The following is a 61,761-nucleotide window of genomic DNA, read 5'->3' as shown; positions in this document are numbered from 1 at the left end:
CAGGAACCCAGACCAAGCAATGCCCCTCAGCCTGGAGATGAGAATCAGGCTGGAGTAAAGATCCTCACACATACGTAACTCCCTTTGCTGTCAGATACATCTTCTACAACCTTGTACTCACCTGTTTGAAAGATCAATGGGGCAGGCATGGTTTCACCTACTTGGTGTTTATCTCCACCTCTACAGTAAACTTATGTATTAAAAATGAATCTGGACTTAAAAGTGTAGTCAGGTGCCACTAACTCTTGAAGTACACTATGAGGAAAGAGACCTCAACCTAGGGCTAAGAAACTGGCTGTTTGTTCTGAATAAATAGCAGTTGCAATGCAGGCAGAAAGGCTTCTTTGGTTGATGCACAGTTGCTTCCATTAGTTTAGTTAACAAAACACTGAAACACCTTAAGTATGCCACTGTGATCCTCCACAGAAGCATTAAAAGCACTAATTCGGCTTAAGAGGAATGAAATGACTGATCCCAGCAGCTCACACATGCCCCTCGGTGTTCCACTACCTTCCCCCTGTGAGGCTGAGGCACTGAAGAACAGAGGAGCTGCAGAAACCCTGGGGGAGTCATGCTCTGCTCCCCCTCTGACAGAGAGGGGCTGAAGTTGCATCCTGCACATCCAGTGTAAACCATAAACAAGACTCTACGTTGCAGAGATGGAAGTAAGCTTTGTCCTGTAGATTGCTCCTCTACCACCGTGCCCTATTGGTAGAAGCTGCCATTTCTTCAGATAAGGCATCATTTACATGGCTTCCTATGGTCCAGCTCAAACTGAAGGGAAAAGCAAGAAGGTGATATGTTCCAGCGGCTGTCACTGCTTGTCTCTGTTGGCAAATGCTCTCATGAGCACTGCTGTGCAGGCACTAACACTGGAGGGTTCCTTACTTCATGGCTGTTTTCTAGGCTGCAATAGAGTCAGAGCTGCTATTTCCTTTTAGCAAAGGGGAGAGTTTCCAAACTTCTGAGTGGATGTTCTTCCTCCACTGTACTTCATCCTAGCGCACAGTCTCTCTTCAAAGTGATTTCCACATAAGTGAACAAAGACCAAGCTCTAGGTTTCTTTTAGGTGGCAAGTGCAATGACCTTGTATTATCATCTAGCCACTGAGGTTAATTGCATAGGGGGCCTTGTTTGTTTCTTTTTGCTTAAGCTTCCTCTAGTGCTACAGTACTAATAAATTACCCTGGAGAGAAATAAATAAATAGGTTGGCATCTCCCAGACACCACACTGGAAACCAGAGGGGCTCAGAAACGCTGCCCCTGTGGTCTGGGGAAGGTACTTGGCACAAATAGTCCCTATCATACAACTGTCTGTACAGGAGCAACACACTGTGCGGGAGAGCCGGCTCTCTCCGAGGATGAGGTGGAACGGTTGGTGATCTCTCTCTGCAGCTCCTCCACTTTCTTCTGCAGCTCGGCCCTCTTGGCAAGAAGCTCCTTGTAGCGATTGTGGACAGGTTCCTGCAACAAAATGTGCAGCTGAGCGAGGATGATCAGAGACTGAAGCACCTCTGCTATGGAGAGAGGGTGAGAGAGCTGGGCTTGTTCAGCCTGGAGAAGAGAAGGCTCTGGGGGGACCTTAGAGCAGCTCCCAGTGCCTGAAGGGGCCAACAAGAAATCTGGAGAGGGGCTTTTTATAAGGGCATGTAGGGACAGGACAAGGGAAATGGCTTTAAACTGAAAGAAGGGAGACTGAGATTAGATATGAACAAGTTCTTCCCTGTGAGGGTGCTGAGGCACTGGCACAGGTTGCCCAGAGGAGCTGTGGCTGCTCCATCCCTGGCAGTGTTCAAGGCCAGGTTGGATGGGGCTTGGAGCAACCTGCTCTAGTGGAAGGTGTCCCTGCCCATGGTAGAGGGGTTGGAACTGGGTGAGCTTTGAGGTCTCTTCCAACCCAAACCATGCTGTGATTTCTATAATTTCCCCATATTCATTTCCAACTGCTGCGTATCTTCAGCTCCTGCAGATTTCACGAGGCAGCAGCCTCCAGCTGAGCACCCGCACCAGGCAGCAGTCAGTGCTGCTGTTTCATTTGCTGGCTATTCATTTCGGCTTTTGGGTTTAGGTTTAAGCAGCACCACTGTAAGTTCCTACATTAATTCTTGTGCTTCGAAGGTGCTGAACTCCAAACCGACAGCATTAGTACCAGTAGACAGGGAAATGAAAGACCGATCCTGGGAGGAGACACATGTACCTGGGGTTTCATCCTGGGGTTCCAGCGGATGTAGTAGCCGACCCACAGCTCGAGGTGGCGCATGCTGGCCACGGGATACAGGACGTGGTTGGAGTAGCTCACGTACAAGGGGTTAGTAAAGTCTTCCAGTTGGCTGTTGATGTAAGACCAAAGCGATACAGTCTTTTTTGGAAGGCTCTGTAAGGGAAGGGGGTGGAGGAGGCTTTATTTCCCCTACAAACCCCAGCGTTTATCTACAGAGTTAAACAGCATGTATATACATCTGCCCGTCATTAATACAGAGCCCCTTGCCTTTTTGTAGCTTCAATAATAACCCTACTCTTTTGATGTGGTCACTGTACGCAAAGCACACAGAGGCAGGCAGAGGCACACACGCACCCTGGCACGGGAACATGCAGCGGGAATTGCCATCGGCACAGCAACGGGACGCTGGTGTTGAGCTCTCACTGCTTTAGTTAAACTTCACTCTTTAAAGTGCTCCTGAGGGACTTGCTCGAGTATTTAATTGCAAAGAAATAAAGAAAACATTTGACTTAGGCCCTGATCTAGTGGAATAATTAGGCCTGTGAATAGTCCCGGTGAAACCAGGGTGGAAGTGCTTTCTAGATTAAGTACTTCAGTAGGCTGAGGCCTTAAAAAAACCCAAACCTACACAGCACAGGGGGGTTCTTCTCTGGAAATGACAATTATTGCAGCACTGTGAACTCTAGAGGAAACAGGGACCCTGATTTCACTACAGTACAATGCTATTACAGTACAACAGGGTATTTTTTAAGCTGTTTTTCCTTTTTAATCGATGGGCTATCAGATACAACCACATCAGGTCCAGGCAGCGCTGTCCTCAGTGTACCTTAGCCTCCAACCTTTTGGTGACAAAATGCTTCATCTTCAGGTCACTACTTTTCCTCTCGATTCCAGACTGGGTCTGAATGTTCCCATCTATACGGTCCTCCCTTGGCAAACAAACCTGGATCACACTGCAGGGCAGAGCTGGCTTGTGGCAGGACCTAGAGGCACGTCCTTCCCAATACTGGCAGCTCTGTCCTCTCCCTCTTGGAAAAACGCAAGCACAGCAAGAACCAGTTACTTGCTGTAACCTGTGTGTGCAGAATGATAACGCACACTTGGTAGTTGAAAGCAACCTAAAGGCACTACTTCAAGGAAAAGGGAGGACAGAAAAGTACCAGTCTGCACAGAGGAGGTTACAATAAACTGAACTTCAACGAAAAACTGCATTTCCAACTGCCTAGCAGACACCAGGAGCTATTCAGCCACCAGTGAGTAGCTGAAAGCCATGCTGAAAGCAGCAGGACTGTCCAGAGGGAAGTGGTACTGCTCCAAAATGTGAAGTCTCCAACAGCATTTTGTGCAAACAGGAAAATACCCCGTGTCCTAGCTGTTAAGAAGAGAGCTTGGCATTACCCAGACCTGCAGCTACTGCTGTCTCTGAGCACTGAAACAACTTCTCTAGCAACATCTGGCCTGCTAAAGCAATCACAGTACCAGGCTTTCACCTTGGCGAGAAGCTGTCTTACCTCCTTCACTCTTTGCTGCTCACTGCTGCACAGGAAGGTCCCAAACAGGCAGCTGTACAGGTGGTCCAGGATGGTTATCAGGAAGTACTCGTTGAACTCAAATGCTGTGGGAAACTACAGACAGAACCAGAAAGTTAGGTTGGAATTTTAGAGAGGGAATTGCAAATCGATTTCCTCCCACTTCGTGGTAAGGAGTTGTCCTCTCTTTTTGATTTCTAAACCAGGATTTGTCCCTGTTCCCTGCCTGGCTGGAGAGTCAGGATCATATTTGCTCCTCCCAGAAGCAAGAGTTTCTCTCTTGGAAATCTGCTCTACACGTGCAGAGAGGAATTTTGAGCAGAAGCCAGAGGTCTGAAGGGTTTGACCGTTGTGTTTACACACACTCAGTGCTGCTTCAAGTCGAAGCCTGCTCTGCTATGCCTGCCCCTCATGACAGCCCATACAGTGACACTGTGAGCAAAAGGCTGAAGCACATGTGAAATAATGCATAAAAAGAACTGGATATTGCCCAGAGCCAAATGGAAATCACCTGTGTGTGTAACACAGCCCTTCCCAAGAGGGGACAGCAGGGATGCATCCTGCAACAGGGGTCAATGGGAGGAGCAGGTGTATGGGTGGGAGCTGCGTTTGCTGATGGTGTTCCATGCAGAACTGAAGCTCCACAAAGTGTCCATAAGAACACGTGCAGTGAAACACAAAGACATGCTGGGGCAATGGCGAGGAGAGCAGGAGGCCTCACAAACCACCCTGCTCTGCCCAGGCTGCCCCAGCCAACATCCTGACCTCAGAGATGCAGGTCAGGATGCCTGCTTGCAGGAGCAACCCAAGGAGAGCACAATGAGTCTTAAAATCACGGAATGGTTTGGATTGGAAGGGACCTTTAAAGCTCATTCAGTTCCATCCCCCTGCTGTGGGCAGGGACACCTTCCACTAGAGCAGGTTGCTCCAAGCCCGTGTCCAGCCTGGCTGGGGGGGATGCCAGGAACACTGCCAGGGATGGGGCAGCCACAGCTTCCCTGGGCAACCTTCTTTTCACAAGCTCACATTTATTATAGCAGCATGCAGGTAAGCAGCACCCACTAAGTAACAAATCTGACGCAAGCTGACATCGTGGCCTGCCTGCGACCTTGTGCATTCAGGCTCTTCCCTAAACAGATGCCGTGCAGGTCAGCTTGCTGACTGCTCCTGTGGCCAGACACCAGCTCTGTGGACATGTGTGCTACCCAGAACCTACCTGTCTTGTCATCTGCCAGACACAGTCGATGAACTGGAGGAAGACAGGAGAGCGATCTGCATCTGCGTGATTCTTGTCTCCATGGCCAACTCGCTGAAACAGAGCAGGATAGAGAACTGAGTCGCACAGGGAAACTGCTGTGGTCTCCTCTCAGTCACCCACACCTTTGCCAACAGCTTTAACAAGGTTCAAATGAATCTTGGTTTTGCTTTGTCCCTATCAGTGTGTAAAGGAGTGAAGGACAGCTACTCCCTTCGTCTTTGAAGTGAAATTTCTTTATGGGGATATTTTCATGCTAAATGGAAACAGGAGTTGTTTGACTAGCGGCTCCAGATGCTGTGCTGGCACCGGTTCCAGTCAATAGCTACAGTTCAGAAGGGGAAAAAAATGGGAATGCTTCTTGCTTCAGCTGCAGCTGTCGCCCTGGCTACTGCGGTAGTACAGTGTGCTAGATGTGAGCAGTACCTACAGGCACGGCATGCGGCGGGAACCGTCACACAACACCTCGCAGCTTCCAAGTGCTGTACAAACACTGACCCAGCCCATCTCCCGCCACCTCAGCAGAGGCAGTGATGAAAGTATCCCCAGAAGGAGGCCTCCAGCCCTCACCATGCTGTGTGGCCAACACAGGATTCCTCACAACTAGCACAGTACATGAGGGGCAGTGTATTATCCAGAAGCCCTAAGTACCGTACAAAGAACACATAAGTAACAGAAATCCCTACTTCTGTAATATGGTTGTCCCCTCCCCAAAGGAAATCACTGTCATTATCTTCCTCATATAAACAGGGAAGTTAAAATACTCATCATTGAAACACCAGATAACAGCTTTGCTGCAGCAAAACTTAGTGCCTCAGTTTCCCCACCTTCCTCAGAGCATCTGACTATGCAACCCACCATCACATGTGCTGTAAACAGACCTTGCTCTATCCATTGCCAATATTAACAGCCACAAGAGAACAGCTACCAGCAAAACACAACAGGAACAAAGACTGAAAGGATTCTACTAAAAGGAGTCTCTCAGTTCCCATCAACACAAACCATAACAAACTGCTGCATCATACACACCCACAAAGCTGCTCTCTGCCAGCTCTAGAGACACAGCCATGAGCTACTCTTGGTCCAGTCTCAAGCTGCTGATCTTTCACCTAAACAATTAAAAGCCTCCCCAAAAATAAAAGGTACCTGAAGAGAATATAAGGTCAAGGCCACAACCAAATTCCCCACTCTGTTTAATACCAAGGCATTTGTTAGGTGACAGCGCCCAAGCAGTCTGAGAAAATGGACTGAACTGGAAAAAGAGGTAAAAAATACCCCAGTGGTCTCTGCCAACTCCCAGGAGAAACACCTCTCCTGAACCCAAAGCACCCTGTTAGTTTAAGGTTAAGCATGGGAACACATGTCAGTGAGGCACCCGAGAGATTTAATACCACCTGTCCCTGTATCTAACCAATACTGTGTCCAGGGAGGTTGAGAGATCACTGGAATTATAGGCAGAAAACAAAAGCAGCAGCATTCACCTTTTTTCTGTGAGTTCAGCTGGGGGGCTTCCCACAGGAAAGGCCTAACTCCTCTGAAAGCCTTCAAGGTGGACAATAACCTTCTGCCCAGTGCCTTCCCAGGGCTAGAGACTCACCAGCTGAAATCTGTGGCCGAAGCTCAGCCACTCCTTCTCCACCAGCACTTCAAAGCCCCTGATAGTCCGGTAGTAGCCATCTAACATGAGCAGAGACAGAGAGGTGAGCTGGGCGGTCCGGTCCCAGCCATCACTGCAGTGCACAACCACAGATGTCTTCCCTGACTCCACCTTGTCAGCGATGCGAAGGGCTCCAGCGAGAATGAGCTAGGGCAAGGGGAAAAATGAAGTTACAAAACCTCTTTGGAACAGAGACTGTAGATGAAAAATGGCCAGTGACAACACAGGGCAAACCAAGGGCTCTGCCTGCCTCAAGGAGAATGGTAAATCAGTTCCAACTACTTTATAACTAGGACAGCAAATTGGTGAACACATCTGCTGTTCCAGCCAGATGACAACACATCTAAGCTGTGGTGCAGCCACTGCTCTAGAAGAGCTTTTGCATTAAGCGCAGTCCTTGAAGAGGTCAGGATTTAAACGTAGGAGCAGTCTGTGTCTGACATGAACACAAAAGGCCATTGCTTCGAAACTGCTCCAGAAGCAGATCTGCCCCTTGTTTGCATTAGCAGGTTGACAATGTAAAATGGACACTGATAGGAGAGAAAGAGCTTAATTTGAAAACCAACATCCAGAGAAGCTGAAGCATTTTGCCCCACTCATCCTGACTCTGCTTGGACTCCTGAAAGGCTGATGGGTCACAAACTCCCGGCACTTACTGGTCTGGACCATCAATAACACCAGGATGTCAAGGATTCCCCAGTCAAGAGCTTGGAAACTCTGGGACTCCTGTGCCTGAATCAGAGCTTTCACTGTTACATACTACCAGGAACACACTTGACTTCCAAAACACCATCTCTCAGTATTTCAGCCCCCACACCTGTCCCTCTTCCCATCTCTTCCAAGATTCCCCATTCCATGCAATTGTGGGTTTAGTTGTTTATAAATTGAAAACAAGTTTTAAGTCTTCGAATTGCTCATGAATTGAAAAATCCAGCCCTGGAGCTGGCTCTGGATAACCTTTCCCAATGAACAGACTGGTACTTGCAGATACTGAGCCACATCAGGGGATGCAGAGATGCGTACCTTGATATGCTCTAGCCAGTGAGTTGACTCTAAATTAGACAGCCAGTGAGTCTCCTCAATATTGGGATACACAATTTCCTTCAGTTTCCTCAGTGACTCTCTCATAACATGGATATTGTGAATGTCCAGGAACACTAACTCTGCATTCTGATAGGCATCCTCACTCTCATAGCCCCCTCCTTTAGCCTGCAGAACAAAATCCACATACAAATCATTAAGCAAATCCGTATGTTATACTTTATCCACATCATTTGCCCTGAGCAAACATCAGCTCACAAAATACCACAGTGATTGTGCTATCTAAAGCAGGCAGAAAACACTGGATTTATCTTACAAATGAGAACAAACGTGTACAGGCACACACTTTGTGTCTCTCTCCCACAATAGTTAATGAATGCTGTAATTTTTACCAAAGAATATCACATTACAAGCTTTCTTCTTCTCTGTAATTATCATTTATGCCCATTCAAGCTGCTAGCTCACTAGAGTCGCTGTTCTGTCATTTACAGATTTACCATGCTGCTCCAGAGGAGTATGTCCCCCACACTAATTGCCTTTCCTAAGCAGAGGGAAAGACAGTTTAAAAATAAGGAAAAACATCAGCTTTAGTGCAACAAAGCAGTTCTGCCATTAAAACAGGGCTTAGAGTGATGGCATGAGATATGCATTTTAAAAAGGGTAGAAAGCATCCTGGAGACTAGCGACCTGTCTGCCTCACCTCTGTGCTTGGGAAGATCATGGAACTGATCCTCCTAAGAGCTATTCTAATGCACATGGAGGACAGGGAGGTGATTTGAGACAGCCAGCATGGCTTCACCATGGGCACATCCTGCCTGACCAACTTAGAGGACTTCTATGATGAAGTGACTGCATCAGTGGACAGCAGAAGAGCTATGGATGTTGGACTTCTGTCAGGCCTTTAACATGGTCCCCAATAACATTCTTCTCTCTGAATTGGAAAGATACAGATTTGATGGATGGATGGTTAGGTGGATGAGGAATTGGTTGGATGGTCACACCCAGAGGGTCGCGGCCACAAGCTCAGCGTCCAGATGGAAATCGGCGGCAAGTGGCGTCCCTCAGGAGACGCCACGACCAGTACTGTTTAATATCTTCATCAATGACAGACAGTGGGATCAAACATGTTTGGAGATGAACCAAGCTGAGAGGTGCAGCTGATAGGCTTGATGGAAGGGATGCCATCCAGAGGGACATGGACAAGCTTGAGAAGTGGGCCCACAAGGCTCAAAAAGGCTAAGTGCAAGATCCTGCCCCTTGGCTGGGGCAGTACCCCAGTACCAATACAGGCTGGGTGATGAAGGGATTGAGAGCAGCCCTGCCAAGAAGGACTTGGGGCTATTGGTGGATGAAAAGCTGGACGTGACCCAGCAGCGTGTGCTTGCAGCCCAGAAACTGTATCCAGGGCTGCATCAAAAGGAGTGTGACTAGCAGGTCAAGGGAGGTGATTCTCCCCCTCTGCTGCACTCTCATGAGACCCCACATGGAATACTGTGTCCGGCTCAGGCATCCTCTGCACAGGAAAGACATGGACCTGTTGGAGCAGGTCCAGAGCACCTCTGGAAACAGGCTGAGAGAGTTAGGGTTATTGAGCCTGGAGAAGAGAAGGCTCCAGGGAGACCTTATTGTAGCCTTCCAGTACTTAAAGGGAGCTTATAAGAAAGATGGGGGCACACATTTTAGCAGGGCCTGTAGGGACAGGATAACAGGTAATGGTTTTAAACTAAAAGAGAGAAGAAATATTTTACAGTGAGGGTGGTGAAACCCTGGACCAGGTTTCCCAGAGACGTGGTAGAAGATTCACTCCAGGAGACATTCCAGGCCAGGTTGGATGTGGTTCTGGGCAATCTGATCTAGTTGAAGATGTCCCTGTTCATTGCAGGAGGGGTAGACTAGAAGCCTTCGAAGATCCATTCCAACCCAAATTGTTCTATGATTCTATAACAACAGGAAGAACTCAGCAATACCCCTAGACTTTAAAGATCCCCAGATTGAAATATAACTTCAAAATCTTATATTTTGAAACTAAAGATCATGACACCTGATTCTCAGAAGTGCTGAGTAGCCCCTGCTCCCATCAGGGTTAACAGGGACAGACTGCTGGTGCTGTTAAGAGGAAGCAGTCTTTCAACCACATGAAGTGAAAAATAGTGATAGGCAAGATCCAGGGTTCTACAGTTTGACCTCAGAACTACTTTGACTTTCCCCTTCCAATCTAATCTCATTTCCTGTTGTAGATTAATCCCAAGTGGGCCTTTAGTGGCCACACAGATATATTACAGATACCAGTGCAGGTATTAAAGTCAGATCACTGCATAAGATTCTCTTTACAGTGGAAAACCCTTTGTGATCCTCAGCAATCATTTGAAATGGTGGTGGAAAATGTGCTCTAAATTATTACATTCCCTGCTTTAGACAGGAAAAAGCACCTGACCTTATTGGCTACAGCATTCACACTGGGCCTTGCATCAAATATGAAGATTTTATGGGACTGAGCATTAGAATCCATGATGGCTTGAAGGTACTTTTCATCCTCCTTGCTTCGCTTGCCACTCACTCCCACCATTGGCTGGCTACAGCGAGTGATCGTTGCTTGACTTTCTGGGTGAATCCATGACAATACCTTTGAAAACAAATGAGAAAGAAATGAAGGAAAAACAGGATTCATTAAACCAGTGAAGTGTTTTACCTGTAATTGCTTGCTCTCAGATCATGCCATGTATTAGCTGCTTCCAGAAGGCAGAATTCTATTAAAGAACACTTCTGTCCTTACTCATTCATTGTAGTGGCATTCACAAAGTTTGAACAAACAAGAGGTGAAGGAATAAGTTTAAGCCTCACTTTTAAATATGATGCAGACTGCTGTCTTGCTTGAGTCACAAGCACACTTTCTCACTCTGCAGTCATTGGGTTATGCCTTACTTTATGTTACACCACGTAAAGTTAGGCACTTTGGGAACAGATTTAATTTTCTATAGACTTGAGAAGTAAACCAGTGTATTTTCCATTACCACTGAAATGATCACAATAACAATGTGTTTTGTCTTAATTTCATTTAATAAGCATTTTCATCAAAAGCATCACTAAGTATTCCTCTATCCTGAAAGTCAAGAGTCTGCCAGACAATTGTAAACAGCTAAATAGGGCTGCTTTGTGTTTCCCAGGAACTGAACTGAGATTCAGTCTGGGTTGTGCTAAGTTATCTTATCTTCTCATTTTGGTTTAGTCTACATCTCTTTCACAACAGTAGTTCCAGCAGATTATGTTGCTAACTCCTCAAACACGTTGCTGTCACTTTTATTATCCATTGACCATTTACTTGTTCCCTGGAATCCACTCAGCCTGATCTTGGTATTATTTATGGCCCAAAGGCATGTAATGAAGCCACATAAAAATGGTTTCTTTTGTCATACTCACTGGTATGCGTCCTCTTGATCTGAAGGATGCTACTCTCTTTAATTCTTCATCAGGAATGTTTACAGGCACAGCTAGAATGGCAGGGTATGTATCACACAGCTCATAGCGCTCATTAATCTTGGTCAACCTCCAGCTTTCATTGGGAATTCCCTAAAGAGGAAACAACAGCAGGTTAGCCAATGAGCTGCTCTAAGACCTCACTCAGAACTGTCAAATCCCCAGACCTGAAATTCAAGGCAACTTTTGTTAATGAAGGACATTTAGGGCTGGAGCCTGGGTTTGCATTATTTTGGTGACTTGCATTTCATGCCTCTTCTCAGAGAGGTACATATTTTACTCAGGAAAACCAGAAGACTGCAGATAGGCTCACCTATGGCAAAGAACTGTGAAGGCTACAGATGTGGCAACACACATCGTCCTTATCGTCCTTCTGAGAGCATCCTTAACATACCTCCTGGTCTCATCATGGTGCTTACAGGAGATCCAGGAGCGAGACAGAATGGGTGACCAACACCCCTCACTTAGTTCAAACGTGGTAAATGGAAACTGGGGATGCAAAGTGGAGTTACAAGACAGGATGGGGGCAAAGACAGAATGGAGAGCAGGCAGTAAAACACACCCCAACTAAATCAATCTGTTTTGGCCTTGTTCAGTGTTTCTGGCAGTTGTGCAATCCCCTAAAAACACCATCAATCTAGCAATGGTGTGTCCCTGGCTGTGTGATTGTACATGATCTGGACAGTGATGTGTGACTATGTTTCTCTCAGACCAAGCTCCTGTTGTACTAGTTTGGCTGGGAGAGCAGGGAATCTACACACGATTGAGCTCAGCGTGCCCTGATGAGGAAGCAGCTCAACAGCTTCCCAGCTGGTAAGCTTCAGGTAACACCTGCAGCACAATGGGGATGATCCTGACAACCTGCAGACTTAGTCTGGCTGACGCTGGGAGTTAACAGATCAAATCGGTGTGGCTGCTACTGCATGCCTGCAAGGGGAGATTCAAACAGACACTTGCTGCAGCAGGAGTGAGCACCAATACAAAGCATCTCTGTGGCAAAGACAGATCTACTACAGTGAACCAGGCGAGACTGCTAAGCAGAGAGTCTGTTTTAGAGGAACATCAGCTCTTAAAACAATACATGCTTCTGTTCTGATTAACAGTACTTCATTTTCAGGAGGGTGGTGGGGCACTGACTGCCACTGTCATGGCTCCAACAGGAAATAAATGACAAACGGAGCACAAGTCAAAAGAGCTGTGGTAATTATGGTTGAACCCACACAGGCTGCAGCTGAGTCCCTGTCAGAGCAGAGAGTCACGCTGTCAAAACAGGCCATGGTTAGGAATGGGAGGAGAGGACAGACCTTCTGTTTGATACCAGGCACACACCCTTGCTTGTGAACCACCCCTGGTTCTGGGGCCCTCCCTGGGAAGGAAATGTTACTACAAGGAAATCAACAGAGCTGCCAGAATCATGAGTACTCCAAAACCCTATTTATGCCTGAAGCCAAAGAACTGGCAGAAACAGGCATCAAATATTGTGTATACATAGTCTAAGCTTACTGACAAATAAAACATGCCCAGAGGTGCCCAGCCAGCATGGAATCTCCTGGCCCACCAGCTTTGCCGTCCACCAGGGAATAGCAAGACCCTTGGTCTTAGCTGTCCATCAACTGTGATCAAACTCATTACTATCCGGAACTGAACTAATGGCAAATGACTAAATTGTTCTCAGTCCTGTCCTAGTAAGCACACGGCTATATTGCAATAGATCCATCAGCAGCACTTGGAGATTTCACCTCCCCCAAATCTGAATTCAAACTGCTGTCAGCACATTCGTGGCAAGGAAAATGGGAGCTGACAAGCAGTTACATGGAAGTAAAGCTCCTTTTCATTCTACCTTGCACCTCTACCACTGTTTACAGAGATCAAGCAGTCACTGGCACTGCAAAGCATCCTCCTCGCTGTGCTGGGCAGAATGGCTTCAGCATACAGTGCTTGGTCCAGAACCAGCAATAAGTCTTTCAGCTGCCACTCTGACAACTTGCATGAAATCTTTCCTCTGCAATAAGAAAATCCATGACAAGCCCTCTGTCCTGGTTTAAACCAAGACACCCTGAAAGAAAGAAAATATGCTGTGTCAGCTTCACATTTCCTTTGAATGTCTGCTTTCCCCAGGCACAGAAGCCTTGAATCACAGCACCACCCAAAGAGGGATTGGATTCAGATCATGACTCTCTCTAAGGACTCGAAGCAAACAGAAATAAGCCAAGTGGGCTGGAAGAGAAGCTGGATTTGCATCTTCCCAGAATATTTGCCATGATGCAGTGTAGGTTCTGCATTTATTCATGTTCCTTCAGATTTGTGCTTTCTCCAACTGAAATCAATAGAAAAAGCTAAACATGATATAAAGCACACCGGTATTTCCTCATACAAGATGCATTTCACTGCTTCCTGGTAAGTCGTAAGCACCCAAAAGTCTATCAGCAACCCAACCCAAACTGTTGTTGATGTAAGTCATGTTGTCATGTTGGATGTTGTCCGGGAAGCTAGGGACCAGGTTAGAAAAGCTAAGGCCCAGTTAGAATTCTATTCCAAGTCAAGAAGGCTCTGCAGGCTCACAACTGGCTCTGGGAGCTGCCTGCCAGCACCTGCAGCAGGAATCCAGGATTGCCTCACTAGCTGCAGGTCCTGATAGTCCTGAAGCTTCTAGGGAATGTGGCTGCTGGATGTCCACATCAGTGACCGGAGCCTGGTGCACAAGGTCTGCTTCTTCAGGTGAACTAGTGCTTCTATTAGACTCTGATGTCAAGAGAATTTATGTGTTTGGTTGCTGACAGAGGGCAAAGGGAGGAAGGCAATGTGAACATGTCTATAAATCAAATATGCCCGTGACCATTCTCACTTGAGACTACATCTCACATCCACACTATTAAACTCATTTATTCTCCAAACAGGGCAGTTTGTCCAAACTGCCTACTGGTGATCCTTGGTCTCTGAACTGTGCCCCTGTTTGGGAACAAGTGAGCTGGGCTCACAGTGCTCCCTCTTCTCTGCTTCACCAGGACCTCTTCAGGTCCCAGCTCTGCAATGGCCCAGCTGCACAACCACAAGCTGAGTCTGCCAAGGACACTGCAAAGCCACAAGAAAGAGCTGTGTGCAAATCCATAGGAAGACAAGAAACGTATAACTGCAGATAGAGGAAAAGGATTGCTGAGATGGGGATCGCTGAGCTCGAGGTTACAAGAGGGAAAACAACATCATGAAATGTTTGTGTTAGCCAGTAAATAACTGCTTCATACTCTCAATCTGCACATGTTTTGCTGGAAGAGTATCTTTGTGCATGGCTAAAGATGCTCACACACACTCACTCAAGCGAGGGATGGTAATAGCCTGGATGAAGCTATGCCTGGAACTTGCGATGAAGGTGCCCCAGTGCTTGGGAACACTCCTTACAACTATCATCTCACCAGAGATATGCAGCCTTTGTGTCACCTCCACATGCAACCAGACTTGGTTTCCCTCTGGAAGGTCATTCATGCCTTACTTTAGTGTCTTGTTCTCACTTACCACTTGAGCTATACGTGCTGTAGAAGATAGAGTTTCTTCATTTGCAGGGAAAAACTGCTGAAGACACACCAGCATGGCACTGAAACCATCACCTTGCAAAGTACATGTTTAAGCTTAAGCACATGAGGATCTTTCACTGACAGGAAAAAAGCCAATATCCTTGCTGGAATTACACACAGTCAAATCTCTGGGATCCAGTAGATCAACTCTAAGCTTAGCCACACCCTGAGCTGCAGCATGCAAGGCAGGCAAGGTCTTGAGTCACACCAGCAGTGCCTCTCAAAGCTGGTTTGAGCCATGAGATGCCAAGAGGCCAAGCACATTAGCTCAGGCACGTCCCTGCAACGACACAGGATACAGCTGCCAGAGCCAAGCTGGTCCCTCTGCCATGTACTCGGCCCAGGCTGTGTTCACTTAGCACAAGAGAGCTGTGATCTGTTTTGCAGTAGAGACATAATGAGCATAAGCAGCACCTCAGTTAAACCACAGGACATTTAACAGATAGTTGTCATTTTACTCCCCTAGGTTACAGCAAACAATCCTCTGTAGGATGCTGTTCTCATGCTTTACACCTTTCCATGCTTGTATACTAATGCTGGGCACTTCTTTTAACCTCAAAACAGGTCAGCTCCTTTTCTGAGTTATTAATTTCTATATGTTTCCTCTGAAAGCAGCAACCACAGCCCTATACTGTGGCTCCCTCGTACATATAACCAGAGCACAAGATTAGACGGGCACAACTTCTGTAAGGGAACATCACACATTTCCCGCTTCACAACCCCTTGTAATATTTTCCAAATGCTCCCCACCTTGTTAAGGAAAATGAAAGCTTTAAGTTACTCCAAAGGCATCTCAAGGCCTTTTGGTTTCAACTGAGTCTTATTCACTTTGCAGTTCTGTTTTATACTCTGCCAGCCCACGTGTAATAAAAATCAGGGAGCAATTTCAGTTTTAAATTTCATTTGCCACATGCGATTCCAGTTACCGAATAAATCCCAAACCTCTCTGAGTTCCTTTTGTTCTCCACAGGTTGTTTATTACTCCCCATGGTTTTATACAATCACAGAGTTTTAATAAGTTACATATTTCCACCTTCCCAAGAATGCCAACAGAGAAGTCAGGGGTTTACTGAGTATCCTTCCTAATTGCCACAATCTCTGCCATCTCAACACACTTACATTAATCTGAAAATAGAAATTATAACAAATAAATCATGCCATGCACAAACTTGCCATGTCTATGACTGCAGACATAGAGCCTATAATGGATCCTGCCCTGAAAGTCCTTTCTGGATGCTTGGTACCATTCTTGGCTTCTACTTTTGCTCCGCTCCCCTCTGTTTCTGCTCCCACAGGGAAAAAACCAACCCAGTCTAAGATACACCAAGCTAATGCCTGGCCATGCTGCTGGGCTGTTTATGCCCTAGGCCAGCTCTTCTCTAATGGCTTTTAAACCAATTCCAAAAGGTCCTGCAGATAGTGCATATGTCTTGCTTCTCTGTTTCTGGTCACAATTCTTACAGTCGGAGACAGGTAATCCCCTTTATCTGATCTGATGATGCCAGTGGTGCTTCACTCTTAACGAATCTCTGCTGCCATTTCAGGACATAATCCTGATTTACTTTAGTATTTGTTATTGCTTTAACAGAACCTGGCTGGATTAAGAAAAAAGGCTCAGACATTCACAGAGATAAGTTGAACATCCATAGTTATAAATGCTGAAATTAAATAAACAGCCTGAAATACCTTAAAGTTTTGGAGAGGACATAAAGCTTCATGCTGCAGGACCTAAATCAATCTAACAAAAGGGATGAAATTCTCCTCCTGGCCAGATCACAACATAAACATCTACTGCAGTATGGTCTGCCTCTTCCTCAGCAGCTGGTGTTGGTCACTTTTGGAGATAAGCTACTGGAACAGATGGATTGTGTGATCTGGAATGGTAATGGCTGTGGCCCATCATGGGTATAATTCAGATAGGCCATGGCTGAAAAAAATCTTGGTTTGGATTCATTTTTGCAGTTACCAATGCAAGCAAATGAGGGGGGGCTTCAAGAGATGGACATTAGTCTGGTTTCTTGACATAAAGGCGGTCAGGCAGTTTTTCCTGTCCACCCAGAAACGATACAGAAGCAGGCCATAACAAAAGGACACACTGCAGCAGTGTCTCAACTGAAACATGCTTCAAACACAACAGTGCTACCTTGAGTATCATTTTTCTTTACAGAAAGGCCATGAAGAGCTGCAAATCACATGCATGTACATTTATATATCTTTTCACCACATAACCAAACTCCTGCCAAATTTAAGGCGCAGCAAATCCCAGTATAAAAACTAATGTGGACAGAAAAGCTTGTATTCTAAATCAGACATACCAAGATTAAGAAATTGGACTAATTTACCTCCAAATTCTCAAGAGTCACCTTTCCTTCTTTCCAGGCATTGTCATAACCTCTTTTGTACATGGTCTGTTTTAACTGAAGCTTGGCTGAGTGAATGCTGGGCTAAACAATGAAGATTATTTTGATAGCACGGGTATTCTTTAGTCTTTACTCCAAAGTTATCAGCCCTATACAGAAGTATCTTGCCCACACAGCTTGGGCTGCAGATCCTTCTTTATAAACACATCTTTCCTTAAAAAAACTACCAAGAAAGAGGTGAATTATTAACAGAGCAGCAATTGCTGCATTATCTGGTCTTATTAGTCAAAGTCGACCTTAGATACGACGTGTGTCACTGATTACAAATGATCAGAGTTTGTCTCTACTAGGATTTTAGGTTGTGGTATCTCGCCACAAAACACACACTTTGCGATGAATACGTCTCATTTTCAATTAGAAGCCTAGAACCAGGGATTTATCTTAGGCAGCTATTTCAGGAGGGAACAAATCACCCCCAACAGTGAAGCACTCTCTCCCCATCTGTTAATGACAGGCCTAGATAACCAATTTAGAAGGCATGCCCAGCTTTTAGAAGACTAGAGCTATTAAATAAATCCTTTTCTTTGGTTTTGGATGCCAGGAAACAGATGAACAACTAGGCTAGGACAAAGGTCTGGTTTTGTTCTGTTTGTGGGAAAGGCCTAAATAAATCGTTAAATTACAAGGCTTAAAATTTCTTCCTTTTACAAAGGAAAATTGATTTTATCCTGGTAGGTCTGGATGAGATAAAAGTTTATTGTGTCCAGGGCAAATTGTGCTGTTTCTACCACTCGAGAATTTTACAACAAGAGTGATTTCATTATAAACAACAAAATTCTCCCACCTTTTCCACCAGGGAGGCAGGATTCCTAATTGACAGCCTGCCACTTCATTAATACCTTTCACCAGTCTACTCTGGACACACTGCAACTGTCTGTTCTAAGCTATGGTAAATGGCAACACTCTCTAGGTTGCTCCCTATGCTGATTCCTCAAGAAAATGGAGACATTCTGTATTTATTTAATTTTTTTTTTCCTTCCAATTTCCTGTTTGAAACAGGAAAAACTGGAGAGAAATGAAACTCATACAAGCAAGAGCTGAGGTGTGAAATTCTATCAATGGGATGCCTGTACCTACAAAACACATCTCTGGTTCCTCACTGCTGGCAGTGGCTCATGACTAAGCCAGAGCAATAGTTTTTTCTACCAAGCCTAAAGTCAGCTCTCTGCAGCCTGAGTAATCTCCATTAGCGGATGCAACCATCTCTAAAGCTGTTCTGCTGCCATCAATCACTGCAGTGTGGGGAACAATGTCCTAACCCAGCCTGCATGACATTTGTCAGCAGGACCATTCGCTGCTCCATGCGACCTGTAATTATATTACTGAACAGACCCTCATTTCTGAAGAGCAGAGAAGATGAGGAAGGACATGGCACAATACCCACCTGTCGTCTGTACTCCCAAGTGGGGTCATACACCTTCCATCCATTTTCTGGGAAAACCTCCTTGTATTCAAATGCAAAAAGTGGCTGAAAGAAAGAAAATTTACCGTTAAGAGCCCACTCGGAGCCGATTTTCAGGCTGGCTGGTATCTCAAATAGTAACTCACGACTTCTAGGGCTTTTTTACTTCCTGTAGCAAGCGATTAGTAAAATAATATACTTTCCTCTATACATCTGATCTTGCTTTTCTATTACCTAGAACTTCATGGACAAAAGGACTTTATTATTAGAGAAAGAAAAGACTACTTGGGCAAGAATACTTTTACATATTAAGAACCAGATCCTTTCAACCAGTACTTAAAGCAACAATTGCAATGTTATAATGTGACAGAGCAGACTAACTGCATTCCAGATTTGAGGCAGTGAAAACACCATTAGCTGTAAACCTTTGATGGATATCACTGAGCTTTAAGTATTTTCCCTGTGTTACGAGGGTGAATCAGAAAGTCATTCGCCGTGCATGAAGGAATCCAGTCCCACAGTAGTAATTTTTCCTGTTTTATATACGATCTAAACTCCTACAGAATCAATTCTAAACCAGATTTTAAACCCAGCATTTCTCCTCCTTCAAAAAAAATGCACCCACACAAACACTGTACCAAGTAGATGGCACTGAACATCTGTGTCTTTTGGTAAAAACTGAGAAGAAAATACTTACCAGATTATTTGAAACTGGGAAAGCGTATTTCATGAGGTTCTCAAATATGGACCGCCTTGTTCTCCCTTCAGGCTTATGAGCAAATCGCAAGTTTCGAATATCCTAGGGAAAAAAGAGGGAAATCAAATTGCAGGTTTCTGAACCACTTCAAGGAAAATCCAAAAGCCAGCATTCAAAATAGGGTCACATCACAATGCTCCTTCTGGTACTGATTTAATATGGTATTTGAACACTGCTGTACTGCAGTTCTGGGCTTGGTTCAGTGGTTGTCTGCAGACTCTAACAAAGCCTGCCACAACTGCAGAGGAGCAGAGGGAGTACACAGGCACCTGATCACGGTATCTTGCCTTCACAAAGAATCATAGAATAGTTAGGGTTGGAAAGATCATCTAGTTCCAACCCCCCTGCCATGGGCAGGGACACCTCACACTAAACCATGCCACCCAAGACTCTGTCCGACCTGGCCTTGAACACCGCCAAGGATGGAGCATTCACAACCTCCCTGGGCAACCCATTCCAGTGCCTCACCACCCTAACAGTAAAGAATCTCTTCCTTATATCCAGTCTAAACTTCCCCTGTTTAAGTTTGAACCCGTTACCCCTTGTCCTGTCACTACAGTCCCTGACGAATAGTCCCTCCCCAGCATCCTTGTAGGCCCCCTTCAGATACTGGAAGGCTGCTATGAGGTCTCCACGCAGCCTTCTCTTCTCCAGGCTGAACAGCCCCAACTTTCTCAGCCTGTCTTCATACATGACATTCTCTATCCGCTGAAAGCCTGCGGGAGAGCCCAGGGACAAGCTATCTTTGATTGGCAGGACTCTGTGAGACAGACCTAGCTCTTACTGGGCTCTCATGCTGAGCTGTGCCAGTAGGCAGCTGGAAGGGACTGTCTTACAAAGTACCTCCACAGCTACTGCATGTAGAGAGCCAGTTTGGTGAAAAACAACCAATGCCATCTTCCTTTAAAGCTTCCATTTCTGAGCACTCAAGAGAATGTTCTGAAACTGAGAACTCCTCCACTTTGCACAGCAGTAGTTTCCATCAAGAGTGGTAACCCAGGACCTCCTTTCCATAATCATCTACAAAATCAAATTCGGAAGCTAAATAAAGCATCTCTAAGATGCCAAGATTTTCCAGCCAAGCCTACACCTCAAATACTTGTAGTAAACAGTTTAAAAGCCACCAGCAGGAAAGCAGCTATCAAGTTCAAGCATATGGTGATGGTACAGCAAGTCACAGAGTAAGATAAACAGCTAAAGACTTAGCTTCCTCACAAAACTGAGATTAGGTAATTGGGCTCAGAGACAGAACATTTCAGGATGCATAAGCTGCATCTGTACCACTCTGTTATTGCACAGAACTGCTTTGCATATCCTAGGCCAAGCAGGCTGGCATATCTTGTCTACAATGAGTTGAGCTGAAGAACCCTGAAAACTACTTTTAAAATCAGATGGGTTTTGAAGTGTGTGAAACTATACTGACTGAAACGCTTTGCAGAACTTCCTACAGAGAAAACCTCTTAAAATATATGTTCCCCTTCCCCTCTTGTAAGACACAGAGAGAAGTTTACCTTGCATACAATCTCCAGCCCGTAGGAATTCTCACCACGACTGGAAGCACCTCCAATTTTCTCCACTCTGTTGATTACACCTAAAGATGCATCTAGGACAAAAGGAGGGTCCTGTAGACAGTTGAAATTTGTGAGTTTAAAAAGGGGAGGGGGTAAAATCCCCAGCTCCTGCTCCCTTATGCCTATATTCCTAAACTTATAGCTATGATTCCCACAGAATTACTCTCAAAGAACACCTAGGTCTAAATATTGAATAGCCAGCAAAAGCAGATGGCTTCAAAAGCTTACCCGTTCCATGCTTTTAAAATACAGTCTATAATTGGTAACAGTAAGGGTTCCTCTGATTGCTCCAGTGAAGGGGCAGATGTAAGTAACATCCTTTGCTTTAAGAAAAGGGAAAAAAAGAAGTTAATTTCATGGTTAATTTATGAGAATAAAATTATGACAGCAACAATATTTGGAGGCTCTGCTTTTCAAAGCATTAAATGAAAACAAGCTTAACCTGGGCTTCTAGCCTAGAGCTAACATTCAAGTTTCAGTTCTGTGAAGAAGGTAAGAGTTTGGGTATAAACTGAACTCCAGGCAAGTATCATCACCTAGAATCCTACCTCTACCCCTGGAAAAATCCAGTATTTGGCTGCAAACTGTTCCCTCTTCCTGAGCAATGCTTTGCCAGTACCTGAGAATATCATGCACAAGAAGATGAGATGATTCCTTGCCTGGATGCAGGCATTTGAAGTTGACAACCATCTGCATAAAAGCTAAGGATCATCCACAAGCTGGTTTGTGCCACCAAAGACAGGAGAAGGCAGTTCTCCTACACTGGCTTTCAGGATGTTTGGGTCCTTCTGCAGACCCCTGCACACAGTCAGTCCTGGGATGAAGGCCTTTGTGCTAAAAAACAGCAGAGCTACAGCAGCCACGAATCTGTGTAACACCCAACTGCTGGTGATTTTAAGTCTGAAGTCAGCGATCAAGTTACTCTGCAACGATCCAATTATTTCTGAGCCTGAGTGACGGTGACTCAAAGCAGTCCCCTTCTTAAAAGGCCTCAAACGTTTCTCACTTGTTCCAGCAAAAGGCAAGAGGTGCTGCTGGTTTTCCACAGCAAACACCTCCCCTAACTGCCCTTCTGGTTTATATCAATTAAAAACACCAACATTTAAGTTGTTCTCCTCCCCTTCCTTGCTGCCCATCATGTTTTCTGTCACTGAAGCTGTTGCCTGGCTGTGCTGTGGCAATGGTTTATGCTATGACCAACAAGTAATGACACCCCTCAGCCACACAAAGATCCTTTCAGAAGACCCATTGTCCGGAGATGCCAGATCCATGAAAGAACTCCCTGGACCATCTTAATCTCAAACCTCCAAACCCTATAGGATCCAATTTGCAAGAGCTGTGTACATTCAGGAAGACAACTTGCCTGCCATCCAGGTGGCAGCCACCACTCACAGGAAGCACACAGGGGTGTCAGGATGGGGACCTGTATTTCTTCTACCTTTCTCCCATGAGATTTAGCTGGAAGGGAGGCAGGAAGAGAGACTGCCTTGCTCCAGGGCACTGGCAACTCATATAACTAAATCATCCTAATATCAGCTCTGCTTTTGCATAGTCTTCTCTGAGCCTCGAGATTTGGATATGGAGAAACATCTTTAAAACATCAGGAGAGACTAATTCAGAGCAAAATACATAGCACAGATTTTTTTATTAAAAATAAATGACTATATATGTGCTAGCAATTCATCAATTATTTCAATTCACATGCATTTGTTCGAAGGACAGTGAAACACAAAATGCTTCTAGCCAGTTCTAATTAAACCAAGCGTTTCATTATTGGCCGATTATTAATCACTTCTTTTCAAAGACTGGTTTGCAGAGGTTTAAAAGCAGACTCATGAAGCATAACAAGGGTGAGGGCAGCCTGCCTGGATTTTCCCCTGGAGTTCCCATTATTCAAAATGGAAGTTCAAAATGTTTTTAAAAGCCCCACAACAAAATCTACTGATAAAAGCGTGCATTTATATCCAAAAGAGAACAGAATTTCTGAGTAAAGGTGCTACAAAAATGTTTTCCAGGTAAGAAATTTGCATTTTATTAGCTTGGTTTCTTAAGGAAACAATTTTACTTAATTACACTGCACAAGTACACATGGCTTATCTGACCTTAACATGGCCACACTGTATGATTTCAGCAGTCTCTGATAAACAGGGATCTCCAAGGCATTGAAACGCTTCACTGTTTGTGAGAATGGATGCAAGGTATAGCAGAGAGGTTGTATTAGTGCTACCACCAAGGGAAAGCCTAATAAGCTCAGTCTTTGGTAGATATAAGAGAATCCATGTGGGAGAAAGATACTAGAAACTGGGATTTACTAATTCCCCTGCTTATGAAATTCCTGTCTTTTACAGGGCCAATCTTGTTCTAGGTTACTGGGCTGGCTGAAACAGTACTTCTTCCTTTCTCTGTAAAATACAAAGACAATTACATTTGCCTTTCTTGACACTTATAACAGGAAATAATTATTTCTGATGAATAATAAATCTTTACTTTTTGCTGCCTTAGACTTTTTGCTGCCTTAGACTTTTTGCTGGACCAGGCAGCTGCTGTCTGGGAAACTCCAAAAGCCACTCAGTCTCAGACTTGCATGGCTCATCACATCATTTGTCAACAGATAAAGCACTGGTAACTCTGATCTCTTACACTATTCCCCAGGAACCAAAATCTAGTCTTGCTGTCAGAGCTAGTTGTGCCTGTGGACAGAGTTAGGTGTCAGTCTGCAGTGCATGGCTGAAGTACAAGTTCAGCATCCTTAGGAAAGGAGTGGAGAAAACGACTGAGCATTGAGTTGACAGGCTTTTGCCTTTCTTCCTGTTGTTGTTGGGTGCATTTTTTTGGTGAGGTATTTTAATTTTTTTTATTTTTAGGACTGATATTGCACTATTCCATATCATTTTAAGAGGAAGGTAACATGGTAAACTAGTGAATGCAAAATCTTCCACAGAAAATTAATCTAGAGGCCTTACTCAAACTTTCAGATTGGAATGCATCAGCGAACATGGTGCATGTCAGAATGGCTGGATGAAAAATAGTAACAACAAAAACCCATCCCTGTATCATAGGAAGTTCCCTGCCACAGCACTGTATCCTCTCTTTTAGTCTGTGACAGAGATTGGGCACACAATTGTGTTGTGTCAACATAAGAAGTTACCCTGTGGCAAAACAACTTGAAATAGTCAATCCATGTCTTCTCAGGAGGCAGCAAATGCAAAGCCATACAACCCACCTCATCCCTCATGCTAACACACATTGAACTGCCTTGTAATTGCTACATGGTAAGGGAAGACAGTTACCTTGGCTCATGTGATGTGCATTAACTTGATGAATAAAACAACCTGATTGTGGTTCTCAAAACATTAGTAATTTGCTGACATTGATGTCAATGACTGCCAATATATTTTGTTCTATGGATATTCTATTTGGTTAGCAAACAACAAGAAATTTCCTCTTCACATACCCATGTCTTTAATGGTTTCCCCTGGTAGCAAAGGTGGTTCTTCCATTTCAGCCAATTTATTTGTCTCCCTCAGGACCTAGGCAAAACATAGAGGTAGAAAAAGAAATTAATTATATTTTTATAAAGCAAGAAGTCTGCACTTACCTGCAACGGGTCAACAATACCAAGGACAACAAATATTCAAAGATCTTGGGGTATTACCTGGTGTCTCAGCCTCCAAAAGGCCAACACAAAGCATGTTTTGTGAGAGACCTCGACGCAGTCCTCAAGCACAGCACTGGGCCATGCAGAAGTGTTTAAAGCAAGGATGTCTGTGTCGGAGATGCCGCTCAAAGCAGGCTCAGTGCTTTGGTGGCACACTTCCCACATGGCTGCCTTCCATGCTCTTTTTCCTCACCAGCCCATCACTACAAGTCAAACTCTCAGTTACACATGGAACCAAAGGGATCAGTTCCTTTCCCCAGTGATCAACTATTACCATTGTGCTACCAACTCTTACTTAATTCCTAGCTTACACTGAGGAAAGATCACATCACTGTCTTCAATGAGGGTCCAACTACTGCAAAAATCCTGATTTGGCTCAGTAGCAGTGACTTGTTACAAAGGTGGTTTTTTGACAGGCATGAATAGGAGGTACAATTTTGAGTGCCCAACTGACTCCTCCTCTTTCTCTTGAAGTTATACCACAGAACATTACGTTTCACAGATATGACTGCATTTACACAAGGGTTATCACAAGCAGATGGACATTTTAGGAAAGCACAGTTATAACTATGAAAGCATAGCCTGAGGTCTAAACCTATGGTAAGAACTAGGGGAGAAGAGCATATGTAAATGATCACAATCAAGGCTAAGTCTGTGAGGCCAAATGCAGACAGATTTAATCATATTGCCCATGCCTCGAAGTCGCCAAATGACCACAACCACAGCAGCACACCCGTTGTACAACCTAGTAACACAGGGAACAGGTTAGTTAGTCTAGACTCTGCCTCATGATGTAGCAACCACAAGACTTTGGGTTGAAAGCTGGCCTGCATCCCACCTGGTGGAGACAGGCAGAGAGAGCTCATATCTGCTCAGAACTGGATGTGCAACTCACCCAAGATGCTTTCTTTATAGTAATGTGAAGAAAGAGAAATAATTGTTTTAATTTTCTATCAGGAAATCCCTGCAAAGAAAATTCAAAGACATGGCCTAAAGTGGCACTCCAAAACCTGCCACGTCTGTGGTCAACCTTCATGTAGATTCAAGCCAGAGGGAGAGCACTGGGGAAGAAAAATTCTCTAAACTATGCAAAAGAATGAAAACAAACCCCAGAGAAACCCCACACCACAATAGAGCATGTTCCAGCATTTTCACACAACAGACTGACACATAGATGAAAAGATTAACAAGATCAAAGTCTTCTTGAGAACAAGATGTACATTTTAGAAAATGCATTCAAAAGACTCTTAAAAAAGATAATGAAAGCAAGTACAGCCCTGGCTTCCCAACAGGAACCTCATCACTGCACCCGCTTAGGCCAGCTCTTACCAGGGAGGCTTGGGGTCCGCAGCATGGGTAAAGGGGGGGTCACCACTGACAGAGCTCACACTAGCAGCAACTTGCAGGAAAGCTTCTCTTCCCCCCCATCAGCAATACCAGTAAAAACAAGGTTTTGCTGGTGTAACGAGCAGAAGTCTATGCTGAGGTCTTCTCAGCACAGCTGTGTTGGCCGAAGATCACACACCCCATCAAAGCCCTGACTGACAGCCTCCCCAGCAAAAGCCTGGGTTGCAGACCTGCTCTCAACTTCTGTGTGTCAACTCTGCGCTTGAGTAACAGCCTTGAAATTAACAGGATAACATCTGGATTATGCCAAATGAGACGGAGTCTCACTGGCTAATTACTCTGTAAGTGGTGGTCATCTTTGTGGTCTTTTATCTTGGAAGGACATTAGTAACAACACACTCCACACTCAGGACAGGATCAGGATGTCTTTGAGAAGGTCCATACGCCCAGCGGGCAGCAGCTGCTGCTGGGATCACTGCGGTCAGCAGCTGGACCCGCTGCTCTCCTGCAGATGTCAGCAGGAGCTTGGCCAGCGGTAAACATTTGGGGGGCTGGGTTATTTCTTAAGCCAAAACAAATATGAGGTAAGATACATAGAAAGCATTCAGTATGACAAACTAGGTGGTCAGTGCTCAGATGGGCTTTAAACACTGTATTGCATGTGGGGGAGAGAAGGAGGGAAGAGGCAAGCAGTATAAAAGACAAAGAGCTCCATGTCAACACCACTCTGTAAAGACAAGGTTGAAAGCTTTCTCAGTTTAAAAACTGGCTCTTCCAAGTCTAACAAAATCCATCTGCTCACTCGCACTCTCTGAAACGTGGAGTCCCCAGGGTCAGAGGAAAGGGTTAGCAACCCAAACCTGCACTCACTTCAACACAGGGCATCCTGCAAGCACAGCACTTCAAGGCAGACAGCTTCTGTCCCCTTGCCTCAAACCCCACCTCCTTTCTTTTCCCTTCTCTTTCCCTTTCCTTTTCCGTTTTCTTTTCCTTTCTCTCTTTTCTCTTTCCTTTCCTTTCTCTTTTCTTTCCTTTTCCTTCTCTTTCTCTTTCCCTTCCCTTTCTGGTGCAGATTTGAGGACTAAACTCATTTTCATCACCTCTCAGCTGACCTCAGCCCCACAACCTACCTCAGGTAACACAGTACTGACTGCCTCCATGATGATTTCAAAGTCGGTGCAAGTACTTCAGCCCTGGATAAGTCATCCTTCCCAACAGGACGAGACAGACATGGTCACAAAGCCCAGGATAAACACTTCCCTGGAGTGCCGGTCTGCAGCATCTGCCCAGCTCTAGACCTTGAACGAGCCTCCTAGTTGCAATGTGAACTCTCGAAACCCACCTTGGCAGAATCCGAGACATGAACAGTAGGCACTTTCCTGAAATGCATCTCCTTCAACGGCTCCTTCAAATTGATCTGGGGAAACACAATCTGCGTGCAGCTGACAGTGCAGGCAGCAGGCACAGGAGAAGACATCTGGGGCAGTGCTAAAGGGCAGTGGGTGGCAGGAGGGAGGAAAAGTGGGTGGGCAAGGAAAGATGAGTTTTGGAAATAGATCAAAGGGAAAGAATGGGATGGGACAATATACGTGGAGCTCCGGGAGGATGCTAACACCATAGATGAACCCTCTGCTCCTTATATGACCAAGGAGATGACATGAAAAACCCTTCTGTCTTACTGCCATCCTCCCCTCCCTCCCCAAATCAATCAATGGTTTATTAAACTGTGAGAAAAATCTATTTTGGTACATTAGCCTATTTTCAAGACTCTAAAAATAACACTCCTGGGCCCAGATTTAGCACTCTGCAAATCCTGCAAAATGAAATTAAGAGCTCCAGTGACGCAAGGAAGCAAGTAGGGGAGCCAGAGACACGACTGCAGCAGCCCTGCTGCGGGAGTGACGGCTGGCTACTGATGCATTAACGCTATTGAGGCAGGTGCCATATACCTCTGCAACTGAATGCTCCACCTCTGTGTGCCTCAGGCATCTCAATTGTTTCCTGGGAACAAAACTAAAGAGTGCTTAGAGGTCTGCCCAAGAGCTGGGCAGAATCAGCATTACTTCGGAATAGGACCACGTTGACATAGAGCCATGCAGTGTCTGTATCTGTCACAACCATCACTAAGATGGTTTCTGTAAGAAACAAATACAACCACCAAAAATCAGTAGACTACAGTGCTTTGTTTCTAAGCTAAAGATCTTTGTTTTATTTCCCCCACAGAAATGTTATGCTTGGTAACTGAATCTCTGGGGGAACAGAGAGTTTATTTACACACCAGAATAACCTTTATTTCTGTCTTCTTTTACCAAATGACATCACCTACCCATTCCACCCATCAGCAGCTCTCCCTCTACATAAAACAGCTCTCTGGGATGCTGAGCATGGAAGTACCTTAGCACCTAACACAAGTCCTGCCTCAGCTCAGAGAGGGTGTGAGGACTTCATGCCAAACACCTACCTTTGTTCTCCCTTCAAGCAGCGACTTGGCAGAACAAACCCACACTTGCCACATTTAACAATCGCTTCTCTTACTCCAGGATCCCACCTGTGTTAGTTCAGCCCACTTACCCATGCTGAAGGTGCAGAGCTCTCTTATGCCCTCCTACCTATAGCACCCAAGGCAGGGAAACCCTGATGCTGTATTGTTGACACAACATGCAGATCTCAGCAACACCACAATCTCCTTTGCTTGCATGTATGGGGTCAGAGGAAGAGGTTTCGATCCTGCTGAAAAGGTAAGCCTTTCAGGGTACTGCATTTCCAAGCCTCTCCAGTTCCAAGGCATGTTCACACTGCCTCCTAACAGCAGCCAGCATACTGCTCAAAAACCCTTCTCCCGATCGATGTCCCTGCACGACTCATACACATAGCTCATCTCAAGCAGTGACAGCCAACTCAGGGTGGTACAAAGTAATACTGCACCCTAACTCTAAGCACAGGATCTCAGAAGTCTGTACAACACTGAACACTGCTCCAGAAGGACCTGGGAGGGTGCATGGAACTCTGAATTCAGGGTTTGCTTTTGCCTGGGTACAAACCAACTGATCTATTTTCCTCCTGTGCTGCCTGTGAGGTGTTTGCCTACCAGCACAGCCAGGATGACAACACACATCAATGCTGGCTGAGGCTGAGCCAGGACTGCCTCCTCCTCCCCAATCTGCCAGGGCTGTAATAGCTCCCCTATCTAGTTCAGTCAGGACACCTCAGTTTGCTTAATGGCTTTTTTAATGGATGATTTTCCATAAACTGGATCATTTTGCCAGGACTGGCTCAGGTTATGACTACATGAGTGAAGATGTAAACCCAGGGCAAGGGGAGAAGATCAGTCGGGACTGACTAGGGACAGCAACTTTGCCCTTGGACAACGATGTCTGCAGCACGAACCTCCAGATAACACAGATGCATGAAGAGAACATACGAGGTCCCTCCCAGCAATTTTCTCTTCATTCTTGTCTACTTTCTCCTGAAATATTTGAGTCCAGAAACACACAAAGGTCAGGCTTTTTGGCTTTGTGTTACCGAATTGCTGTGTTACAGTTTTCCCAAGTCTGCACAGATTCTTCTGGCCTGAATCACAATCAGAATGATCAAAAAGAATCATTGGGTTAGAAAAAAAATAAAACATAGCCCTTTTGTGATGTTTTCCCCCTCTCCCTGGTAACATCCTACACACGCCAAATCATTCTGCACATTTTGAACAGATTTGTTATGCATAAAGCCACAGCACTGGTGTGACATGTCCAATCCAACACCATGACCGCTTACTCCAGCAAAAACCAAAACCACGTCTGCCCCATCTATTGAAAAAACAAGCTCTCCAGGCTTGGAGCTGCTTTTGTTCCACTACACACAGTCCTGTTCTGTGTTTCCTACAGCAGGAAGCCAGACTCTTAACTGGTCCCTTGATGTAAACACATATAACCTATCTGTACAGACAAACACAAAACCCTTTTGCATCCGCAGGCCCTGAACTCACAGGTTTGGCACGTCTACCTTGTGAGCATGCACTGGTCAGCAGCAACAGGCAGGATACAGGCTGTGGGGACAAGAATGTGTGTGTTGTACGTGTGCAAGAATGTACACATAGAACTAGTAGATTTTAAAAATATGTAGCTTTTCAAATTACGGGTGAAATATGGGTTTGAACTCAGCAGCCAAGTGAAAGTCTTTATCTCCTACAGGAAAACATTTGTCTGATACTTCTCATTTTAATGAACTACCTGGGAAGATTCTGCTTGTAGTTAACATAGCTAAACTCTTCCTTTTTTTTTTCCCCTTTGTTAATGTCTTTCTCCCAGGGACTGTCACGTCATTAAATGCCCTCCTGAATCAGCATTCGTGCCACTCTGCAGGCAGGGTAGTCAGTAAACTGCAGGAATATCCATTTCATCTAAAACTGGAGATCTACATCTGATCTAGTCACCCCTGGTGCTCTGTACAGTCAGTGGAAAGCAGGAGATTAGGAGATTCACCCTTAGGATAAGTGCCTTTCTTCCCACCCAAAGCTGAGAATCAGTGTAAGTAACTCCAGTGCAGATCTGGTAGGGTGAATCCCACCTCTGATGCTCCACTGTGGCCAGTGTAGCAATGCCCAGTCTCCTGGACATCCCACTACAACTGAGTGGTCACAACCTGCATGTTCCAAACCTTCTCTGTGCTGAGAGGCAGCAGGAGATGAGCTAGACCACATCTAGAAGTTGCGTGAGCTTCATTAAAACAGGCATGACTCCAAAGCTTGTAGGACAGGTCTCATCAGCTGAGTTACCAGAGACAGCTCTTGGGTCAGAGCTGGCTCCTCTCTGCTGTCTCAGAGAACCGTATGAGGGAAGTCAGCCTTTCTGCAAAGGCTTAGCTATAGGATTATTTTTACATACTTATGTTCTATTTATTTCCTTTGTAAATTAAGAGCAAAAAAACCCATATACATTTATTTAACCAATGGTTTTCTCCTTTCAAATGCCTTTTTGTGGTCTCAGACCCATGTTCACCTATTTCTTCCCCTGAACTGCCCTCCCATTCCATCCCTTTCCTCTTTCTTGGCTGTTGCTGTAATAGTCAATCAACAAAGGACAGTGCCACTATGGCAGGACTTATCATTACCCTAATGATGATGTAAAAACCTCTGAAACAAAACAGATACCGAAGCTCTTTCCATTCACCTCACGAAAAAACAAACAAACCCATGAGGTTTTCTCTCCAGCCAAAGTTGACAGAAGCTGCAGAACGGACATGAATATGTGCAGAATCAAAGACCCATATGCTTTGTTAAGGTAATTTTTCATAGGTTTCTTCTCTAAATGAAACATTTAGGGCACATTTTTTCTAGCAATTTGATGCAAAGATGGCTCTGTCTTCTCTATACTCAATTAGAAGGACCACAAAACAGTAGCCACACGTACTTGACAAAGCCTCCTGTAGCCTGCAAACACCGTGCTACTTCAGAGAGATTTTCAGCTGCCATTTACTGCTGTTTCAAGCTTACTTGGAGAAGATTTATGTGCTATGTATTCTACTGGAAATGCAATAAAACCTAAATTGAGTAAGTAAATGGACTTTGGTCATTATTTTTGAATCAGTAAGAACACCACAGCAGAATGACTATAGGAAAGAACAGCAGTATCTCTGCATGACAGAGGCACAGGGACTCTTCTGAGGATTATGACCAGATGGGTTGTTAACTATGTTAGAGACATTCAGACCAGCAAGATATTAATTGCAGGGAAATGCTTTGTGTCTTATTCTTTGAGGATATTAGAAATTCAAAGGGGAAAAGGCAAAACACTGTGGACACATGGATCATTTCAGAATAGTGCACAGAGAATCAAATATACTGTCCAAAGACCACATCAAGCCCATGCAGCTCCTGAGAGAGCCTTTAGCAAACAAGGCTAACTTCCCTTGGTTGAAAAACAGCGCAAGAGGCATTTAAGTTATCAATAAAATGCTCTGATGATAGACCACTTATTATACTACTCTGAAGACGATAATCACATACAATGTACACTGGAATTGCCTTTTATCTATCCTGCCCTGATACAACTAAAACCAAAAATCACAAGTATGATCTGTACCTATCACATATATTTTGAGTAAGTACAAAAAGGCTGGAGAAATCACTTGCTTACTTACCACTGTCTTGAAAAATCTTCAGGAAGAAGCTGAAGATTAGTATATTTAAAAGAAATAATAGTCACCAGGGTAATATAAAGGGACTCCTGTGCAGGAGGAAGTAGCCACCATGCAGTGCCTCCCTGGGGTTTTCTGGTTTGCTTTTTCTGCTCTGTACTTCTTCCCTCAGACCCGAGTGTCCAGTGATGAAGAAAAGCCTCTCTGGGCTGTTGAATCTCTTGGGCCCTTGCAAAAGCGCATGGCAAGGCTTAGAAGCTCAAAGGAACACACTGTTGAGGGCCACTCGTTCAACCACGGCTGGCTTGTCTCTTCAAGTTTGCATGGCTTGGTGCCTCAAGACAATCCTCTCATTAGGCTCTGACAGAAACTCATCATTGACTCAACACAGCAATGCTTCCTGGCACAGAAGGTTGAAGATATTATCTATTCAGACAAGTCCAACATTTTTTAATACAGAATCCTCTTCAGTGCCAAGGGTTCCACATACGTCTGGAATGACAGCGGCTCTCTTCTCCACTGGCAGCATAAAACCTTTGGACAGCACATTAGCCTGACTCTATCCTTACTTTAGTTTTTACTGAATTTTGCTTAGCAAATAACTTACACAGAAAAATAGAATAATATTTTCAAGGAAAGCATTAAACTGGTTCAGTAAAGATCATATCCTCAGTCTTAAGTAACAGGAAAACACTCTGACCAAAAAGTGCATTATAAATTCTACCAACTAAAATAAGTCACAGAATCTGTTACCAAGATTTTCATTTTGGAGTTAAAAGTGATATACATATAAGGATTCAAGATACAAGTAAATAGCTATTTACAATGGGTAAACAATCATACATAGGGGAATGAAGATGTTCCATTACGTGCAAAAACATCTACAGAAAAACAAATCTTGGCAGGTACTGTGTGCAGTCACAAATCTGTATGCTCCTTTTAAATACCATGCTTGTTCATTCCTGCCTGATCTGTGCTTCAATCTACAAAACTACACCTACAGCCAGGGAAAGAAAGGGGAGAAAAAAATCCACCTCTTACCCAGTTTTAGTCAGCAAAAGGAGAATTCTTGCACTTTGTAACTAGGAGAAATACGGCAGTCGATTAGGAAGAGCTGAAAATATTTTTGAGGAACATATGAAGGCCATTTGCTTATTCTCCTTAGTTTTCCATTCCTAATAGATGGCGATCATAAATGCTTCCAGAGATTTCTTTCACTGTGCATTACTTCAAATTCAAACATTCAGGTACCTCCATATATGAAAAATCAGCAATGCTTGCTGTCTTTTTTCCCTTCTAACGAGATGAGCACTTAGGGAGTATTACTGCCATGTAAAGGAGACAGAAAACTGACTGCATCTGGCTTCTCCCCCATCTAATTTGCATGAAATCAATATTTTGCAACCCAGAGGTTGGCTACTCTGTGTTTTTGTTTCCTTGCAAGGGGGAGGTGCAGAAAAGGATTTACTGGGGAGAGGTGCAGGGAGGGGACCAAGATTTTCCATCTCCTAGGACAGTTTAAAAAGAAAAAGATTGTAATTCTCATGAAATATAAAGCATTTTGAGTCATGGAAACCGGAGTCCTAGAAAAACATGGCAACGGCAGGGGTAAATTCCCATCACTCATAGGGCTGCCCTGGAATGACCATGCCTGTGGACAAGAGCACTATTCATTCTCCAGAACCAGTCCTTTGTGCCTTTGTTCAACCAACAGCTTCATGCTCCAAAGGAAGCCCGTTTCCCACAGGCACACACACGCAACTTGTACGACCAAAATCAGAGTTTTGAGATAGTTGAAATACTTTTTCCTCACAGTATTTTCCTGCTCTCATCAGCCGCTCTTTAAGTCCCTTGACTTGATACCTTTGATAATGTAAAGCATCATCTGTTCTTCTATTTGGCTCCTCTTTCATCCCTGTGTGCAAAGAGACCTGTAGAAATATTACATGCAGATCAGGTAAGGACTACATCTGCCTACATTGCTTCTACTCCTGTACCCCAAAAATCATGAGGTGCACCTCCATGTGAGAGTATAACTGAGCCCAAAGTGATGATGCAGAGAAACACACATGGTCAAGTCTTCACACAGTGACAGTAAAGAGGTGAACTGTTTATTTAAGTTCATTGCAGTATCAGCAGTTCACATCTAACCAAGCCTTTTGTGACCACAGGTCAATTATCTTCACCATCTGGTGGTTTGCGCAATATGGGCTGTAATTCAATAGCAGTCACACTCCAGTGCACCAGAAGGAAAGCTCACACCACAGAAGACATCTTTGCATTTGCTATGAACAAGTTTTCTTACAGGCAGTCCCACGCGAAGAGTCAAGGGCCAATCCAAACCAGGAATACTTACCCCATATATCATTAAGTGAGAGATGGAGCCGACTGGCAGGGCAGTCTTCAACTACCCCGAAGGTGCTTAGGTAGAGGTTTTTCCATGATTTAGTGCTTCCAAGTTAGCATCATTCACCAACTGCAAAGTCCCTTAAAAGCAAAACTAAAAACCATTGCTTAAATGAGTGCTTAAATTTTAGAAAGTTATGCCGTTCTCTGAACCCAGCTCTTGTTGAACATGTGTTACACATAACCAAAGCCTGACACACTTCCTGCGTTGGCAGGGAGATAGCAATGGAAAAGCTCAGTGAGGCTAGTTTTAGTGATTTACTGCAAAGGGCGAGGGGAGGAGGGATCACATCTTTCTTCAATATGTTTTTCTACTAACAATATACATGTTCTACATAAAACTAGTCTAAGCCACTTTGCACTAAAGCTACAATAAAGTAACACAAAGGTGGCAAAGTCAGTGACTGGCATTTAGGTTAATCCTGCCCAACATCACCTGAGGGACAGGATCTACCTCAATTTTAGAGGTCTACATCTGGAGAAATTACCCTGAACTCTTTTCACAGTCAGAGGAGAAACACGGTAGGTTTTCAATGAGACAAAATTGCACCTGTACTGGTACACAGCTACAGCTGGGATCCACTGAGAAATAAGTTGCTGCCCCTCAAAGGATGTTCACAACACCCTGCAGCAAGGACTTCCCTAGCTCAGCTGTATGACGTTCTCACCTAGCGTGGGCATTTCCGTGAAGCTGAGATAGATCATAAACAACCTATTTCTTTCCATCTACTACAAAGGATCTGTGGCTGGCTAGCTTGAATGCAGACTTGCTCAAATAGATTTCATCCAGGAAACCTACAGAGACAGCTACGGCATCCACTAACAGTCTTGAAAGGAGGAGACTCCTTCAATACCTTTTGTCATGCATCAGTTATGTCTCTGACAAAATAAACCACATAGGCTTGTCTGCAGTTTCCAACCATGCACACAATGGATAACCAATTAAGGTTACGCAAGCAACTGTTTCTTCCCCTTTCTAACCTTCGAGTCCTGGGCATGCTACAATAATATTCTTGGATCTCATATAAACCCATTGCAAATCCACTGATTCCTCACGTATTAAAAAGAGAAAATTATTATGGAGGGAGCAAACCACCATGGAGGATGGGACACATGCTTGTACAATATTTTGCTGGACATCAGGGGAATATGAAGAATTGTGGATCTTACTGTTGCCCTCAAAGGGGAGAATGGTTTCGTGGTCATGAGCAGCAATGCCAACAACAAAGATCTGAACCACTTTTCTGAAGGCTGCACAACTAAGCAGGTGACATATGGGTTCGCTGTACTGGTTTCCTCCATCCACGGGATGGACTAGAAGCAAGAAGCAACATAAGAAAGCCAGGATATGAATTTCCATCCTCTGGTTGAGGCTTTCGCTGTATACAGTCCAAAACCAGACCCAATGGAACTTAACAAGCTTTCAGGCAAATGCAGTGTTTTTAAGGGAAGTGGCAGCAGGCTCTGCTGGCCACATCCACCACTTCCAACTGCAGATGGGAAGGATCCAAACCTTTCATAACAGCTACGCCAAAGCTTTGAACACAGCAAACTTCAGGCATTATCCTATAAATCAACAGGTGACTCAAAATGAAAAGTCCCAACTGATAAAAGCTAGAGCATTAGCAAGTAGCCTTAAGAGAAGTACTATAAAATGCACAGACATATCTGCCCATAGGCATAGGAGAAAATACCATCTATAGGACTTAGGAGTAAGAACCTCATTGTACTTTAAAAACCACCAAGTTCCCAGATCTGTAAGATATTTATGCACCTCAACCCCTTTGGCAATGTTGCCTCTAAGGTAGTTTCAAAATCTCATCCCAAATTACAAAGTATCTATGAATTTCCAGCCCATTTTCACTTCCAATTATTTCTATTCAATTCTGTTCTTGCCTGATCTATAACTTATGCTAAAACATATGGCAGTGTATTTGCTAAAAATTGCCTCAAAAAGTGCATTCCCTAAATCAATTCTAAACAGTTTCAGATTTGAGATCAGGAAGGGGGGTGAAGGGAGAACCTAATAGTGCTTTGCTGTTTTTCTGTTGGGGTTTGAGGCTTTCTTCTTCTTTTTTTCCCCCCACGAAGCTGACTGAAGCAGCCAAAAGTTATTTAGAGTTATTTTATGAAGTGAAAACTCTATACATTTTGTAGTGGAAAGGCAATTGAACCTTAGTTCCAGATACTGAAACGCTCAATATACATTTAAAAAAAAAAGTTCATAAAGTTTATTATTAAACACTTTGGAGAAAGATTTAGGAAAAATACTGCACATGCATTCAGTAGGAATCCCCAGCGGTTGTCTCATTTACCTCATTATGCTCATGTGCGCACACACACAGAGAGTTAATTGCACTCCAAAAGAAAACTGCAGGCACAGACTGCAAGAAATGATGTGGGTCCTTCCCCTGGTTACCTCCTCCCGATGGACGCCTACTATTCTTCTAAAAATTCCCCACAGAAAAGAGAGTGCTAATTGTAGCTATCACAGAGTGGTTTTCCATCGTCACCGACATTTAATGCCTAAATTTGAGGCAACGCACACATAGAAACAGAGACCAAGCAGAGGTAGGAGTGGTGATGGATCCATGTAGCAATGCATTCTAGCAGGGAAAAATTAAATACACATCAAGAGCATAATCCCATAATTGGCAGATCCACATCAAAATCTTGAAAAGCTTATTTTCAGCCTCTTAAAGCTAACTGATGCAACACCTTCCCATGAGAACACCATGTAGCCCAGGCTCTTGTACCCCATACCACCGAGTTACCACAAAATGCATTAGTTCCCACTTCATGGCTTATACTTTTCCAGGAATGATGTGGGACTTCCTTTTATCCTCAGAAGTAATAATGTGCTAAGCTCAAATCTCAGCACTTGTGAAGACTTGGGAGTTAATGCCTTCTTGTGCCAGTCAAAGCTGCACAAGATGCTCAAGCAAATAAGGACAAGGCTAAAACAGAGACCATGCTCATGCCACTGTATCCATTAATGGTATGACCTCATCTGCAGTATCAAAGGCAGGGCTACATCTCAGAAAGATCAGAGAAAATAGGAAGAATAATCAGGATCCTGAAAAATCCTTTACAGAACTGACTTTATTAAAAACCAACTTGCAGAACCGTCACAGAGAGATGACGTCTGCTCTCCTTGGCTCCACATCTGAAAGAAACCAGTTAGTTGATCACCACTTGCAATAGATCTTCCATTTAGGAGCTAGCACTAGGCTCCAAGAGCCAGCCCAGGAACAAACAGTAATGCACTAGCACTGAGAGCAACTGGTTTGAGGACAGGTTGTGGGACTGCAGTTGCACTGGCAATAGCAACACTAGAGGCTGTTCACAGGCAGAGGACAGATCTTCATCCCACCTCCCAGGCCTGTTCGCCAGAATCAAACACTCTTAGGAATAGAAAGAGAAATAATTAACGCACCAATTCCTCTAGGACAGATAGTCAACCTAGTAGTTGACTATTAGTAGTGATAGTGTAAACTGCCCCTTCCTTGCTACATCCTACAAGCAGGACTACGGGAATGCTTTTTCTCTAGGTCTGCTTACCATTGCCAAGCAATCACTCAAGTGTAAAGGCAAGAACCAGCTTTATGCCTACACACAACTGCATCACAGCCACTTGCAGCACCTCTGCAAGAGCACACTTTAGGTGAAGCCTGGCAGGATTAAGATGAATTCAGGCCCCACAAAAAGCTGAGGCAGGTTAACAGCAAGCAGCATTTTGCCAGCAGAGGCACATGTTCACACTTGGCCTGCAGTGCCTTTACACTAAATAAGTAATTCTCTGCTTCACCATCTTTCCTTAAACACTAAAGGGGAGCAGCATTTGTTCCAATCATGGCAGAACTTTAGTTTGCTTAGAAATAGATAAATAATAGATAAATAAGAGGGCAGGCTGTGAAGAAATCACTTTGCAAATTACAGGAACTGCGGCACAGCAAGGAAGTATGGGCTTCTAATGGCCTCCAGTAAACAATGCATATGCATCTCCTGCCTGAATAATCTATCACACAGCTAAGAGAACATTCCTGTATAGACATTGCTTTTGATTGCTTGTGAGTACAGAGGCCCTGTTGGACAGGGAACCAGACAAGTCCAGGAGAGCTGAAATCCCTTCCTAGACAGCTTACAATTCATATAGATAAGGTGACAAAAGCAGGGAAAGACTCACAAGACACAATGAGGGTTATAAGGAAAACAGGTTGAGCCAATTTAAACACCAGGGAGGAAAGACAACCTTGATTCTAGAAAATAAATGTTGTTTCATTCTCTACTTCTAAAGGTAATCCCCACATGTCATAAAAAACTGGGAAAAGGCCGTTGAGTTTTTACAAAAGCATGTAGTGACAGGACAAGGGGGAATGGCTTTAAACTGAAAGAGGGGTGATTGAGATTAGGCATTAGGAAGAAATTCTTCCCTGTGAGGGTGCTGAGGCGCTGGCACAGGGTGCCCAGAGAAGCTGTGGCTGCCCCATCCCTGGCAGTGTTCAAGGCCAGGTTGGATGGGGCTTGGAGCAACCTGCTCTAGTGGAAGGTGTCCCTGCCCATGGCAGGGGTTGAGACTGGATGAGCTTTAAGGTTCCTTCCAACCCAAACCGTTCCATGATTTTATGATTTTATGAATTGTGCATAAAAAATGGAAAAAGAAACCCACTTAGGCAAACTTCCGTTAAAAAACTGAAATTAAATAGGAAAATAAAATGCTTGTGTAATTAAAAAAAATATTATTATACAGTTACAGCTGTAGCAGTATTTGCAGTCTCATGTATATTCATATCAATGAATCACTTAACCTTAATCTAAAAATCATGTTTTCTGTATGCTGGAGTAACTGAACACCCCAACTTCACAGGGGAAGAACTTCAGACATCCTACAAACTTCTTTACACAGCCATGTTCTGAAGATTACTTCTTGTATCCATAGAAAAAGGTGTAAACTACCATTAGATAACACATAAACTACTGACTAATTTACAAATCTTAGCTTAATATTTTGCTAATGAGCTCCTGTAGAAAGAAACATTTCTATTCTTGCCACTTACGAACAGGTGAGCTTCCTGGTATTAATTATGAACTACAGACACAACACTCACAGGACAAAATAATTATCATGGTTGTCAAAGGGATTAGCTTTGCATTTAGAGGTTTTCAGAGGATTGCATGTAATTTTACTGCCTTTAGATTTCACAAAGATGCTTAACCACAGCTGACAAATGCTGAAAGTTGTTACTAGAATGTACCAACACCAACAGGTTTATACTCAGGGATGTTTTTTACAAGCAAAGGTGTAGCAGCAATCCCCTTGGTCTCACAAGAGGAACATACAGGTAGCTTCAAAAATCCTGTGACACTGAAACAGAACTTTGAATTTATAATTAACTAATCAAATAACAGACTTAAAAGAGCCTTGTTTGGACCTTTTTATGTCAGAGCACTTTATTATGACAGAAGATTATTTTTATCCTCTTGGAGATAGCAATCTTCCTCTGAAAGAAGCTACTTCCAAGGACTCAGTGTTTACAAACAAGTGGGAGTTCTCAAGAGAGAACATCTCTTCTATACACACAACAGAAAAGGATATATAACTGGCAGGTGGAGGGTTTCGCTTACTTAAAGCACTTAAAAGAAAACAGAGTTCCTTTGAAAACTCATCTCCAAGTGTGGGTTGCAGAGTCAGCTTTTTGAAGATTAAACAACTTTATAAAAATGCAAATAATATGGGAAAATTAAACTTCAATTTCACCTGTTTCACTTTGGGTCCTTTCATGCTTCAGCTACATAAAATTTGGCATTAACCTGAAAGCTGACATCGTTTCACCATATCCAAAATGCGAGAAGCAAGAAATGTCCTCTCAAGCAGGCCCCAAGAGATAATGTATTTTGATTTTTTGAGACAAGACATACATACCCTTAAATCTGGAGAGAAGTTGTCTGCTGATGTGGAGATCGAGTCAGAAGATAGTGCAGAAACAGATTTGGTGTGAGTAGAATGGTCCGATTGAGAAGTGGAAGCACTATAAAGAGAAACACCACAGTGTATCACAGAATGCTCAAAAGCCATCAAGAACTGCCACTCACAGTCACATCAGCCATTTTTCTCTATATTCACCCTTTCCAGTCTCAGCCATTCAGCCCTCAGCAGTGATTTAAGAGAACCTGTTTTATTCACCACGGCTATGGATTACCAAAGCATACACAATTCACTAACAAATCTCAGCGCAGACTGAGCCATCATTATCACGATCACAAGCTTGATCAAATCCTAAATCACAGAAACTAAGAGCCTCCATTTCAGCCTTTCAGATGGGAGATATTAGTGCGCTGCTGGGGGATGCAAACAGACAGACTCCTGAACGCACGCCAGCACAACTCCAACCGCAGCTTCACAGCGGTGGAAGAAATTCAGGATAAAAACTCTTTCCATCACACACAACTTTCCTCTTTCAGGTACAAGTGCAGCCCTTAGGAGAATTAAAAAGGCTCTCCAAGCACACCTCTCTGGTGATTGCTTTAGCAATCTGCTAAATAGCAAAGCAAAACAGTGATTTTCTTTTTCTATACAGTTTTCCTAGTGTAGCTGTAAGCAATTAAAATAAGCTTATTTTACAGCATTTTTATGCAGTGACCTCTCCTAGAACCATAATTGCTTAAAATTAGCATTCGGTAATAACGCTCTTAAAACCCCAGATGTCTGTAAGGAATGATCCTCCATGGTACAATGTTACTGCCTGAAGCCACAGCACAGCAGCAAACACTACCTGCATCAAGTTATTCCCACACTTAGGCCCCAGAAAGATTTTCACTTGAGTGTAAAGATACTCTTAAGGATCAGCTATCAGGTTTGCAAGACTCGCCTTGGACAAAGTTGAATACCAGCAGGAGTATTACCATTACTATTTGTTTTAATTAGACATGTGACAACCTAGAAACAGCTTCTTAAAGGCCTGATCTCCAAAGGAGATCTGTTAATTGTCTGAAAGTTGTTTTGCTGCTCGTAAACAGCCACTAAAAGGCCAAAATGTTCCATTTTTATTTCTATTCTTTGGAGTTTGGCAAAGTATTGCACAGGCAGCGCTAAAAACATGAAGGACTACAGCAAAATTGGACTCTTGCTGGGAATAGTCTTTTCTCTCCAAGGATTAAGGAGTATTGGCAACTCTTTCATCTTATGAAGTAGAAACTTAGAAACAGAACCTCTGGGAACAGTACACCATCATTTTAAATAAATAATACTGATGTGCCAATCGAACAGCACAATTCCACTGAACGGATTTGTTGTACAAGGTTCAACAGCTAATCACTCAGCTTTCCAGCTTGCTCAGCTCTTATGATGCTGCCAGGTAAACACACAGAACTTTGGATGGACTGTGGCACTGGCGCACACAACGCTGCTCAACTGCAGCAGCCCCAGGGTCTTCATCCCAGGCAGAAAATAATCTTATACTAAAATAAGAAGTGAATCTGCAAAGCCTCCCATCCTTATGGATCAAAGAGCCTCACACATACACTGAATTTGTGTACAGTTTCACTTTATAACAAAATTGCTATAAAGTTCACACTGCTGCTGAACAGGCTGCTCATGTTCTCCTCTCTTCCTCCTCCTCGCAACCCGGGCTGCGCACCGCTGCCATCTCCGCTGTGCTGGATGAGCATCACAGGATGCAGGGCTCAATTTGCTGATCTGCTAGGGCAGTAAACTATTAATAAACATGAAGAGAGGCTTCTGTTGGCTAACAGGGCTGATTGGATTCATTACATGCCCATATAAATCATCAGATGCAGCACAGGGAGAGGGAGGGAATCTGTATCTGGAGATGACGAGGAAGGCTGAGAGCACTTCAGCGCACAGCAGTCTGCAGGCATGCTAAATGGGGCTTAGCACTAAACCACATTTTTACATTACTTAAATGAGCTCAGACCCCTGGATGTGTTCCCTTGAAACTCCTTTCAGCCTCGTTTCTGTATGGCCAGCCTTCATCTTCCAAGCCTCCACCCTCACGTTTGCAAGTGTTTAATGAATTTAATTTTTAAAAGCATGTAAAAAAAGAAGAATCACACTTAATTAAATCATTCCATCAAGTAGCACCAGTTTACAGCACAGCAACCCAGAAGGAGATGGTACTTAAAGCTTTCAACAAAGAGCAAGCAGACAGTGTAGCTGCCTTTGTCATTAGGTGACAACTCTGACTCCTGTCCCCAGGTCCCCACCAAGCTTCTCCAGCACCAGCTCCAGCCGGGGGAGCTAAAGGCTCAGACTAAGCCTCCAGAAGCCACGATGCCTTCCAGCTCCCTCCCTTTACAGAGCCCAGAGTTTTGTGTATTGAAATGTATTTTACAGTTCAGTAACTCCACAGAGTTTACAAGCCATTTACCACAGGTGTAAATAACTACACAAGGGGCACACCAGCAGCTAACCTGGTCCCTGTGCACCATGCCGGACAGCTTACTCACCCAACGACCATCCCTACATCACTGAGCACAGCAACCTATTAGCAGAAGCATTTGCATCAAGTATTTCACATCCTGTAGTCACAGAAAAGGGAGCTGGAAAGGTGGGAAAGGTTTAATGGAGCATGCTAGTCTCTCTAGCCCCCAGGTTAGGACACACTACACCCAAACAACTCCCAAGACCTGCCTGTTGAACCTGCTCTTAACAGCTTCCAGGGAGGGAGAATGCTAACAAAAGGATCAAAAATCTCACCAGTTTTTCTGCTTACACAACTCCTCTGCCCCTGTACATTGCCAGTGCCCACCTAACACACAAGCAGTGATTATCTAATCACTGCAGACCAAAGATTTTTTATGAAATTGGTAATTAATTTCACTTTGGCAGGCAAAGGGGAAAACTGCTTTATGCAAGGGAAATAAAAAAAAGAGGAGAACCATAATCCACAGCATGTCCGAGCTGTGACAGTGTTTTGTGTTTGTTGATCACACTTGGCTTCAAGTGGGTTTTAATGAAGGAAAGCATTTGCATTTGAGAGGTGGATTTTCAAAAGCTCCCCGCACCAGCTCCGGCAGAAAGCACTGGTGAGGCTCCCTCCAGCAACAGCAGCGCGAGCTTCTGGGAAGTGCCGCCTGCACATACAGGGAACAATACCGCTTGGATTATGCAGCTCTGTATAGTGTGCATAGGCTGCACATGTTTGGCTCGCTGCCTCTGTTCTCCTCATCCATCATTTATAGGGAGCTGGGAGGGAATGAAGGAGCAGACAACCGAAAGGGCGCTGGCTTGCGGCTCCCTTATCGTTGTCAGGCAGTTGCACAGCTCCAGCTCTGCTGCTTAGCAAACTAATTAACCTGACATCCCTGCTTGCACATGAGAAGTCCATTAGCTTCAGTGGTTTAGTCAATCTCTCTCCTCTGCTACCAATGCAAAAGGAAAGATCCTCAAACCATGCAGCTTCATGTGCAGCTTCGTGAGCATTCTGGGCCTGACACACAACTCCGAGTGAAGAGACCAGAACTGCCTTCACGCTTCACCACCAGCCCTCCTGCATCATTGTCATCAAACCATTTATTCCTGCTTCTGTCGCAGCTTCTGCACATTATCTCAGTTTTTCCCAATGTAAAGTTAAAGCTGTCTTATACGATACTTTTGGCATCTTGATTGGGGTACTTCTAGTATGGGTCTAAAATGCTGAGGACCCCACCAAGGACGCTCTGTTCTCACAGGGACACATTCCCAGCAGCTGTGGTTCACCATAAGGCAACACAGAGCATTCCTGAGGCATGGCAAGGGCACGATGGTCAGATGTAACTGCTGGGTTCGGGCACTTGGCAAACATCTGAGGTGAGTTCAGCTGGATTTCAGCAAGAGTTAAAAATCACTAGAGCTGCACCAATCACTGCTAGCTGAAGGCCTGGTTCAATACAACTTAATAAACATACAAATTAACAACATGATCTCTGAACCTCACTGAGGTTCTAGGAAATAACATACACTCAGGTTCACAAAATACTCCGGGCTCTCCCTACAGGAAAGAAACCGAGCGCAGATGTTCCTCTGAGGAACCAGTGAAGACCAAGGAGCTCCTGGAGCATTTCTCTTTCCATGTTTCAGGTCACTGCTGATGGATGTCTGTGTCAAGTGCAAAAAGAGACCCTCTAACAGTTGAAAAGCACCTTCAGGGAACGTACCTTACTCCTGTGACTGCTATTCCCATTTACTTCTCTCCTCCCACCTTCCCTCTCCAGGCAGAAGCAGGAAACAGGTTTAGGATGTAATTAACACTGATCTATGTCTTTCATCTTAGTAATTACTTTTATTATTTAAATGCATTTCTTATGGCCAGACTTTGAATGATAAATGAGTCCAAATGAGAGCTGTCAGCACAATGGTCTTGTACAGTACCTGCACAAAGTATTAACCCCTTGGCTATATGGCATACATATATGCAACTAAGAAGAGAATTAGAATGGAAACTAAGCACCATGACTCAACTCCTGATAAAGAGTTCATTGTTATTATTAGGACTATCCCACAACTTGCCAGATGGTTTTCCAACATAAGGTAGACTCAGACAGATGCCCTCCGGTGATTCTTGTTCAGGCAATTGAAAGGTATTACTGAGTCGGTAGCAGAATTGAAAGTATGCCAGCATGCTTGGCTTAAACTGTCAGCAAAGGTGTAAAGAAGCTGCAAACAAAAGTCTGAGACATGAAAACTTATCCCGCTAAACTATGAAGGTACAGGGGAAATATTTTGGGGGAAAGCAGTGACAAAGCCTTCAGACATTTGAAAAAGTATGATTAAATGGCATGTGCCTGTCACCTCTACCATCAGACCCCTTCAATATAAAAAATATGATGTGCAAGAAAGCAAAAGAAAAGAAGTAAAAACTTGTAGTTGCCATTTGTTTTGCCAACTGTTACAGAAAGGGTCTGACTACGAAGTTACTGCTTTCCTAGCGTAGAGAAGCAACAGTTTTCCCTGAAAGGAGAAAGCACAAGTACAGCTTCTGAAGAGAGTGATTTGATCTCATGAGGGTCTGAGCACGACACAGTGAACTCGGGTCAGGTATAAGGTAAGCACGAAGATGCAAGAGAAGTGCCAGAGTCAAACTGTGAAACCCCACAGCTTTAACCTGATGCAGATAAATGTACCGATTATGCAGGACTGAGTTCTCCTTCCTGTCTCCTGACCCCTATTGTAGGGAATTTAATACCACATTCTTTGTACTTCAAACCCAGGATATTTTACTTCCCTGTCTCCACCCTCCAGAAGAAAGAAAAACTCCTAGGAGATCTCTATGAAGAGCTTTCTCTAATATCAGGCCTAAGGATGACCATGCTATACAACCTCTTCCCTTAGGCCATGTGACCCTAGAAGAAAACAATGACAACCAATTTCATCTATCACATAAAATTTCACAAGTTCTGGCAAAATGTGAGACAAAGGTCATGTCATTAGTATGAGGGCTCATCTGGCTCATCCCAGCTTGTGACTGCTGAGAATGGTTATTTCCTAGCAAGCAATTTTTCTTAGAGATGTGCATCTTTCTGTTCAGCAGGAACATCAAAAATATAACACATATATTATCCCTTCTACTATATTTCTGTTCAGAGATAACATATACACGTATACATCTTCACAAAGATAGGAAACAATCCTATGCAAAAAGAGATTGAGTAGGATGACAGTGGCGAGGCACCGGCACAGGGTGCCCAGAGAAGCTGTGGCTGCCCCATCCCTGGCAGTGTTCAGGGCCAGGTTGGACGGGGCTTGGAGGAACCTGCTCTAGTGTGAGGTGTCCCTGCGCATGGCAGGAGGGTTGGAACTGGATGAGCTTTGAGGTCACTTCCAACCCAAACCATTCTGTGATTCTATATGTAGCAATCTATGAAGACACTTGTTCAGACTGTGAAAAGTGAGGAAGAAATCTCTGCTTGCTTCAGAAGAAGATACTGGCTGAAAAAAAAACCCAAACAAAACAAACAAACAAAAATGACTTCACCTCCTAAATCTGTAAGTGGGAACCTGCATACGACTTTAACAACCAGAACTTTGAAAAACTGATGGGACAGGAGGGACGCACACCTCTGGAAAATATGCCATTTTTATTTACAGCATATCCATAGGGCTTGAGGACACCTATTTTTTGGTAATAATGTCTTAAAATACTAACCTGGCTCACTCCTATAAATAACACAACCAAAATGCAGTCACTGATGATAAAGTCACCTCTCCAGCACCTTCTTTATGAGTATTCCTTCCCTGCCAGAACAAGTAGCTGCTTCATTGCTTGCAAAGGTGAGCCAATTACCCAGATGCTAATTGGCATGAGCTGTTCAAACCATCTCCTCTGTATCAAACTGAATGTTTTGTTTCAATAGGCACTGAACTGACACGGAAAACAGGGGATAAAATGCACCACTGAGCAATACAGTTTCAGACACAGAGGTCATAAATGAGAAAAACACTGCAGAGGGCAAATTTCCATTTCCTCTCTTCCTGTTTTTCTGAAAAGTTTCTCATTATGTACATTCCTACAACTTAATCAAGGTGAAAACTGCAAATTAATGATGACTTGTGGCAAATACAATTTAATTTGGAAGCTTCAGATGCCAAGAGAAGCAGGATCCAATTGGTTCAGACTTACAGCAGGGCTATGAATAGGAAGGACCTGCTGCACCTGCAGCACTTGGGCATGTCTCTTAAGAGTATAATGACACAGAGGTACTGAGTATTGCCCGCTCGCTTCCCAAACTCAAGCTGACAGCTCTCTCAACCCAACACTTTCAACGCTCCTGTTGCTTCCAGAGAAGAAAAAACAAATACTAAAAAATCTTCTGGATCACATCAAAGCAGAGGGAGACAAACCAGTGCTTGTTCCCCATGAATATGACTTTGTTCTAGCTAATACTGGCTAAACTGGCCTGGGAAATCCAGCTGCTGCTCACATCAGGCTCTCCCATTTACAGCAGCTCTCTGTGGATGTCTGCTAAGGATAAGGGGTCCCCATGGTCCTTATCTGTGTATACATACATCTAAGGGTCCTCAGAAGTCCCTCGTTTTCCCCTCTTCAGGCAAACACTTGAAAGCAAGGTGGTATCTGACCAAACCAGAGCTTTGTAGGCAGAGCTCGCACTAAGCACTGGCTTCCAGTCCACACGGATGGGGCCAGAACAGGCTCTGCTGCTGTAAATTAAGTTCTGGCATCTTAACACCATCTGTCCCAGGACAGGAATCCCACAGTGCTCAGCACTGCGCATGTCTGTAATCAGGCAACCCCTCTCCCAAAAGAGCTTAAGTGGACAGACAAAGCAGTAGTATCTCCAGCGAGCAGTGACTCAATCTTAGTTCCTCACAGTGAAATAGAAAATCGAAACAGACTATGCTACTTAGACAACAAGTACCAAAGGAAACTACTCCTAGTACAGATGAGATGCTTTCCCCCCCTTCCAAACACCCTCTACCTCTTTTTAGGCACACATAGAACAGTTAGAGTTGGAAAGGACCTTAAAATCATCTAGTTCCAACCCCCCTGCCATGGGACATAGGGCACACAGGACACAGGGCACATAGGACACATAGGACAGACAGTTGCTATACTTCAGAAGTGCATGGAACTCACTACTTTTCCAAACATTTGAAGATCCCATGTTAACATCTAAGCAACCTGTAACAATCTCATAGCAGGAGAAAACCAAAGCCATAAACCAGGATGTTTCTGAAGGACAGAAAAGCACCAACTGCCAGGGCTTCCTCTGGCATTCAGTGGAGGCAGACAGTAATATAATAATGCACCCTCTCCATTCAAAAGGGCCAGCAATGTCAGAGCTTAACAGTCCCTTAAAAAGAAGCCATTTCAGCAAACAAATCATTGTGCCTGTGTGTGACAGACCTAAAATAGCCCCCCATGCTACTTGCCTGAATGAGAAAGATTCACTTCTGTTGCCAAGCAAAGCTGGGTCTCAATCCGACTTCAATGTTCCAAGAGAAGAAAATGTCATTTTTTAAAAGTTGATCCTTCTAAGCAGCATCCTGAGCTGAATATATAGTACACGTTTTCCCATGAGCCATAAAGAGAATGTCCTATATTTTGACCGTGAACAAGCTTTTCTAGGAATGCAAATTTTGCTCTCAATAGTTGCACAATGGACTACAGTGTCACAAGCACCGTTTGTGCTCCATTAGTCATTCTTCTATTCTTTTTTTTCCAACAGAAATCCACAAAAGGCCTACAGTGTGTGTAAAGCACTTGCTAAACAATAGCCTGATTGTTTCAAATATTTGCAAGATTCTGAGAATAGAAGGCCAACACCCAAAGACAAACCAATATGCAGCACGTAATTAATGACAGCAAGCCGCCCACGCTATCATGCTTTCATGAGTCAAACAATCCAGAAGGTAAGTAACAGGAAGAACAGCAGCTATCAGAGGCCTGAACCAATACCCTCTCATCGGCACATGGAAGAGAACTATGAAATTAATCTGTATTCACAAGAACAAAAGGAGAGTTTGGTTTCTGACAAGCTCCAGGCTGGTATGAGATGGTGCTCAGCTACAAGGAAGAAAACAGGACAGACCCTTATCATTGGTTCTAAGATGAAGAGGGGTTCCAAACACAACCCTGCTTATTGTCAACACAATGTTGCTAGAACAGTGCTCCCCCTACTCATCTCTGTGCCTCTCTACACATTATGGATGCTTTTGGGGAATATCTGGTGTTGTTCAGAAGGAGCTAGAGACTTTATTTTCAAATACAGGATGCTGCAGAAATGACTGAATGAGAAGTGAAGAAGATTCCACACACACACTCTCAAGAATAAGAAGTTAAAAAAACAGCTGAGGGAGAGAAATTCCATCACCTCAGGCTTCAGATAGTTGCAGAAGTGCTGCAAAGTCACAGAAAGCCATTAGGGAGATCACTGATTGACGGGAGGTCTGGCAAGCGACCACTTGGGCCATGTCAAATCAGCACATGCCCTGACCTGCAGCTTTCTCCCCCAGACAGCTCAGGCAGCAGCCTGGACAGACAACAGCCAAGGGGCTCACCATGCAGCATGACTTCCTCTAGCAAAAAGGCAACTCAAGAAGACAAATACAAGTGTTTCCTCATGCTTCAAGACTACTCATTTCTCTTAGCTCTTCCTGTCGAAGAAGCTGATTCCAGGTCTCAGGATATTTTGTGGGAGAGAAGTAAGATGAAAAAGTGAATATGAGCCGGCAGTGTGCACTTGCAGCCCAGAAAGCCTGGGCTGCATCAAAAGGAGCGTGACCAGCAGGTCGAAGGAAGTGATCCTGCCCCTCTACTCTGCTCTCGTGAGACTTCACTTGGAGTATTGTGTGCAGTTCTGGTGTCCTCACATAAAAAGGACATGGAACTGTTGGAACAAGTCCAGAGGAGGGCCACGAGGATGATCAGGGGACTGGAGCACCTCCCGTATGAAGATAGGCTGAGAAAGTTGGGGCTGTTCAGCCTGGAGAAGAGAAGGCTGCGTGGAGACCTCATAGCAGCCTTCCAGTATCTGAAGGGGGCCTACAAGGATGCTGGGGAGGGACTGTTCATCAGGGACTGTAGCGACAGGACAAGGGGTAATGGGTTCAAACTTAAACAGGGGAAGTTTAGATTGGATATAAGGAAGAAACTCTTTACTGAGAGGGTGGTGAGGCACTGGAATGGGTTGCCCAGGGAGGTTGTGAATGCTCCATCCTTGGCGGTGTTCAAGGCCAGGTTGGATGAGGCCTTGGGTGGCATGGTTTAGTGTGGGGTGTCCCTGCCCATGGCAGGGGGGTTGGAACTAGATGATCTTAAGGTCCTTTCCAACCCTAACTATTCTATGATTCTATGAAGAGACCTGGGTGATGCTGCTGCTATCTCCTACACCAGGAGCAACCTTGGATTTATCACTGCACCCCAGAGGAGGAAGAGGGCTGGCAACATCTACCTGTCTCCATGGCTACTCTGAATGCATTCAAAAGTGATGATGGAAATCCTACATAGAATTCAAAACCACTCTTACAATTTACCAACGTTTATATTTACCATGTAAACTTCCACCCCTTTCTTTCAAAGGTATTAAGCCAGAAAACCCCATAGAAGTAAAAATTTATCAGGATTTCGATGAAAAGTCAGACAGTCCCATGATAAATTGCAATAACAACTCCAGAGTCTGACAGCAAGGAGAAGCAGGAAAAATGGAAACCACCACAGTATATCAATTCTTTTGTTTGCTGGTTAATTTATTTGTTGTTGTTGCTTTAGAAAATAACTATTAACTTGATTAAGGAAAGAAACAGAAATAATACCTACATTAGTAAGTACTCACCTTAGGACAGAAAGAACTGCATGAAAAGACAGAATAAAACTCCTCTATTATTATCTGTATCCTGGGAGTGCCTTAATTTCTAGTTACATACTAAGAACCAGTTCAATCAAATATATGCTTACTTCCCACAGTGCATGTGTTGTCTCAATCTTTCGTAAGATTCCTACCTATTCCCCTATTTAAAAAACACCTCAGTTAGGACGTAACATACACTGTTAAATGTTCTGGTTTTCTTTCGAACATACACCACGCAACCCACTCACCCCGATAAACCAAACACCCACAGGACTTAAAAATACCAGCAATTTACTCATCAGTGACATTACTTGTTCCATCCTGAGGAAAAATCAAAAGGAGGAGGGAAGAATGTCTAAATACAGCCAATCTGGAGAGTCTTTTATCTCCTAGCAAAACTGACGTGGTGTTACACCTTGATAAGCTTTCACAGACACTGTACAGCTGCGTGCTCTACCAGACTCAGATGAAGAAAGGATTGGGAACAACTATATTCTGTTCATAGCCCAGCCCCTGCATGAAACTGAACCTATCTGCAAGAATCTAAATCTACCCTTCTTCGATCACTCACAGATGCTTCCTCCTGACACTGCAACTTCCCCAAGCAGAAATCAATATATGAAAAAGATAAAGTAATTCAAAGAGGAGTAGGATCAACATGGTCTGAATGGTTTAACTCCTGATGACAAATACTACAGATGTCTATGCTCTCACCTAGTCAGTGGGAACCCAGGCAATGTAGTCTAGATGTTAATTCAGCTCTCCCACAGTAATTCAGCTGAATTACTTCTGGAGTATATTGAATTACTTCTGGAGTATATTGAATCTTCTGAAGGTAGGAAAGTTTTAGATACCTGCTTCATGTGGAGATATATCAATCTGAACTAGATCCTACCCTGGTTTCCAAATGATCAGTGTCTTGTGGCAGCAAAGTTTGTATTTGCTTTAGTTTTCATTTGCACAGACACCAGAGAAAGCACAGAGAAAGAAGAAAATGGAAAATGAGAGAATATAATGTATTTTTCCAACAGAAGAAGTGATAGAAGCCTTGTCGCACATGTGCAGAGTCTTTTGGACATCTTTCTCATCTAGGTATTCCCTTACGCTGAAAAAGGAACAAGCTTTTTCTATGACAAAAAAGCTGACATGGCCTCCCTCCCACCCCCATCTTTGCTTAAATGCAAAACTTCTCTTAAGTTACTACTTTCACTCTGTCGAACATGGTTAAAGTTGTCTAAATCTTACAAGAACTGTTAGTGGACAAACCAGACAGATTACACATACACATGAAGAAACAGGGCTTAGGAAACCAGACTACTAATCTCTGCTCTCTCCTTGGTTGCATACAGATTTAGTTAATATGTAAAAAAGAGGAATGACATGAGTTCAGAAACAGCTCTTTCCTTTTTTAGAGTAGAGGACAACCCAACGCCAATGCACTTTTTGTCCCTGGCACAAGGATGGGGAGTTCTGTGTAGGTCACACCTGAATTACTCACTGCAAACTCTCCTTACAGTCACCTGAAGAAACTGAGATGCCTCATTCTTTCCCATTGTCTACAAAAAGAAACCCTGATAGACTAGCAGAGATGTGTATCAGTCCAGTGAGTTACCCCTATTTTTCATCTAGGGTACCCCTATTTTTCTTTATGCAAGGTGGAAGCAGGAAGTAAAATCAGAAGGTGGAATCCAGAATCAGAATATGCTTTAGGAAAAAAAGATAAAGATGTCCCTCCGTGGTGCCTGAGGCAACACTGATCAGCAGAATTTGACAGTAACAAGCCAATGGCCAAGACTGCTCTGTCCTAAGCACATCCACGAACAGTCCCACCACATTCTTCTTCTCACACCCCAGCATTTAATGACCATTCTAGTAGCATGCTTCCTCACCTTTGAAGAAAAAATCTTGTGAAGCACTTTCAAGAAGTGTGGGGGCTCATTTTCAGTGTAGAAGTATGATGCCCATTTAGACTGGAGGACACAGCTTCAATTTTCAAGAACACCCTACTCCAAAGTAACTTGGGTAAAATGGGAGCAGATTTTTCATTTCTTTATCAGAGGTGTTACACTTACAAACGAGATACCGATCAGTTCTGATTTGCTAAAGGTATCCAATTTGCTGGTTAAACCAACTTCTGATGACTGATTTTGGCAGTCATCTTTACTTGATTTAGTTGTGACTGCACTTCTGTAATTGGCCAGGTGTCTATATTTACTGTTTTGTTCATGTGCACATTTTCTTCGTGCAGTACAACCAGTTTTGCACAGGCAGCAGTGACAAGAAACTATTCTATATAGAATGAGCTACTTACCATGAACATAATGACTTTGCATAGAGAAATATAACAGCCTGGTATGATAGCAGAGGCCTGAAGAAGTGGAGACACAGGATGCGGCACAGAGGCGTACAGGCACAGGATGCGAAGAGATGGGGCACAGGCTTGGCAGTGGAGACCATGGCTATAAACAACTCACCAATCATCAGTTAAACAAATGCAGACCTGGAGCTGGACAACAAGGGCTAACAAAGAGAACAAAGAAATAGTATCTAACACTCATAAAACCAACTATAAATAGCAAAAATCAGACATAATGTGGAATTGCAGACCAATGAAGAAAGAGACAGGTGTAAAGTTGTTTTACCAAACATACTAAAATGATCCCAGGTGGATCCAACAGTAAGGAAAGGAGAAATCATCAACATGAACCTCATACTTCTCCCAGCATGGGACTCCAGATGCTGACAACTCACTGTAACACCTACCATCACCACCACCAGAATAAAAGCAGCACCATTGGGACCCAGAGGAGTAGGGAAGGAGTGAGCGTAACACCAGGAAGAGGGTAGAAACAAAGAACTGCGCGTGCGACAGCTTTAACTGCATTATTATTCTTTTACTGTAACAACTGCATCTCGACTAATACTGTTAGACATGCAAAATTCCAGTTACACTAACAAATTCTTTGCTATATAAAGATGTTGCTGCCTTTTTGCCTGTGAACAAGATTTCAATTGTAACATTTTGTACAGGCATGTAGCCTCTTTACATCACAGTAAATAAATCCAGATAAAAATGTTGGTTTATTCCTAACAGGTGTTGCCTGTCTTCCCAGAACAAAGAGGAAAAAAAAGCCCAAACCATAAAGTCATGCTTTGCTAACCAGTTCAGCAGAAATATGATCATATACCCACACCTGCCCCAGATCAAATTCATACCATTGGGTGACCTAACACTAATGACTCTGGAGCCCTGGCCAAAAGACTACAAAAAGTCCAGATCTGCAAAGTTAGCTCTGTGCAACTGCTCCCACAAAATGACTAGCACCTCACCTTGAAGGGGTTATGGACTGGAAAACTGTGAACACTTTCTCTTCGTGAAATATATCAAGGTTTAGAAAGCAATGGAAAAGAATTCACGGAGCAGAGAGGCAAGAAGAGAGAAGCAAGGAAAAGAGCTACCTTGAAATCACTGGAAAATTACTAAGTGAGAACATTGCCTGGCAAAAGAAACTGCAGGTGGTAGGAAAAGGAAAAACAAATACTTGAAAAGTTCCACTGATTTTTTTGTTGCTGTCTTTCACTGATTGTTTCTTCAATTAACTCCCAGTTGCTGGGGCTATAAAAGAGCCAGATGTGTTTTAGTTAAAAATTAAGATGGGGTAATTACCGTGACAGTGTCTCTTCTGTATTCTCACTTCCTTGGGTTATCCCAAACACCTCTGCAAGCCAAGTATTACATTACCTTACCTTCCTGTCATCTTCTTCTTCATGGCGCAATGGGCTTCCCAAAGACAAATAACAAGACCACTTTTTTTCATGTTCTGTTTTACAACTACATCTTATATCTATGCTATGCAGTTATATATACTACACCTTATCAGAGTGACCTCTGGAAGGTTTCCAGTGCATTTCTGATGTATACTTGTTGTTTCTCTCCTCAACTAAGCTTTCTGGTAACATAAGCCTTTCAGTGTATGGATTAGGTCTCTTTTTACACTAGTCGATACCCTCAGCACTGAAAAACCACTAACAGTGAAGCAGGTCATCAGGAAAAGATTCGTGAAAAAGCAGCTGTGGACAATTGATTCTGCTGAGCCATTCAGGAGGTGTTACGACATTTCCAAATGCAGTTCTTGCCTTTGTATGTGACAATTAGCATGGGAAGGGAGATGATAAAATATCAGAAATATATATCAAAATATGTTTGAGACAAGTGTTAACCTATAAGTGAAGCCACAGCAGGAGTACAATCAGCTAACAGAGAGGAACTGCATAATTTGACATTGTGAGGTCATCCTCAACCTTAAAATTCAGGTTCCCTAATTGTGTCTCTATTGTAAATAGCCTGTAGTTAAGGAACTATGTATACAACCCCAAACTGTCTAGCAAATAGACTTAGTCAACATAACATTATCATCTCTCTTCTGAAAAGGCGTTCTTGATGGGACCCAAGAGAGTCATGTTCTGAGCCTAGCTTTACTCCTCACCAGCTGTCTGATCTTGCCTCATCTCTCCACAGCAGTTTTTAATCTCATCCATAGGCTTTCTCACTCTTTGCCCAATCTCTCAGCAAGGAGTCTCAGCACTCAACGCACATCCAAAAACTTAGTAAAATTACCCACAAGGCATCAGTGAAAACAGAGTAGCTCTGGCTTAGGCCCATTTAAATAGCTGGTGTCACTGGTTCTTCAACACAGAAATTACTGCCTTCTGTGTCAGTACAGCAGCTAGGACCACAACATTAATTACAATACAAAAACAAGTGACTGTCAATTGTACTTCATATTCTCAAATGGAAAATATACTTAAACCACAAACACATACACTTTTATTGAATGGTCAGAGCCTGCGTGCATGCCTGACAGAGGAAAACTTCCAAGATTGAAGTAATTTTCCTCCAAGAAAAGTAGGAATGGTTTCTGATGAATGCCGGAGGACAAACATGCATGCCAAAGATTGCTACTAAAAACAATTCCTGAGTTCTTCAAAGGTCTCTTCACAAGTGTAGTATGTAAATTAAAAGCTGTGAAGTCTTTTTGACTGACTGTTATATACTGCCCCAAATCTTCGACTCTAAGATTCTCTTCACTTTGTAAACGTACATGCAAAGCCAAATACAGCAGGCAAACCTGCTCTTTATCCGCACAATATACAGTACAAGAAAAAACAATCTCAGAATGGACTTCAGTTGCAAATAAGTGTTATAAATTATCACTCACATATTAAAATTAATGGTAATGAGCCCATCTGGAGTTGCTAATTGGTTCTAGGAACAGTGTTAAGTTTTTCAGATGCGAAACTCAGTTCATTATCAATGCTCACCCAGCAACATACTTGTCTTTAATGGTAACAACTTTTGAGAACTCCTGCTTCACACATACAAGAAATCAAATGCACGAAGTTCTCTCAAAGCCCATGGGGAAAATGACAGCTACTCACATTTCACCGAACACCAGAACTGGCAAAAAATCTTCCCTTTCAAACTCTGACTTCAATGACTCATCACAAAACAACTCAATCAGCAAAGCTCATACATCTGGTAGCAATGTGGTGTTAGCAAGCCCTTCCCAGCCAACAGCTTACAGACCCAACTCCTTCCAGCGTCACTCTCACTCGTGGGGAAAGAATTCCTTCAATGTAGCCTTAAATCAGACCAGGTATTGACACGACCTTATTTGAGACGAAGGGGGGAGTTCATACCTCATGGAGCTATCGCTTCAACAGACCTTGCTGCACTGATTTACACAGAGTTTATGTTTTCAGAGTTATGCCTGCAAACAAAGACAAGGAGCATGATTATTCTCATATGCTTCAGCAAAAGTGCAATGCACAGAATCCACTGTGCCTGCAGACCTCTGTGGATGATAACCACCCATGCAGAGGTGGTAACAAGCAACCAGAAAGTGGTAACATCAAACATTGCTACAGTCATGCTGGCAGGAAACATCTGCCCACTGCCTTATCTCTTTCTCTCATTTTATACTGAGGGTGAAATATCACTGACATCTTCTATGGCAACTTCTCTGCAGTACAATCACCTCCACACTTCTGCACAGGCAACACAAATTTACCTTCTGCAGATCTAAGAGAAAGTCTCTTTGTTATCTTATTAGACTGTCACTCAGACTGGACTGTAATATGCTTTTTCACATAACATTTCAGAGAAATATCTTCACATTTCAGATATACCTTCACTCACAAACTATGGCACATGATCATATAGACCGCATCAACAAAATGCCTCATCATTTCTAATGTTAAGTAAATATCTGAAGTTTGACATCACCTTTTAGCATGACTTTAGGAAAAGTCATACACGGCTCTACCTGGCTTCCCTTTCGCAAAAGGAAAGATTATGGAAGACTTTTGTGGGCCATTCCTTTGAATTCCAGAGGTCAGAGGGTCCATATGCAACTTCAGATTTACAAAACCAAGCAAAAACCCCACCCACAACTCTACCTACAAATTCATTTTAAGAGTGCTCTTTGAAGAAGTCTGATTAATTAGCACAGCTGAGATGTTTATCACTTCTTCACCCGGGATCCCCAGGCCATTTTATAGATATAAAAGTAGTCCGTAACTTTGAGTAAAGCTTGCTTTTCTGGACATAACCACACTGTAGCTCATCAACCGTTGGAATTACTGTCTCATCCCACTCCTTGTTCTACCTCACAGGTTGCTCCTGGCCTGACACTGCAGGCACATAAAGCACTCCTTGCAAGCTGCCAGTTAAATACCACCACAGCTGTTTAGGAGTAGTTGTCTCATGGTCATCTGTCTTCCATGAATGCATGATGCAAGGGGAAAGCCCATCCTAAATCTTGACCTTTAGAAACCACAAAGAGCTGGAGAACCCAGTGCTATGCCACCCAAACCCAGCACTGGGTGAGACAGCTTATGCTTGGAAAAGCAGAACAGCTGCTTCAGCACAACTAGGAGGACAGCTGAGTCAATCAGCTGTGAGCTGCTCATCTGAAACGAACTCAGAATTTCCACAGAGCTGGGGGTTTTATAGTGGACAACAGCCATACTATGAGTCTGATGAGGAATTGTTTCTAACATTTTTCTAGTTGGGGCAGAAAGTAGGCAATATTTGTTTAGTTATTGCCCTATCTTACTTGGGGATCACCGAGACTGCACATTACTAGTGTCTATTAAAATATCAAAGCACTTTTCACTATCCAATGCCATTATTGCCATATTTCATATGTCATTAAAAGGCAGACAAATGTACATATGTTCTTTAAGGCACTTATGCATGTGAGCAACCTTACATATAAGTGAGAATGTCTTACTGAAGAGTTAGATCTTAAGTATGTCTAGAAACACAACAATTACTTAACTTCCAAGCTGGAGCTGAATCCAAATAATGCATTCCTGTATATATCTAATATCAGCAGCTTTCCAAGTCTTCTAAATCTCATGTAAAACAATACAGACAACTACAGCTCAGTAAGGCTTCACAGTGCTCGCTAACTGCGAATCCAGGATGAGTGACCTACTCATCTTTTTGCTGATGCTCCTTTTAAATAAGACAGACTATAAAGACTAATGACAGCACATTCGTGATCTGTTTCTCTCCTCACATCATCCCCAAAGCTAACTTTCTCTTTTGAAAAAAACTCACTCACTGAAAATGTGTCACATCTCTATAGTCATAGGTTAACGACTCAAAGTTGGTCTAGCTATTAGCCTACAATCACAGAGACGAAAATAAGTATATTTCGATGCATACAAATAGTTCCATTAGCTTCAGAGGCTGTTCTGATGCATAAAATCAGACTGCAGGGCCCTTTAATGAAAAAAAAAAAAATATTACAAAACCACTGCTGAAAATGGATCTACAGCCCAAGTCGTAAGAAAATTATTTATTTGTGCATAAATACCACCAGATTTGCAGGGGAAGTTGATAATAAACATTCAGATGGTCACCAGGCATCTCTCATTTAAAGAAACTTAATTTACTTTCTCATAATTTTGCCCTAATCGTGACCATTTCAACTAAAATGTTTCACAGCATACACCAACTCAAGATGAGGGGGGTTTTATTAATAGACAAATGTTTTTTATCTGCAGTTATTTCCAGCACCTAGTTAGAGAAAAAGGTACGTAACTGGAATGCATAAAAAATTGGCTTGCTTTCTCTATGAGTTCTAGGTGCTGGAACAGAGACTTGAGATTCTGAAAGCTTTTACATCAGCTTTTTTATATCCCAAGAAATCTGTTCAAGTCTGGGCCTTCTGAGGGCTTGGAGGACATAGCCTTGTGCATGCTTAACAGCAACACATTTATCATTTCAGTTTCCCAACAGCTCCATCTGTGCAGGGCATACTGCTGAGAGGCTGAACAGGAGTTTCCTTGTAGCCATTGGCTCTTCTGAGTTAAGCTCTTTTGTGTCCATAGGCCTGTCTCCTATAGTGACCGACCTCCAGAAGGAGCCAAGCTGCCTGAGCTGACGCAGAGGGGAAAAGAAGAACATATGGGGTCAATTAGGTAAGGGCAAAAAAGGCCTATAGGCACCTGACACGGCACAGGTAAATTGCACTAGGAAACTGAGAGCAGGCAACAATTTGATGGAGGGTGAAATGAGGATGAGTCATGAAAGACTCAAGAATGAAGAAACTCAAGTGCAAACTGGGCACTGCCTATCTGGGCAGCAGCTCTATGGGAAAGGGGTCCTACTGAATCAAAACCCAGCATGGTAGCGCAGAGATGCTGGCAGAAAAGAGGCAACCAGCACCCTGGGCTGTAAGAACAAAGGCAGAACCAGGAAATCCACAGAAGGACCTCCATTCGCTTGGCACTCATTGGAGTGCTTCTGGAATACTGCATACAGGTTTTAGATGTGCCTCCAGTCCAAGAAAGATGCTGCTGAGCTGGAGAGAATTCAGGGAAGAGCTACCAGGATGGTGGGGCTGGAACACCTACCTATAAGAGAGGCTGGAGGAGCGTGGGGCACAGACTGCTTCAGGGGACTGAAAAACAGCCCCAGTGCCTATGTGAAAAGACTCCAGGAGATGACGGTTGGCTGCCTAGGGAGGCTGTGCAGTCTCCATCATTGGACTCAACCACCTTTGTAGGTTTTCAAGCCCAGACTGGGTAAAAACCACAAGCAGCTCGCTCTGACCTCAGAGCTGTCCCTGGCGTGCACAGGAGGCTGGACTGAGGGCTGCTGTGACCCTACAACCTGGGCATGGTGAGGCAGCCAGAATGGGACAGGATGACCTTCAGCCATGAGGCTGTCCTGCTTCCAGGCCCTACAGTGAAACCCAGGGCCCCTCTTGTCCACCAGCCAACATCCTTCCTTGTCCATCAGACAACATCCTCCCTTGCTACCCTACTGTGCTCTCCTCCATCAAACACACAGCCCAAGCAAGATGTGCTTTAACAAAGTTCAAACTTCACCGACAGCCTGTGGAGGGTGCATGCACAGGAAAGTGCTTCATCTTCTGTGGATTACAGACCTTGGAAATTAACACACATGGCATTAAAAACCATTCAGATCGTGAAGTCAAGCTCTCAGAAAAACCCATGAGGACAAACCCACAGATGCTCAATGCACCTCAGTCGGGGGGAGGAAAGCACAGGGTAAGGCCTGGCTTGAGAACAGCAGTAAGGCAGCTATGGAGCCTGGCACTCTACCCTGCCCCTCCAGCAAGAGCTCACTTGGGCGGTTGATCTTCTAAATCCTGCCCCTGCACACACCGCACAGCTTCAGTTATTGAGAGTGCGTTTATCGACAGGCTGGTGGGGTGGCACCTCCTGCTCTGACTAAACGCCTGTAGAAGGAACCGGCTTGGCCGCAATGGAGCAGTGCCCACGCTTCCCTCGGTGCACCATCGCCCCGACGACACAAGAACATCGAACCGAGCACGGGGACACCCTGCGGGGACACCCCACCGGGATACCCGATCACAGGGACACCCTACCAGGATACCCCGGCGGTGAGGACACGCCAGAACCTCCTGCCCATGAAAGGAGAAAATGGCATCAGCTCCATCCCCCCGGCTTCCTTTCCCCTGCCGGCCCCACCTCGCCCTCTTCCTCTCCCCCCACACCCCGCGATGGCTCCTGACTGAGGAGGGGCCGCTCCAGCCGCCGAGCCCCGCAGCGGTGCTGCTGCAGCAGCGACCCAGCCCCAGCCGTTACCTGGAGAGGGAGTCACCGCTGGGCAGCCGCGCCGCCGCCCGCCCGGCGCCCAGGCTCTCGCAGCTGGAGCTCTCCTCCATGCCGGGCGGCGGGGCGGCCCCGGGGCGGGCAGCGCGCTGTCAGCCGAGCGGACGGCGCCCGGCGGGGCGGGAAGCGGCCATGTTGGCCCGGCGTGCCGCGCGGGAGGGCGGGGCGGCCGAGGGGGCCGAGCTGCGGGGCGGCAGTGCCTCGAGGGGCGCTTCCCCTCAGCTCGGTGGGCAGTGGGCGTGCTGCAGTCGTTGTGGAGCCGTGTCCCTTCGCCCGGCTGAGGGCTGCTGAGGGGAAAGGATTGGAATTGTGCCCGGCCTCCCTCAGTGTGAGCCGAGCCAGAGTCCTCATTTCCTCCAGCCTAAGGGGAGAGTTGAGGAGGAGGTACGAGGGAGCCAGCCAGCGGGTGGAGGTGTCTGCTCATGCGGGTACAGAATGGGACAGCATCTCCTTTTCTGGCCTCTTGGAAACCAAGGAAGGCAGCAGCTCCCGGGTTCCCTCCCTGGCACACGGTGGTCATTGCAAAGAGCAAGGCCTCGTTGAAGGATCCCACTTGAAGTCATCGTTTGTGTTAGGCTGCTAGAGGCTCAGCTGAGACCCCTCTCCTTTACTCAGTTATGTACCTGGAATCATAGGAATGTTTTGGGTTGGGATGGACCTTGAAGATCGTTTAGTTCCAACCCCCCTGGATGGGGAGGGACATCTTGCACTAGACTAGGTTGCTCAAAGCCCCATCACCATAGTTGTGGTCCTGAAATTCTTAATTGCCCATATCTGCTCAAGCATCCCATTTGAGTTTATCCCTCAGGAGCTGTGGAACACAGCAGCTTAAAGTAGGGTGAGT

At 44.2% G+C, this 61,761-nt stretch overlaps 1 protein-coding gene across 1 annotated transcript; it reads right to left on the bottom strand.

Annotated features, from left to right (window-relative positions):
- Window positions 1-1,302: 1,302 nt before the first annotated feature.
- Window positions 1,303-60,970, bottom strand: MTMR2 (myotubularin related protein 2; the record flags this gene model as incomplete). Its single annotated transcript, XM_080612878.1, has 15 exons — window positions 1,303-1,464; window positions 2,198-2,374; window positions 3,733-3,846; window positions 4,967-5,059; window positions 6,603-6,809; window positions 7,686-7,871; window positions 10,138-10,326; window positions 11,121-11,270; window positions 18,551-18,634; window positions 19,266-19,367; window positions 20,837-20,947; window positions 21,125-21,219; window positions 24,351-24,426; window positions 40,360-40,465; window positions 60,891-60,970. The coding sequence occupies 15 exons, from the start codon at window positions 60,968-60,970 to the stop codon at window positions 1,303-1,305; spliced, it is 1,932 nt and encodes a 643-aa protein (XP_080469004.1).
- Between the last annotated feature and the right edge of the window lie 791 nt (window positions 60,971-61,761).

Source organism: Psittacula echo (assembly GCF_963264785.1).
Source record: "Psittacula echo genome assembly, chromosome: 3".
Lineage (NCBI taxonomy): Eukaryota > Metazoa > Chordata > Aves > Psittaciformes > Psittacidae > Psittacula > Psittacula echo.
The sequence above is the reverse complement of the archived record's forward strand: the minus strand, read 5'-3'. Positions and strand labels throughout refer to the sequence as shown.